Here is a 72,089-nt window from a genome sequence, read left to right on the forward strand (position 1 = left end):
TTTCGACGGGTCGCTGATGAAGACAGGGGCAGGCGCAGGCCTGCTCTTCATCTCGCCCCTCGGGAAGCACCTACGCTACGTGCTGCGCCTCCATTTCCCGGCGTCCAACAACGTGGCCGAGTACGAGGCTCTGGTCAACGGGTTGCGCATCGGCATCGAGCTAGGGGTCCGACGCCTCGACGCTCGCGGTGACTCGCAGCTCGTCATTGACCAAGTCATGAAGAACTCCCACTACCGCGACCCAAAGATGGAAGCCTACTGCGATGAGGTTCGGCGCCTGGAGGACAAGTTCTACGGGCTCGAGCTCAACCACATCGCCCGACGATATAACGAGACTGCGGACGAGCTGGCTAAGATAGCCTCGGGGCAAACAACGGTTCCCCCGGACGTCTTCTCCCGAGACCTACATCAGCCCTCAATCAAGACCGACGACACGCCCGAGCCCGAGGCACCCTCGGCTCAGCCCGAGGCACCCTCGGCCCCAGAGGGTGAGGCACTGCACGTCGAGGAAGAGCGGAGCGGGGTCACGCCTTATCGAAACTGGCAGACCCCGTACCTGCAATATCTCCACCGAGGAGAGCTGCCCCTCGACCGAGCCGAAGCTCGGCGATTGGTGCGGCGCGCCAAGTCGTTCGTCTTGCTGGGGGACGGGAAGGAGCTCTACCACCGCAGCCCCTCAGGCATCCTCCAACGATGCATATCCATCGCCGAAGGCCAGGAGCTCTTACAAGAAATACACTCGAGGGCTTGCGGTCACCACGCAGCGCCCCGAGCCCTTGTTGGAAACGCCTTCCGACAAGGTTTCTATTGGCCGACCGCGGTGGTCGACGCCACTAGAATTGTCCGCACCTGCCAAGGGTGTCAATTCTACGCAAGGCAGACCCACCTGCCCGCTCAGGCTCTGCAGACGATACCCATCACCTGGCCGTTTGCTGTGTGGGGTCTGGACCTCGTCGGTCCCTTGCAGAAGACACCCGAAGGCTACACGCACCTGCTGGTCGCCATCGACAAATTCTCCAAGTGGATCGAGGTCCGACACCTAAACAGCATCAGGTCCGAACAGGCGGTGGCATTCTTCATCAACATCATCCATCGCTTTGGAGTCCCGAACTCCATCATCACCGACAACGGCACCCAGTTCACCGGCAGAAAGTTCCTGGACTTCTGCGAAGATCACCACATCCGGGTGGACTGGGCCGTCGTGGCCCACCCCATGACGAATGGGCAAGTAGAGCGTGCCAACGACATGATTCTGCAAGGACTCAAGCCACGGATCTACAACGACCTCAACAAGTTCGGCAAGCGATGGATGAAGGAGCTCCCCTCGGTGGTCTGGAGTCTGAGGACAACGCCGAGCCGAGCCACGGGCTTCACACTGTTCTTTCTAGTCTATGGGGCCGAGGCCATCTTGCCCACAGACTTAGAATACGGTTCCCCGAGGACGAGGGCCTACGACGACCAAAGCAATCGAGCCAACCGAGTGTAGCATCCCAAAAATTCAAATCCTGAAATTTTCTCAAACTCGCTCTAAATTCAAAATGAATTTCAAATTTCATTTCAAAATGTTTGTTTGCGAGTTGATATCAGCAAATAAAATATAGTGGTCTATATTCTCTCCAAAATCCTCCTCAAAATATCCTACAAATATTTCCCCAGTGATCACCCTCAAATTCTTTCCAGAAATACTGCCCAGATATTTCCCCAGTGACCCCCTTCAAGTTCTTTCCAGAAATATTGTCCAAATATTCCACCGATAATTCTCTAAGTATTTTCTTCCTCACAAATGCCTTCCGAATCATTTTTGAAGTCCCCACAAATATTTTCTTCATAACTTTCCTCGTTCTCATACGTATATGTATGCCTCCAGTGTCATACGGTGAGCTCTACAAGCTAATCTCACTTATACAAGACAAATACATGCTAATATCCCACTAATCCTCTCATCCTCCCACTAATCCTCTCATCCCTCCCCCTAATCCCCCCACCATGGCTATAAATAGAGGGGCAAGGGCCTCCTCTCATCCCACCCCAAGCCATTTCATGGCAACTCTCTTCCCCCCCACACCCACTCCATGTTCCACACAAACACACACTAGCACAAGGATCGTTCGGTCGCTCTTCGATCGTTCGTCCCCTGTTCTTAGTTTGTTCGTTCGTTCGTCCGATCGTTCGGTCGTTCGTCCGATCGTTCATGGTTCGTTCGTCCGATCGTTCGATTGTTCGTCCGTTCGTTCGTCCGATCGTTCGATCGTTCGTCCGTTCGTTCGTCCAAATAATCTTTTTCCTACCGTTATGCTGCCGAAATTCCGATCGTTCGTTCGATCGTTCATCGTTCGTTCATAGTTCCTATTCATCGTTCATCGTTCGTTCATAGTCCCTATTCATCGTTCTTCCAGATAATCTTTGTCCTGCCGTTATGCTGCCGAAATTTCGATCGTTCGTTCGTCCGATCATTCGATCGTTCGTCCGTTCGTTCATCCAAATAATCTTTTTCCTGCCGTTATGCTGCCGAAATTCCGATCGTTCGTTCGATCATTCGATCGTTCATCGTTCGTTCATAGTTCGTATTCATCGTTCATCGTTCGTTCATAGTCCCTATTCATCATTCTTCAAGATAATCTTTGTCCTGCCGTTATGCTGCTGAAATTCTGATCGTTCGTTCGTCCGATCATTCGATCGTTCGTTCGTTCGTTCATAGTTCCTATTCATCGTTCATCGTTCGTTCATCGTTCCTATTCATCGTTCATCGTCCGTTCATATGACTATTCACCATTACTATTCATCATCACTATTCACCGACACTATTCACCATCGTTGCTATTCATTGTTACTATTCATCATCGTTACTATTTATCATCGTTACTACTCATCGATGATATCTATAGTAACTTTTTCGTCGTCACTATTCATCGTTACTATTCATCGTTACTATTCATCGACTAGCCGATCACCCCAAATTTCAACTACTCATACATCATGTTGTCCAGTCCACCTAAGACCAGCCAGACCCATATTCCAGTCATACGAACTCCGGTGACTGTGATTTTCCTTCCAGTGGGAACTTCTCATCTGGTCACCCATCCCAGGTTTCTCCAAGTTGAGCACGCTTAACTTTGAGATTCCTTCGAACCAGGCTCCCAAACTCAGATTCCAATAATTCTCATTTCTAAATTCTTATCAAACTATTCCCTATCCAACCATGTCATCCCTTAAGCATGGTTCATGTTCCAGAAAACTCCCAAAATACTCTTGTCCCATATTCTGCCTATAACTCTCCTGTTCATACTAAGTCAGATGATTCATTCGTCACTATTCTCACCAACAGTGAACTTCATTGTGCTACACCACATACACTCAGTTATAAATACACCCAGCTACCCTCTCCCTCTCCACACACACTCAACACCCTCATCCAAGGCAAACACCCCACCCACTCAGTTACTCCGCTCTGCCGGCTACACGCATAGTGTCGCTTCACCTCCAGTCCACCCTCCTGGTAAGCACCTCCGCTCCACCACCAGTAATATCACAACACCACATGACACAGATTCTATTCAAGACTCTACTCATCCATATATCGCTATTCTGACCACTATACTAAATATTTGTTGGTATACTTGCTGGTTTGTATGTTTGCTTGTTCATGTTGCATAGTTATCGGAGCGTTCGTGCCATCTCGTGGAGGCCAGATCTGCAAGTCTACGCCAGGCGGTGGAGCCAGAAGCCAGTTCCGTGAGCTCCCCTTCCCCCTTCACCGAATAAGCACGGCAAGCTCACTGGATCCCTTTGATGCATAAATTACCTATGATTTTTCAACCACAACCCTCAGCCTGTTATCTTATGCATGATATGATTTTGAGACAAGTTATTATGGCCACTCAAGCCGCTTGCCGCAATCAATCCTTGATATATTTGTTACAAATGATTTGAGAAAAGGTGTGAGTTTTCAAAAGAAAATGCTTTTCAAAATGTGTATGATGAAGGGTTTTCACCCTTATCACCTTGTGAGTGGGATAATCAGGGACTCCCTGGTTTAGGGGAGGGCCTAAGGTGATGGCTCAGCTGGTTTAGGCGTGAGCAGAAGGATTGTCCCCTCATATAAGGACCGGTTTGTCATCTTTCGCTACCTGTACTCATGATAAGTAGAACCACTCGAGACTGTGTGGGCAGTCACTCAATCTGAACTCATACGGTACAACCCCAGGGTTATGAAGGCTGGGGAGCACTGGGAGGATAAGGAGGGGAATGTTTTGTCCGGTTTGGACATGGTGGTGGCCTGACTCCTTCCGGTATAACCGTTAAGGTTAGGACGTGCGGGGAAAGAAAGAGATTCGGATTCGGATCTCATTGATCATGAGATCGCCGAGCCGAACTAGTGGGTAAAGTGTACACCTCTGCGCAGAGTTTGAAAACCTATTCGAATAGTCTGTGTCCACAGGAATGGACGAGTCTGGTGTGGTATGGCAATTAGTGTTTTGTTTTCAAAGAAAAGGTGCGTTTGAGAAAAGTGGTTTTTAAAAAGGTCCGGGGGTTGAGCCGTGAGCTATGGTGGACGGGAAGTCCAGTAGCTGTTTTTGAAAAAGAAAACCAGTGGGAAACTGCTGAGATACCTGGATGGTTTAGTCCAGGGGATTTTGTTCTAATATTGAAAAACTTCCTGTCCCTTTTGGAGAGGATGCGCTTTGCAAAAATACAAAATGTTTTTCAAAACAACCCTGCATAAAATATTGTTGTTTCTGCAAAATATCCTGGGCTCCATATATTCCATGCATTATATCTGATTTCCCCATTCCGCGGGTGAAGGTGGGCTGCTGAGTACGTTTGTACTCACCCTTGCTTATTTGTTGTTTTTCAGAAAAAGGAGATCGGGTAAGAGTTACGACTGTTCCCAACCTTGCCTGTGGCTGTTGGACCGCTGATTTGCTTCGCTGCGTATATCGGGCTGCTTCAGCCCCACTCTGATGATATGTCCTGAGTTGTGGACCAACTCTTAAAGTTGATCGCCACCTTTATAGGTTTGTCTTGTTTAAGCAAATCTGGAATCATCTGATGTATAAATGTGTTTACTAGCCTCCTGGGACTAGTAATTGTATCACATTTGAGTCCCAGAGGATTGGGACGCTTCACCGAGAAGACTCACTGGACCAGCTGGAAGAGGCTCGGGACATGGCCTTACTACACTCGGCGCGGTATCAGCAGTCCCTGCGACGCTACCACGCCCGAGGGGTTCGGTCCCGAGACCTCCAGGTGGGCGACTTGGTGCTTCGGCTGCGACAAGACGCCCGAGGGCGGCACAAGCTCACGCCTCCCTGGGAAGGGCCGTTCGTCATCGCCAAGGTTCTGAAGCCCGGGACGTACAAGCTGGCCAACAATCAAGGCGATGTCTACAGCAACGCTTGGAACATCCGACACCTACGTCGCTTCTACCCTTAAGATGCTTTCAAGACGTTTGTACACCTCGCTCACACACAAAGTCTAACCATCAAGGAAGGGTCAGCCTTGCCTCGGCAAAGCCCGACCCTCCCTAGGGGGCTAGAAGGGGGGAACCCCCTCTGCGTCAAAATTTTCCTCGGAAAAGATCTTTTCCGCCAGAACGTCTTTCGTGCTTTTTGACTACTTCGAAACTGGGATCCTGAAAACGACGGAGTACACGTAAGCAACCAAGGCTGACCGAGCCGAGGGACTCCTATGCCTCTTGGATACGGATACTTCACTCATCACCTTCTGCGATAAGTAACTCACGCTCGGATAAGCGATTCCGCGGACCGAACAAGTCTTCACGCTCGAAAACTCTTCTGCCGAAACGATTTTTCGGGCCTTCTCGACTATATCGATAGCAGAATCCTACGGACGAGTAAGAGTACACGTAAGCGGCAAGGCCGACCGAGCCAAGGGACTCCTACGCCTCCAGGATACGGATACCTCACTCATCACCTTCCGTGAAAAGTAACTCTCGCTCGGACAAACAATTCTGTTACCGACGAATGAGTCTAGATACTCGAAACAGGAGGAAAAGAAGCGCAGCTTTACAACACGACGACAGTATGTTTGGGCCTCGGCGACCGCAGAAAACATACGCACACTACAAGATGAACCAATCCTGCAGGCTCAGATGTCGACAGAAGGGGAGCAGCAACACCCTCGGCGTCAACTCCACCTTCGGCGAAGTCCGACCGAGCCTCGGACGGCAACGCGGTCGGAGGATCTCCACTCCGAAGGACGACGTCAGCGCCACGCCCGGGCTATCGTCGCCAGGGTCTCCTTCAGGAATCCGGCCCGAGCAGACGGCTCGGCCGGCCGCCCCGAAGCCTCAGCCAGCTGTCCCCTGAGGACACCAGCCCGGCTCGTGGCCTCGGCAACTCGACTCCGGCGCTGGTCCCGCAAGTGGATGGCCCGGCCAGGCTCCGACCGACGAAGTCTTCTTTTCGAGCCAACTCCGCCTCTGTCCGTGCTGACACCGCTGCCTCCAGCTTCGGCTCATCGAAGAGCGGCCGAGGGTTCCTTTAACTAAGCAAGAGAAGCTTCGGGCGGCAAGGCCGACCGAGCCGAGGGACTCCTACGCCTTCGGGATACGGATACCTCACTCGTCACCTTCGCACGAGGCAACTCACACTTGGTTGAGTGGTTCAGTTAGCCGACAGGCGAGTCCTGGTGCTCGAAATGAGGAAAAAACACGGCTCCGTGCCGAAAATACATACATGTTCAGGCCCCGACAGCCACAATGAACAGACACCGGCACTCAAGGTACCATTACAAACGGAACTCCGGTTCTGCCTCCGCGGGTACGAACAACCCCCCACATTGGAGGGCCCGCGGGGCGACAAGGCTCCAGGTGGCTCACCGCCGCCCGCTCCAGCAACAGCGACAACGACCTCCGCTCCAGGTAGCCAAACTGCAGCGGCAATAGCCTCAGGGCGGACGCCGCTGCAACAATGCCCTCGCCCCCGTCTCCGCTCGAGGGGCGAGGACAAGCTATCAAAGCCAAAGAGCCGGAGGCCCGAGGCGCGGATGGTGGCGGTGATCCCGTCGGCGACGAGGACTTCTTCAGCCGCCACCACCTCAGCGCCGACGACGGAAGCCATCTGCCCACCGGCAGATCCCCACTCGGATCCTCCCGGACGAGCAGAGCACCGACCTCCGCGCAGAGGCGTCGTACCGGGGCAAAGGCAGGACAGCCCCAGAACACGAATGCCGCCCTAGCAGCGCGCGACGTCTTGGGCGGTCCTCCGGTGCGCGCGGCGCGACAACCGCTCTTGCGGCGGGAGGGGGCACCGGGAGCCGAGCCAGAGCCAGCTGAGCCTCCTCTAGAATTAACAATAAAATATGCATGATATCAAAAGTTATGATATCAAAAGTTATGTGCACATGTGCTTTAGGCTCAAACACCTAAGGAGGGAAACAATGTGTGGGTTCTTGAAAGACCCTCCTCTCCTCCCCTCTACACATATACGGTTCTTGAAAGGGAAATAGGCTTTCACCTTTTCCTAAATTGATTTTGGTGGTTGAATTGCCCAACACAAATAATTGGACTAAATAGTTTGTTCTAGTCTATAAGTTTTACAGGTGCCAAAGGTTCACAACAAGCCAATAAAAAGACCAAAGATGGGTTCAAATAAAGAGAGCTAAAGACATCCCAAAGAGAGCTAAAGACAAACCAACTATAAAGAGAGATAAAGACATCCCAAAGAGAGCTAAAGACAGTGTACGGTGCACCAGGGAACTTGACGCTAAACTCGCTACCTTCGGGAAAATGGGAGGACACTCCGCTATAATTCACCGGACTGTCCGATGAAGCACCGGACAGTGTGCGGTGTCACACCGGACTGTCCGGTGTGCTAGCGGAGCAACGACTACTTCGCGCCAACGGTCGACTGCAACCGCATTGAATGCGCTACAGTGCGCGCCAGAGTTAGAGCACGCGCAGAAGGGGCACCGGACAGTCTACAGGACCTGTCCGGTGCACCACCGGACAACCCAGAGGCCTCACCAGTCAGAGCTCCAACGGCCAGAACCCAACGGCCGGCTGACGTGGCTGGCGCACCGGACAGTGTCTGGTGGCGCACCGGACTGTCCGGTGCGCCATGCGACATACAACCTCCCAACAGCCACTTTTGGTGGTTGGGGCTATAAATACCCCAACCACCCCACATTCATTGCATCCAAGTTTTCCAACTTCCCACACCTTACAAGAGCCATAGCATTCAATACAAGACACACCAAAGAGATCAAATCCTCTCCCAAGTCCTTAGTTCATTCCAAATCAAATAGTGACTAGTGAGAGAGTGACTTGTGTTCATTTGAGCTCTTGCGCTTGGATTGCTTCTTTTTCTCATTCTTTCTTGCGATCAACTCAATTGTAACTGAGGCAAGAGACACCAATTGTGTGGTGGTCCTTGCGGGGACTTTGTGTCCCGTTTGATTGAGAAGAGAAGCTCACTCGGTCTAAGTGACCGTTTGAGAGAGGGAAAGGGTTGAAAGAGACCCGGTTTTTGTGACCACCTCAACGGGGAGTAGGTTTGCAAGAACCGAACCTCGGTAAAACAAATCCTTGTGTCTCACTCTTTATTTGCTTGCGATTTGTTTTTCGCCCTCTCTCTCGGACTCGTTTATATTTCTAACGCTAACCCGGCTTGTAGTTGTGCTTAAGTTTATAAATTTCAGATTCGCCCTATTCACCCCCCCTCTAGGCGACTTTCAATTGGTATCAAAGCCCGTTGCTTCATTAGAGCCTAACCGCTCGAAGTGATGTCGGAAGCATCCGCCAAGAGCGAGATCGGGACCAGCGAGAAGCCCGCCACAAGCCATGGGAAGGCTCCATTCGGGGAGTCCACCAACAAGGTGAAGGGATCCCCTTCACACGACAAGTCGCGTCAGAGCGGTAACAAGAAGAAGAAGATGAAGAAGGTGGTCTACTACGAAACCGACTCTTCGTCGCCATCCACCTCCGGCTCCGACACGCCGTCCGTAACTTCTAAGCGCCATGAGCGCAAGAAGTTTAGTAAGATCCCCCTACGCTACCCTCGCATTTCCAAACGTACTCCTTTACTTTCCGTCCCATTAGGCAAACCACCTATGTTTGATGGTGAAGATTATAATATGTGGAGTGATAAAATAAGGCATCATCTAACCTCACTCCACACTAGCATTTGAGATGTTGTTGAGATTGGAGTACAGGTACCATCACCGGGGGATGAAGACTATGATTCGGACGAGGTCGCCCAAATCCGACACTTCAACTCCCAAGCCACCACTATACTCCTCGCCTCTCTAAGTCGAGAGGAGTATAACAAGGTGCAAGGGTTAAAGAGCGCCAAGGAGATTTGGGACGTGCTCAAGACCGCACACGAAGGAGATGAGGTGATCAAAATCACCAAGCGAGAGATGATCGAGGGGGAGCTCGGTCGGTTCCGACTCAACCAAGGCGAGGACCCTCAAGCCATGTACAACCGCTTGAAGACCTTGGTGAACCAAGTGCGCAACCTCGGGAGCACCAAATGGGATGACCATGAGATGGTCAAGGTTATTCTAAGATCCCTAATTTTCCTTAACCCTACGCAAGTTCAATAATTCGAGGTGATCCTAGATACACGCTAATGTTTCCCGAGGAAGTAATAGGCAAATTTGTGAGCTTTGAGTTGATGATCAAAGGCTCAAAGAAAATCATCGAGCAAGATGGCCCCTCCACGCCCGAAGCACAACCGGTTGCATTCAAGGCAACAGAGGAGATGAAGGAGGAGTCTACCTCAAGTAGACTACCCATCGACGCCTCCAAGCTCGACAACGAGGAAATGGCGCTCATCATCAAGAGCTTCCGCCAAATCCTCAAGCAAAGGAGGGGGAAGGATTACAAGCCCCGCTCTAAGAAAGTTTGCTACAAGTGTGGTAAGCCCGGTCATTTTATTGCAAAATGTCCACTATCTAGTGACAGTGACAGGGGCGACGACAAGAAAGGCAAGAGGAAAGAAAAGAAGAGGTATTACAAGAAGAAGGGCGGCGATGCCCATGTGTGCCGTGAGTGGGACTCCGACGAGAGCTCCACCGACTCTTCCTCCGACGAGGACGCCGCCAACATCGCCGCCACCAAGGGACTCCTCTTCCCCAACGTCGGCCACAAGTGCCTCATGGCAAAGGACGGGAAAAGGAAGAAGGTAAAATCGAGATCCTCCACTAAATATGCAACCTCTAGTGATGAGGATAATTCTAGTGATGAGGATAATTCTAGTGATGAGGAGGATAATTTACGTACCCTTTTTGCCAACCTAAATATGCAACAAAAAGAAAAGTTAAATGAATTAATTAGTGCTATTCATGAGAAGGATGAACTCTTGGACACCCAAGAGGACTTCCTAATTAAGGAAAACAAGAAGCATGTTAAGGTTAAAAATGCTTACGCTCTAGAAGTAGAAAAATGTGAAAAACTATCTAGTGAGCTAAGCACTTGCCATTACATTATTGCCAACCTTAGAAATGAGAATGCTAGATTAATTCCTAAGGTTGATTCAAATGTTTGTGATTCAAATTCCAATCTTAGAGATGATAATGTTAGTTTACTTGCTAAGATTGAAGAATTGAATGTTTCTCTTGCTAGCCTTAGAAATGAAAATGAAAATTTGATTGCTAAGGCTAAGGATTTAGATGTTTGCAATGTTACCATATCCAATCTTAGAAGTGAAAATGACATTTTACATGCTAAGATTGTTGAACTAAAATCTTGCAAACCCTCTACATCTACCATTGAGCATGTTTCCATTTGTACTAGATGTAGAGACATTAATGTTGATGCCATCCATGATCACCTAGCTTTAATTAAAAAACAAAATGATCACAAAGCTCAACTTAATGCCAAAATTAATGAGCATGACTTAGAAAATGAAAAATTTAAATTTGCTAGAAGCATGCTCTATCCTACGAGAAAAACCAAGATCCCCAACGAGCTATCACATTCGGGGATGGGAATCAAGGTTTGATCAAAGGATTGGGTAAAATAGCTATATCACCTGACCATTCCATTTCCAATGTTTTTCTTGTTGATTCTTTAGATTACAACTTGCTTTCAGTTTCACAATTATGTAAAATGGGTTACAACTGTCTTTTTACGGATATAGGTGTTACTGTCTTTAGAAGAAGTGATGATTCAATAGCATTTAAGGGAGTGTTAGAGGGTCAGCTATATTTAGTAGATTTTGTTAAAGCTGAACTCGACACTTGCTTAATTGCTAAGACTAACATGGGCTGGCTCTGGCATCGCCGACTAGCACATGTTGGAATGAAGAATCTTCACAAACTTCTAAAGGGAGAACACATTTTGGGACTAACAAATGTTCATTTTGAGAAAGAAAGAATTTATAGCGCATGTCAGGCAGGGAAGCAAGTTGGTGTTCATCATCCACACAAGAACATTATGACGACTGACAGCCCACTCGAGCTCCTACACATGGATCTATTCGGCCCGATTGCTTACATAAGCATTGGCGGGAGTAAGTACTGTCTAGTTATTGTGGATGATTATTCTCGCTTCACTTGGGTGTTCTTTTTGCAGGAAAAATCTCATACCCAAGAGACCTTAAAGGGATTCTTGAGACGTGCTCAAAATGAGTTCGGCTTAAGGATAAAAAAGATTAGAAGCGACAACGGGACGGAGTTCAAGAACTCTCAAATTGAAGGCTTCCTTGAGGAGGAGGGCATCAAGCATGAGTTCTCTTCTCCCTACACGCCACAACAAAATGGTGTAGTGGAGAGGAAGAATCGAACTCTATTGGACATGGCAAGAACCATGCTTGATGAGTACAAGACTTCGGATCGGTTTTGGGTGGAGGCGGTCAACACCGCTTGCTACGCCATCAACCGGTTGTATCTACACCGAATCCTCAAGAAGACATCATACGAACTCCTAACCGGTAAAAAGCCCAATGTTTTATATTTTAGAGTCTTTGGTAGCAAATGATTTATTCTTGTTAAAAGAGGTAGAAAATCAAAATTTGCTCCTAAGGCTGTAGAAGGCTTTTTACTAGGATATGATTCAAACACAAGGGCATATAGAGTCTTTAACAAGTCCTCTGGACTAGTTGAAGTTTCTTGTGACATTGTGTTTGATGAAACTAACGGCTCTCAAGTAGAGCAAGTTGATCTTGATGAGCTAGATGATGAAGAGGCTCCGTGCGTCACGCTAAGGAACATGTCCATCGGGGATGTGTGTCCTAAGGAATTCGAAGAGTCTCCAAATGCACAAGATCAACCATCTTCCTCAATGCAAGCATCTCCACCAACTCAAGATGAGGATGAGGCTCAAAATGATGAAGGAGAATATCAAGAAGTTGAGCCACCTCAAGAGGAGAGCATTGATCAAGGGGGAGATGCCCATGATCAAGATAAGGAAGATGAACAAGTTCCAAGACCGCCACACCCAAGAGCCCACCAAGCAATTCAACGAGATCACCCCGTGAACACCATCCTCGGCGATATTCAAAAGGGGGTAACTACTCGATCTCGTGTTGCTTATTTTTGTGAACATTACTCTTTTGTTTCCTCTATTGAGCCACACAGGGTAGAGGAAGCACTACAAGATTCGGATTGGGTGGTGGCAATGCAAGAGGAGCTCAACAACTTCACTAGGAATGAGGTATGACATTTAGTTCCACGTCCTAACCAAAATGTTGTAGGAACCAAGTGGGTTTTCCGCAACAAGCAAGATGAGCATGGTGTGGTGACAAGGAACAAAGCCCGACTTGTGGCCAAGGGATATTCACAAGTCGAAGGTTTGGATTTCGGTGAAACCTATGCACCCGTAGCTAGGCTAGAATCAATTCGCATTTTACTTGCCTATGCTACTTACCATGGCTTCAAGCTTTACCAAATGGACGTGAAGAGTGCCTTCCTCAATGGACCAATCAAAGAGGAGGTCTATGTTGAGCAACCTCCCGGCTTTGAAGATAGTGAGTATCCTAACCATGTATATAAACTCTCTAAGGTGCTTTATGGGCTCAAGCAAGCCCCAAGAGCATGGTATGAATGCCTAAGAGACTTCCTTATCACTAATGGCTTCAAAGTCGGAAAGGCGGATCCTACTTTATTTACTAAAACTCTTGAAAATGATTTGTTTGTATGCCAAATTTATGTTGATGATATTATATTTGGGTCTACTAACGAATCTACATGTGAGGAATTTAGTAGGATCATGACACAAAAATTCGAGATGTCTATGATGGGGGAGTTGAAGTACTTCTTAGGATTTCAAGTGAAGCAACTCCAAGAGGGCACCTTCATTAGCCAAACGAAGTATATTCAAGACATTCTAAACAAGTTTGGAATGAAGGATGTGAAAGTCGCCTAGAGGGGGGGGGGTGAATAGGCGGAACCTGAAAATTAAAACTTTATCCCCCAACTAGATCCCTTAATTAGTGGTTAGAACAAGATATACAAATATCGGAGAATAGAAACTAAGTTCTTGCTTGAAAAGAGTATTGCTAAATAATGCGGAAGTGATAAATCAATACAACTAGTAAGTTATAGAATAACAAAGCAAGAAGCCTTAGATGAGAAGAGCACTAGGACAAGTTCTTTCTTGCAACGTGTTGCTTCACTAAATGGGAATTTAACTTGAAGCAAAACCAAATGATATTAGCAAATAAAGGTGCAAGAAAAATTAGAGCAAGGGAAAACAAACAAATCACAAGCAATAAAAACAATGGACACGGGTGATTTGTTTTACCGAGGTTTGGCCCTCGAAGGCCTAGTCCCCGTTGAGGAGTCCACTTAAGGACGGGTCTTTTTCAACCCTTTCCCTCTCTCCCCCGATCACACAAGGATCGGTGAGCTCTTCTTCTTCTCAAGGATCACTCTCAATCCCACAAGGACCACCACAATCTTTGGTGTCTCTTGCTAGCTTTTACAAGCCTCCAAAACTTTGGAGGAAGTTCAATGGGAGTCAAAACTCCACGCGCAAATGAACACAAAGATGAAGCACACACTATCTCTCGATGAATCTCACAAGGCACTAGTGCTAAACTCAAATGAGTAGCTCTCTTTTGCTTGCTCTCTCTTTTGTGGCACTTGTGTTGGTTGTAGTGGTCTAAATCTTGTGTATAGGATGGATCAATAAATATATGTGGTTGGGAGGGCTTGAGTATGTCAACTAGATGACTTGGAATGTTGCTTGGGCTCCCACACCTTGAAGTGGCCGGTTGGGGTGGTATTTATAGCCACCAACCAAAATCTAGCCGTTGGTGAAGGTTGTCTGTCGTATGGTGCACCGGACAGTCCGGTGCACACCGGACATGTCCGGTGCGATAGCCATGTCACCGGTCGTTGGGGTTTCGACCGTTGGAGCTCTGACACTGGGCCCGCCTTGATGTCCGGTGGCGCACCGGACATGAACTGTAGCGTGTCCGGTGCGCCTGCTCCCGCGTGCCTGACGACTGCGCGCTTCTGGCGCGCATTAAATGCGTCTGCAGCTGACCGTTAGCGCGAAGTAGCCGTTGCCCTGCAGTTACACCGGACAGTCCGGTGTACACCGGACATGTCCGGTGAATTATAGCGGAGCAGCCGTTGCAAATTCCCGAGGCTGCCAAGTTCCAGAGCCGCGTACTCTTGGAGCACCGGACACTGTCCGGTGTACACCGGACAGTCCGGTGAATGCTGGCTCTGGGAATTCCCGAAGGTGAAGAGTTTGAAGTCGGTCTTCCCTGGTGCACCGGACACTGTCCGGTGATGCACCGGACAGTCCGGTGCACCAGACCAGGGTGCCTTCGGTTGGCCCTTTGCTCCTTTGTTGAACCCAATATTTGGTCTTTTTATTGGCTAAGTGTGAACCTTTGGCACCTGTATAACTTATACACTAGAGCAAACTAGTTAGTCCAATTTATTTGTGTTGGGCAATTCAACCACCAAAATTAATTAGGGACTAGGTGTAAGCCTAATTCCCTTTCAATCTCCCCCTTTTTGGTGATTGATGCCAACACAAACCAAAGCAAATATAGAAGTGCATAATTGAACTAGTTTACATAATGTAAGTGCAAAGGTTGCTTGGAATTGAGCCAATATAAATACTTACAAGATATGCATGGATTGTTTCTTTATAATTAACATTTTGGACCAAGCTTGCACCATATGTTTTGTTTTTGCAAATTCTTTTTGTAAAACCATTTCAAAGTCTTTTTGCAAAATAGTCAAAGGTAAATGAATAAGATTTTGCGAAGCATTTTCAAATTTTGAAATTTTCTCCCTTTGTTCCAAATGCTTTTCCTTTGACTAAACAAAACTCCCCCTCAAATAAATTCTCCTCTTAGTGTTCAAGAGGGTTTTAAGATATCAAGTTTTGAAAATACTACTTGCTCCCCATTTAGAACACAAAGAGATACCAATTTGAAATTTTCCAATTGAAAACCATTAATTTTAAAATTAGGATGGTGGAGCGGTCCTTTTGCTTTGGGCTCATACTTTCTCCCCCTTTGGCATGAATCGCCAAAAACGGATACTTTGAGTGAGATATAAGCCCCTTTCCTAACTATTTTCTCCCCTTTGGCAAATAAAACATATGAGTGAAGATTATACCAAAGATGGAGAGACATTGTGGAGTGATGGCGAAGGGTAGATAATACCGATAGAGTAGAGTGGAAGCTTTGTCTTCGCCGAAGACTCCAATTCCCTTTCAATGTACCTATGACTTCGTTTGAAATTCACTTGAAAACACATTAGCCATGGCATATAAAAGAGATATGATCAAGAGGATATATCAAATTAAGCATGATCATAGCTCTATATAACATAGATTGCTCCCCCTGAGTATGTGCATGGAGAGGAACACATATTTTGGCCTTAAATGCCAATTGCACATAATTAGGTTAATGAGAACATATCTATATCATATAGATTGTGAAGTGCATTGTGTCATAGTATAAGTGTGATGCTCATGACAATTTATGCACTTACGAAAGCATGTTGTAAACCATTTAAGCATTTTCCCTTAAGGATTTCAAAGAGACTTAAGGACCGTCCACCTTTGAAACAAAGGCAGCTTATCCTCGTTACAAGGTTAAGCTTTAAGCTCTTTGACAATAAAAGTACTTCATCTAGTTTTACCAGAGATGCACTAAGCAGGAATGAATTTTGGGAAATTAAACTAGGTATGAAGCAGGGATAATACATGGACATGCTTTCTCTTCCTTTCATACAAGATATGCAAAGAATGTATAGAAAAGGAAGATTTAGGTACAAGTTTAAATGAAAGGAGATAATTTTACCTTTTTGTACCTTTACATAGAGACGCTCTCTTCATTGTGCTTTGTCCTTAGTCTTAGATGCTTAAGACCTATTCTTAATGACAATATTATGGAAATATTTTGCACAAGAGAGAGTTCTACAACTAGTGATCTTTTCAAGTTATTGTTAGCAAATATCAAATGGATCACATGTATCATGAATTATCCTTTTAACTTAGTGCATATCAGAGAGATATCGATTGAATACGTCACTAAGAAGCATGATTGTTGATTGAAGTCATTCAATTATCAAACAAATAACAGATGTGATCAAAAGAACAACATACGCATTAGATTATCAATTAAGCTTAGAGTAGGAGAATCCAGCAATTATGCTACTTTAGAGTGAAAGACAAGAATTTAAAGTAGTAGCATACTTCATGAGGAACTTATTCTCATGCAAGAGACTATATGAAATTACCGAGATAAAGCAATAGTCTCAACATAATCAAGATAAAAAGGCTCTCCCTAAAGATATGCATCAAGTATTTGAATGAATTGAATGGATGCATTTACTTTAAAGACAAATAGAGAGAAGCATTATACATCTTGATCAAGGCTCATTAAATTTGTAATAAACAACTTGAGCCTAGTATTCTCAATATGAAAGGGTTTAGAATACTCACAACCACACCATTGATTGTTTCGTAGAAGTAGGTGGTGTTGTTCTTGATGTTCTCCTCTTTCATTTGAGAGTCCTCCCTTTGCAGTGGCTTCTTTTTCCTTTCAAACTTATTGAAAATACTCAAGAAGAATGTTAGTAATACAAGGGAGTATATAATGATGGATGATTTCTTTTAGATAGGAAATAAGCATAATTCATCATTCATGAGTCACATAGACATGAAGTAAATTCCTTAACGTTAGTGCACATTAACAGAAAAGAGGAATGAGCACCTTTTTAATCATTTTTGATCAATCAAAGGAATTTTACTTTTTCATACTTATTATCATGACTTAGAAGCGCATCAATATGAGAATGGATATAGCAAAGGCATGAATTAGATTCTAATGAACAAGCGCATTTATGAAAATGATATTGAATGCACACTTAGTTAATTTCGGTCCAATAAAGAATCTATTCCTCACAAGGGTAGAATATGATAATTTAGATTAAATACCCATTGAGATGGGAACCAAACTTAAGAAGATGAGTTCCCATACCTTTGCTTTTACCTTTCTTTCTTTGGGTGAAGATCAACCCATGAGGCTTGTGCACTTTCTCTCTTGTAGATTTTCATAATTGAACTCAAGAGAAATGTTAGTAGCAACACAAGCACTAGTTTCCATTTTTGTAATCATTTTGATAAGAAATGAGAAGCTAGATTACCAAAACATGGAAACTCCATAGCATGAACTAGATTATCCATCGATGATGTTATGCTCAATTTTAACTCATAAAACAAGCATAAATAATCCTTTAAGATTATAGGAATAAATCTAATTCATGATTTGGAAAGCGATAAATGTAAAAGAATCATATCCAATTTGAGCAAGTAAAAATACATCATAAAACATTTGGATTGATTTTTCTTTTCATGTTAGATTACATGCTTCCAAAGAGAAACTTATTCTCTACAAGTGAGACTATTTGGGTTACTTAGATAAAATCATTAGTCTCACTATTCTAGTTATAGAGAGAGTTTTCCTTTTACAAGTGTTCTAAGGATTTAAATTCCTTACATGACACCTTATTCCTTTAAGAACATGAAATATCTCTCTATATCTAGAATCATGGCAATAACAAGATAATTAGAGGAAGAATATGCCATGACATACTAGCAATAAATTAAAGCATGTAGATTGCCATAGTATGGAAATGATGAATGTGCAATCTACCATATGAGAGGAGATTCTTCAAAGAATGGCAATATCAATTTAAAGACATTTGAAGCGCTACACATTTCTTATGTGACTACACAAGACACATAATAAAATACTTGCACTTTAAAAGCATAGAGGTTATCATCCTTCGACTTTCCTCCATGTTGTAGGCCTTGATTTTTCCGCATAAGATAATTCTTTATTTCCTACAACATCAATAACTTCCTCGAGATGATATGAGTTTAAGATGTAGTAGTTTGAAGAATAACCTTGGGTCAATCACGGATAAAGATCATTGAAGATTTGATAGCTTGAGTTAAATTGAATTAATTTTCTCAAGCACCCCAAGGCTTCATACCATCTCCTTTTCCTACAAAGCTTGTCAAGGATACTTTGGTACCCATCGCTTGATGGGTCCATCATGGTTAGTCAACAAAGATCTAGGAGCCCAAATGTCCTTTGTGTTAGCACTAGGTAAACTCATTACCTTTCTAGCACAAGTTGCAACTTTGGGTTGCCTAGTTACATGAGAATTAATTGACAAGCTAGGAGTAGGATTGTTACCAATGGGACAATCCCTGCATTGATGTCCCTTCTTACGGCATGTGTAGCAAAGGCGTTTTTCAAGTTTTGAAGTTTTCTTCTTTCCTTGTTTGTTGCTTGCTACATGGTTAGTAAAAACTTTCTTTTCTAACCCTATGCCTTTTTGTTTTAAATGGGGACAAGATCTAAGCAAGTGTCCCTTCTTGGAGCATTTAAAACAAAGTCTATCATCCTTGTTAATAATCAAGCCATTTTTAATGTAGGGACATGACCTAATCAAGTGCCCCTCTTCAAAGCATTCACTACACCTCTTAATGTGAAGTGTGGCTTGATCATTACCTTGGATGTTACCTTTTGTGGAGGCGTGGTTGAGGCTTTTGGAGGAGGTGTTGAATTTCATCTTTTGTTTCTTCCTCTTGGCAATCCTCAAATCCTTGACATTTTCTTCAAGGGATGTAGTGCATGCCACGGTTGTTCCCGTCTCAAGCTTCTTCACCATGTGATCATGGTTATCTTGAGAAGGTTGGGCAATGCATTTCCCTTTTAGTTGTGTCAAGCTCATCTTCAGCCTCTCATTTTCTTCCTTGAGCTTTTGATATGAATCATCGTTTGTTCCTGCAAATTCTAGCTCAAAGGAAGATTTGCTTGTCGACGAACAACAAGCATTAGCACATGGTAATATAGTATCAATTTGAATACATGTGCATGAGTGAGGTTGTTGAGATTTTAAGTTTTCTATCACAACCTCATGAGCAATGTTTAATATGATATGATCATCTCTAAGATTTTCATGAGAGCATAGGAGCATATCATATTTTTCTTGAAAAGCTAGATTTTCAACCTTTAGCTTTTCTACTTGGTCCTTAAGCAAGGTATTCCTATTTACTAATTGAGCGATACAATGTAAAGCGTTATCTTGCTCAATTGAAATAGTTTCATACCTTTGGACCAAATCAACATGAGAGCATTTTAGCTCCTCATGTTCTTTAGTCAACTCGTCAAAGCATTGCATCTTCATTGAGAGAATACTTTCTAGCCTTTGACGAGCTTCGCCTTGCTCTCTCGCTCTTTTTAGAAGCTTGAGCATGACTGCCTTATCTTCTTGGCTTAGGCGAGCGTAGAGTTGCACAAAGCTTCTTTCTTCCTCCTCATCCTCATTTGTGATTCCGCTATCATTTGTATTAGCCACACAACACATGTGGGAATTGAAATGGGAAGACAAACTTTTTGGAGAGGTGGATTCATCGTTTGGTCTCCACCGTTCATTTTCTTCTTCCTTGCAAGGGTTAGTATCACAAATACCAAAGGAAGTAGAAGCACAAAATGAACTATCATGTTTGGACTTATTAAATTTGCTTTTAATTCTAGTCCAAATATCATGCACATCACAAATGGGTTTGTCATATTTTATTATGAAGGCATGATAATCTTCTTTGCTGAGGGATTTACTTAAGATGTCATAAGCTAGATAGTTTAAGCGTATACATCTTAAATCTTTTTCGGAGGCATTTTCCCTAGCATAGTTAGGAGGAATAATACTCTTGTCTAAAATTTGTTCTAATTGTGGGTCTACCGCTCTAAAAGCATTTATCACTCTAGTAGACCATGAATCATAATTAGAACAATCCGAAAGTAATATCTCAAGAGTTACCTCCTTGTTCTTCTGGGTCTTCTTGTTCTTTTGGGATCTTCTACGAGCCATCACTTCGAGTTGTTAGACTCAAGATGAAGTGCCTAGCTCTGATACCAAATGAAAGTCGCCTAGAGGGGGGGTGAATAGGCAGAACCTGAAAATTAAAACTTTATCCCCCAACTAGATCCCTTAATTAGTGGTTAGAACAAGATATACAAATATCGGAGAATAGAAACTAAGTTCTTGCTTGAAAAGAGTATTGCTAAATAATGCGGAAGTGATAACTCAATACAACTAGTAAGTTATAGAATAACAAAGCAAGAAGCCTTAGATGAGAAGAGCACTAGGACAAGTTCTTTCTTGCAACGTGTTGCTTCACTAAATGGGAATTTAACTTGAAGCAAAACCAAATGATATTAGCAAATAAAGGTGCAAGAAAACTTAGAGCAAGGGAAAACAAACAAATCACAAGCAATAAAAACAATGGACACGAGTGATTTGTTTTACCGAGGTTCGGCCCTCGAAGGCCTAGTCCCCGTTGAGGAGTCCACTTAAGGACGGGTCTTTTTCAACCCTTTCCCTCTCTCCCCCGATCACACAAGGATCGGTGAGCTCTTCTTCTTCTCAAGGATCACTCTCAATCCCACAAGGACCACCACAATCTTTGGTGTCTCTTGCTAGCTTTTACAAGCCTCCAAAACTTTGGAGGAAGTTCAATGGGAGTCAAAACTCCACGCGCAAATGAACACAAAGATGAAGCACACACTATCTCTCGATGAATCTCACAAGGCACTAGTGCTAAACTCAAATGAGTAGCTCTCTTTTGCTTGCTCTCTCTTTTGTGGCACTTGTGTTGGTTGTAGTGGTCTAAATCTTGTGTATAGGATGGATCAATAAATATATGTGGTTGGGAGGGCTTGAGTATGTCAACTAGATGACTTGGAATGTTGCTTGGGCTCCCACACCTTGAAGTGGCCGGTTGGGGTGGTATTTATAGCCACCAACCAAAATCTAGCCGTTGGTGAAGGCTGTTTGTCGTATGGTGCACCGGACAGTCCGGTGCACACCGGACATGTCCGGTGCGACAGCCATGTCACCGGTCGTTGGGGTTTCGACCGTTGGAGCTCTGACACTGGGCCCGCCTTGATGTCCGGTGGCGCACCGGACATGAACTGTAGCGTGTCTGGTGCGCCTGCTCCCGCGTGCCTGACGACTGCGCGCTTCTGGCGCGCATTAAATGCGTCTGCAGCTGACCGTTAGCGCGAAGTAGTCGTTGCCCCGCAGTTACACCGGACAGTCCGGTGTACACCGGACATGTCCGGTGAATTATAGCGGAGCAGCCGTTGCAAATTCCCGAGGCTGCCAAGTTCCAGAGCCGCGTCGTCTTGGAGCACCGGACACTGTCCGGTGTACACCGGACAGTCCGGTGAATGCCGGCTCTGGGAATTCCCGAATGTGAAGAGTTTGAAGTCGGTCTTCCCTGGTGCACCGGACAGTCCGGTGCACCAGACCAGGGTGCCTTCGGTTGGCCCTTTGCTCCTTTGTTGAACCCAATATTTGGTATTTTTATTGGCTAAGTGTGAACCTTTGGCACCTGTATAACTTATACACTAGAGCAAACTAGTTAGTCCAATTTATTTGTGTTGGGCAATTCAACCACCAAAATTAATTAGGGACTAGGTGTAAGCCTAATTCCCTTTCAGGATGCCAAGCCCATCAAGACACCCATGGGAACCAATGGGCATCTCGACCTCGACACGGGAGGTAAATCCGTAGATCAAAAGGTATACCGGTCGATGATAGGTTCTCTACTCTATTTATGTGCATCTCGACCGGACATTATGCTTTTCGTATGCATGTGTGCAAGATTCCAAGCCGACCCTAAGGAAGCTCACCTTACGGCCGTAAAACAAATCTTGAGATATTTAGTTTATACTCCTAAGTTTGGGCTTTGGTATCCTCGGGGATCCACATTTGATTTAATTGGTTATTCGGATGCCGATTGGGCGGGGTGTAAAATTAATAGAAAGAGCACATCTGGGACTTGCCAGTTCTTGGGAAGGTCTCTGGTGTCTTGGGCTTCAAAGAAGCAAAATTCAGTAGCTCTTTCTACCGCCGAAGCCGAGTATATTGCCGCAGGCCATTGTTGCGCGCAATTACTTTGGATGAGGCAAACCCTTAGGGACTATGGTTACAAATTAACCAAAGTTCCTCTTCTATGTGATAATGAGAGTGCAATCCGCATGGCGGATAATCTCGTTGAGCATAGCCGCACTAAACACATAGCCATTCGGTATCATTTTCTAAGGGATCACCAACAAAAGGAGGATATCGAGATTGCATATATTAACACCAAAGAACAATTAGCCGATATATTTACCAAGCCTCTAGATGAACAAACATTTAACAAACTTAAGCATGAGCTAAATATTCTTGATTCTCGGAATTTCTTTTAATGTTTTGCACACATAGCTCATTAATATACCTTTGATCATATCTCTTTCATGTGCTATGACTAATGTGTTTTCAAGTGTATTCCATGCTAAGTCATAGATTGAAAGGGAACTGGAGTCTTCGGCGAAGACAAAGGCTTCCACTCCATCAATTACTCACCCTTCGCCGTCGCTCCGAGCCGCTCTCCAACTTTGGTATAATCTTTACTCATATTTTGTTCGCCAAAGGGGGAGAAAGTAGTTAAAGGGCTTATATTTCACTCAAGTATCCGTTTTTGGCGATTCATGCCAAAGGAGAGAAAGTATTAGCCCAAAGCAAAAGGACCGCACCACCACCAATTTTCAAAAATTTGAGTTAAGAAAAGATTTCTCAATTGGTGATTTTCCATGATGATTTTCCAATTGGTATTTTATTTTTGATAGAATTTCAAATTGGTGCACCCTCTTCAAAACTAATATCTAAAACCCTCTTGAACACTAAGATGAGGATTTTATTGAGGGGGAGTTTTGTTTAGTCAAAGGAAAAGCATTTGAAACAGGGGGAGAAAATTTCAAATCTTGAAAATGCTTCTCAAAATCTTATTCATTTTTCCTTTGACCATTTGCAAAAGGACTTTGAAAAGAATTTACAAAAGAATTTGCAAAAACAAAACATGTGGTGCAAGCGTGGTCCAAAATGTTAAAAATAAAGAAACAATCCATGCATATCTTATGAGAATTTATTGGTTCAATTCTAAGTAACCTTTGCACTTACATTATGCAAACTAGTTCAATTATGCACCTCTATTTGCTTTGGTTTGTGTTGGCATCAATCACCAAAAAGGGGAAGATTGAAAGGGAAATAGGCTTTCACCTTTTCCTAAATTGATTTTGGTGGTTGAATTGCCCAACACAAATAATTGGACTAACTAGTTTGCTCTAGTCTATAAGTTTTATAGGTGCCAAAGGTTCACAACAAGCCAATAAAAAGACCAAAGATGGGTTCAAATAAAGAGAGCTAAAGACATCCCAAAGGCACCCTGGTCTGGCGCACCGGACTGTCCGGTGTGCCACCGGACAGTGTCCGGTGCACCAGGGAACTTGACGCTAAACTCGCTACCTTCTGGAAAATGGGAGGCCGCTCCGCCATAATTCACCGGACTGTCCGGTGAAGCATCGAACAGTGTCCGGTGTCACACCGGACTGTCCGGTGTGCCAGCGGAGCAACGACTAATTCGCGCCAACGGTCGACTGCAACCGCATTGAATGCGCTACAGTGCGCGCCAGAGTAAGAGCACGTGCAGAAGGGGCACCGGACAGTCTAAAGGACCTGTCCGGTGCACCACCGGACAGCCCAGAGGCCCCACCAGTCAGAGCTCCAACGGTCAGAACCCAACGACCGGCTGACGTGGCTGGCGCACCGGACAGTGTCTGGTGCGCCATGCGACAGACAGCCTCCCAACGGCCACTTTTGGTGGTTGGGGCTATAAATACCCCAACCACCCCACATTCATTGCATCCAAGTTTTCCAACTTCCCACACCTTACAAGAGCCATAGCATTCAATACAAGACACACCAAAGAGATCAAATCCTCTCCCAAGTCCTTAGTTCATTCCAAATCAAATAGTGACTAGTGAGAGAGTGACTTGTGTTCATTTGAGCTCTTGCGCTTGGATTGCTTCTTTTTCTCATTCTTTCTTGTGATCAACTCAATTGTAACCGAGGCAAGAGACATCAATTGTGTGGTGGTCCTTGCGGGGACTTTGTGTCCCGTTTGATTGAGAAGAGAAGCTCACTCGGTCTAAGTGACAGTTTGAGAGAGCGAAAGGGTTGAAAGAGACCCGGTCTTTATTTGCTTGCGATTTGTTTTTCGCCCTCTCTCTCGGACTCGTTTATATTTCTAACGCTAACCCGGCTTGTAGTTGTGCTTAAGTTTATAAATTTCAGATTCGCCCTATTCACCCCCCTCTAGGCAACTTTCAGTTCTCGAACCAAACAAAGAATGGAACGGCTCCGCTCTATTCTACTCTTCAACCAAACAAAAAATGGAATGACTCTGTTCTTTTTGCCAAACGCAGAATAGAATGGCTCCATTATCAAATAATAGGATGGAGCCACTCTATTCTATTTGACTCTCCAACTAAACACGCCCTTAGCTTACCTGCTAGTTCCTATTCAATTCTATCATGCCAGATTAGGGTAGCAGTGTTGAGATCAGTTTCTTTGAGTTGCCTCTTGCGTTCTGCTTAAGACACACCTTTTGTAATGAACTCAGTCCTATTTCATAATGAAATAAGGGGAAACCCTGTGTTAAAAAATAGATTAGTACATCAAGACCAAAGCGTTACAACACTACAACAATCATCATACACTATCAAATTTAATGACTATAGTACACCTTTCTATATCAAAACATAAAACTAATTTTAAGGGAGATGCTTGCATTGATGATCACTTAGTCTAGAATCATACTAAACTTATGTTGGCTATATGTGTTTTATGAACACGCTGGGTGGAAGTTCTTTAGTAAACATATTCACGAGTATTTACTATGTGTTTATATGTTCAAGTTCAATTGTTTGATCCACGTCTCTCTCCTTTACAATACTTAGTGACAATGGGTTTGACAAGAGCACTTGACTTGTTGTTATCCGAGTAATATACTACCTGTTTATTACTATAGTATAGCTTCAATGGTTTTGTTATGCTGACTAGCACTTTTAAAATGGGTACACTTTTTAGCCACATAGTTTGTTAGGTTGCCTCGTAACATGCAACAAACTCATCATACATTACCTACAATTGTAGGATCAAGTCTACTAGTTGGATAGGGGTGGGGGTTAAATAGATGGTTTAACTAAAAACAAATACACTAAACAAATTTAATTAGAACCATATGAGAATTAAATCTTTTTAGACTATGTTAAGCTAAAGTTGGGTTTGCAACATAGGGTAACAGGGTAAATCACAAGCTCTATGAATGTAAATATATAGGAAATAGTTACAACAATAAAAATGAGCAAGGAAAAATTCACGACATGAGAAACAAAATTTATTATATGGTATTGTTGTTTTGCTAGTCACCCGTAGTCCATGTTCATGTGGATTCAATGACTTTGAACATCTTATCTATCAAGAGTGAACTTGGTTTATGAGTGTTGGGGACTTGTTCTCAAATGCTAAGAGTTAAGAACAAGGCAACATAGAGAATGTTAATCGTTAACGCCCTTCGTCCTCCGAAGCATTATTTCCCCTAGGATATAATGACTTACGGACGAAGGTTATGAAGGTCATACCTTCATAAATTCAAACAATGACGAAGGATGAAATATAAAGAATGTAAAAGAAAACATGAACAATCATTTATTATTATTGAGCATAAACAAAAATATTATTGAACTACAAGTGTACCTTCAATCGGAAGGAAATGACAGTACAAGCGTGACGCAAAAAGCGAATGCCAAGTCAGCGTGAACAGTACGGGGATACTGTTCACCTATTTATAGACACGGGACACAGCCCTTACAAAATTACATTCATGCCCTTTACATTTGATAATAACTCTATAGTAGTCTATCGAGGTCTGAATAGCCTTTTCATCTTTAAGTCGGTTTCACTCTTTGCTGTTACGCCGAAGCTTTCCTGCTCAACACCTTCGGCTCTGTATCAAGCTTCGTATTATTCCGGTCTACTGTAATGCCGACTTTAGTCCGAAGGTACCTGTTCACACATTGTACTACAGAAATACTGTTAAATCCTGTTTTTGAGGACCTTCGGACGCCGAAGGTCCCCAACAGTAGCCCCTCGCAATATTAATTTGTTTGAAATAATAAATTTAGATTGCGATATGGACGAAGGCTTTACGCCGAAGGTCCGAAAAAACACCTTCCCTTTGCTAGAATAGCAACATTCAATGACAAGTGGGGTCTTTCAACTTTCAACGCACCGAGCGTATAAATACGGCCATACCGCAAACTCATTTTGCACGCTTTCTGGCCAACCACTCCCGCTCACTCAATTTTTAGCTCTTGTGCGCTGTGATTTGCTAAGCTTTCAGCTTTGAAGCTTCGGCTTTGAAAACAGTTTTTTAGTGTTTCCGAAGATGTCTGAAGCTGCTAAGAAGGCTGCTGCTGAGATGAAGCTGAGTCTTGATGAAGAGAAGAACTTAGGATTTCTTATAGCGATGTCAAAGACCAACACAGAAAAAATCACCAAGGAGATTCTGGAAGGGCTGTCTGAAGATACTGGTGACAGTGAAAGTTATGATGTGGACAGCGGTGGCGAAGACTCCGAAGATCGCCCCTGGCGACCAAGCCATTCAGTTTATGGTAAATCAACTATCAAAGAGAATCATCTTGTTAACATGAGAGGAAGGTATTTCCGGGATTTGTCCGTTGTGAGAGCCGACGAAGGGGAGAAGACTTGTCCACACCCCGAAGAGAATGAAGTCGTAGTGTTCCGAAGCTTTTTGAAGGCTGGGCTGCGATTGCCCTTGAGCAGCTTCGTCGTGGAGGTGCTGAAGATTTTTGAAGTCTATCTTCACCAACTTACCCCCGAGGCAATCATAAGGCTGAATATCTTTGTGTGGGCCGTGCGAAGCCAAGGTCTGAAGCCTGATGCAAAAAGTTTCTGCAATATGCATGAATTATTATACGAGACAATACCTTGGGGTAAGGAACAGTATCACAATAACTTTGGCTGCTACAATTTTGTTTCTCGGTCTGGTTCAAGCTGCTCCGTGCCAACTTTTCGGAAAAGATGGCCCAGCGGCTGGATGACAGAATGGTTCTATGTAAAAAATGATCTGAAAGCACGAGAAGATATCAAGGGTATAATTATGCGCCCTATTTGGCAAAGCTTCGGCCTTCGCAGGCCGAAGTTTGAAATGAATGAAGCTGCCGAAGAATGCCAGAGAGCCTTCGGCATTGTCTGTTCTTTTATAGGAACAAGGGACTTAGTACAAGAGCACATCGCTTTCAGGGTGTGGCCGCTTGCAGAGAAATGGGAAATGCCACAAGAAACCATTAAAGAGGCCGACGAAGGTGGACTTGTCAGGTTTAAGTACACTTTTAAGTTTGGAGATAAATTTATTGAACCAGATGATGAGTGGTTGAAAAGCATTGATAATTTAAGTGATGAGCTGCTTGGTACCTACTCGAAGGCCGAAGATACTGCAATGTCAGCAGCCTTCGGAGGCCGAAAAAAGAAGAGGCTGAATCGGGTATTTGATGCTATTGGGTTTGTCTACCCTGACTATTGCTATCCCACCCGAAGGCAGAAAAGAAAAAACACAACCTCTACAAAAGAAGAAACTGCAGCTGCTCCTAGCGAGCCAGAACCGAAAAGGAAGAAGATAAAGGTTCTCACGCATCGGCCGCGCTATATTGAACCAGCTTCGGTGCCTGAGTTTACCGGAGAAACTTCTTCGGCCACCGAAGCTAAAAAACCAGCCGAGCCAACTTTGCTGCCAGAAGTCGCAGAAACGGCCGAAGTGCCAACAAAGACAAAATTGGAGCAATCAAAGATTTTGTTACCAGAAACGAAAGAGAAGGCCGAAGCGCCATTCACAGAAAAAATGGAAGAAATAAAGGAAACAACTGAGGGCTCCAAAACATCAGAAATTTTGAGTCCTACAGCAATCATTGGGACAACAAAAAATGAAAAAGTGCCAGCCGTAACTCCGAAGAGAAAGAGAATGGCTAATGTGCTAGATATACTAGAAACGATCAAATCTTCGAGCACACCTCCGAAGAAGGCTGCTGTTACTCCTGAAACAACAGTTGAAACTTCTGGTTCTACAATCCCAGAGCAAGGGGCTGAAGCCGAAGCTGGGCCCTCAGAGCCCGTAAAGGGAAAACCTTTGGAAAGTGAGGCAGAAAAAATAACAAAGCCAACTTTTGTTGAAGAAACCGGTGTTGTTGCCCCCGAAGCATCCCCCAGAATTCGTGATTATATTTTCCGTCATGCTTCGGGGAAAAAATTATCAGAAAAAGAAGAACAAGAGGCCCAGCATTATGCCCAAAAACTGAAATATCCAAAGGGGGCGTTAATATTTAATGGCAGTGGAGAAGAAGACTTCTTGTATTGTCTTCCCGACAGCAAGGAAATTTCTGTCTGCCGGGAGATGAGCAAGAGCTTCGGATTCCCGACTTTAGAAGACGGGCTCTCAGTGCTGTCAAAGAACGATCTGGCCGACAGCCTGGCTTACAATAGCTTAAAGGTACGACATATGAAATCCTTGTATTTTTCCGTTCATTTAAACCCACTGACACACACTTATATTTCTTTTTGCAGGGCTTGATACTTAGCAATGCTCTTAGAGCACAGAAAGATGCTGAAGACGAAGGGTGTACAATAGCCCTGAGCAACCTTCGTTCCGAAGTAATTGAACTGAGGAACGAAGGTCTCGAAAAAGACAAAATATTATACTCATTGATAAATAAAATAAAAGAGGACGAAGCTGCTTTTAAAATTCAAGCTGAAGCTCAGAAACGCGAAATTGAAGACCTTCGGAAACAACTGGCCAGAGCCAAGGAAGAACGCATGCTTGAAGAAACAAAGCGTGAACTCAGCGATCAATGGGCCGATCACCTAGAAGTGACTGTTGAAGAGCTTCGTTCGTCCAAAAAGAGATGCTACAATAAATCTATAGATTGTGTCAAGAAATTAAAGGCTAGCTTCGCCAAGGTCGGCGCATTCTCAAGTGAAGAAAACTTTTCAAGAGGCAATCCCGAAGTTGTCATCGAATGGATTAACCACGAAGCCGAAGCCTTTGAAGAAATTTTAAATAGCCGAGGAGATATATGTGCCTTCTCTGGCGCCAGAGGGATTGCCACTATCTTAGAGAAGGAGGGCTGTGAACATGTAAAAATTTTAGCACAGTCCGAAGCTGCTTTGTCCTTTGAAGATACAAAAGATCCTTCGGCCGAAGCTAGTATAATTGGTGGAAAGTTTTTTACTGATATCTGGGATAATGGTGGCCGAGAGATGGCCGGAGAAATTATTCGAAGAAGTGAAAAGGGTATTCACGATGCTAGAGAAGTAGCTGAGGCTGCTAAAAAGAGCGCAGAGGCCGAAGGTCAATTAGGTATCAACTAATAGTTTTTATCGTGTTGTAATCTTAGGCTTTAAGATTTGTTTATGATTTGTAATAGCAAAGTAGCCGTGTCCTGTCCTTCCTCAGATCCTACTGAAGTATCTCCGGGTGCACGGCCTAAGGGTGACGATGAGATTAAAAAGATGGCTGAAGCTATTATGGATGAAGTTGTCGATCGACTGTTGAACGAAGCTGCAGAAGTGGTACTTAGGGAAGACTAGATGCTATTGTAAAAACATTTTAAATGTAACATGTGTAATATCTTGTAATCCTGTATGTAACATATTTGTTTTATTTTTCTTTATGGTTCAATTCTTTACGATGCATGAAACTTTACATACGTACCTTTTTTGAGTCTTTGGCGAAAAAAAACACCTTCCCTTCTTTTCATGCTTCGTGAAGAAGAATTATCATTTATCACAACAATATCCGAAGTATCCTGGAAAGTTTTGAAGCTTCGTAGAAACATTCTTCAAGGCTATACTTCAGAGATCAATATTGTTTCTCCTTGTTACTTGGCATGATTTGCCCCTTTTTCAAAGCATTTTTCCGAAGATTGATATCATATTTCCTTATGCCACATGCAGTATGATGTATGATGCTTATGTTATGCAAAGATGATGTGATGATGCTATGCTATGTAAGGTGATATTTCGAAGATACACGCATATTTGCGCGATAAAACACATAATCTTTTTGTGAACCAGCATTGACTTTTCGCTATAAGCCTCCCTTAGGAGCTTCTTCGCCTTTTACTTCAGCGGAATCAGCGTTGACTTTTCGCTGTAAGCTCTGCATTCCCTTAGGAACGTCTTTGGAGCTTCTTCGCCTTTTACTTAGGCGGTATCAGCGTTGACTTTTCGCTGTAAGCTCTGCATTCCCTTAGGAACGTCTTTGGAGCTTCTTCGCCTTTTACTTAGGCGGTATCAGCGTTGACTTTTCGCTGTATGTTCTGCATTCCTTTTGGAACGACTTTGGAGCAGAAAACTTACACTGCGCTCCCTTCGGAACGACTTTTTGTGACTTCGTCAAACTTACTCTGCGTTCCTTAGAACGACTTTTTGTTGCTTCGAAGAATTTTCGATAGTCCGAAGGTCCTTTTTATTATCACAAGCCTGTGAAGAAAACATATTTCTCTTGTAGGAATCAACGAAACTAATTACATGAAACCTAAACAATGTCCTTTATTACAGAAAATAAAACTGAATGAAAAAGATTGCTATTAAGGTAGGATATTTGTCAATAGATGTGCTTTGATTCTGGCACAGTGCTATTGACCGTGCGAGCTTCGGACTGTTCTCTGAAGTCCCTTTGATGCGGAGCATATTGGCTCCCTTCTGGCTGCTGGCCTTGTTGCAACGGAGGTGGAGGTGGAGGCTGTTGCCAGGAAGCTTGAGGCTGACTCGCCGAAGCAGCAGAGACTGCAGGATGGTTGCCCACATATTCTGGGATGTAGGGCGAATGATACGAAGCTGTATGCATGACCTGCTTCGGCTGGGCTTGTTGTGCTGCTGCTTCAGCTATTTCCTTTTGCTTCTGTATAGTAACATGGCACATCCTGGTAGTATGGCCTTTGTTCTCACCGCAGAATAAGCAAAAGATTCTTCTCGGTTGATCGCCAAATCTTCCTCCGAAGCCCCTGGCGCCTCTGCCTCTTGGAGCTGGTGGCCGGAAGGAGCTTTGCTGTTGTCCAGAAGCCTGTGAGGAGCATTGTGGCCTTTGCTGTTGGCTTCCTCTGTCATCATTTTGTGTAGAATTGTGAATTGATCTCACATGCCTCGGGTAAAACCTCCCTCCGAAGCCCCTGGTCATTTCAGAAAACCTGAAAGCCTCCTCCCTTCTTTGGCGAAAATCATTGTCGGCCCGAATGTATTCATCCATTTTCTGGAGAAGCTTCTCCAAAGTTTGAGGAGGCTTCCTGGCGAAGTACTGAGCTGACGGACCTGGCCGAAGCCCCTTGATCATGGCCTCGATGACAATTTCATTGGGCACCGTTGGTGCCTGTGCCCTCAGACGCAAGAACCTTCGGACATATGCCTGAAGGTATTCTTCGTGGTCCTGAGTGCACTGAAACAGAGCCTGAGCAGTGACCGGCTTCGTCTGAAATCCTTGAAAGCTGGTTAACAACAAATCCTTCAGCTTCTGCCATGAAGTGATCGTTCCTGGTCGAAGGGAGGAATACAAGGTTTGAGCAACACTTCTGACAGCCATAACGAAAGATTTGGCCATGACTGAAGCATTGCCACCGTATGAAGACACTGTTGCTTCGTAGCTCATCAAAAACTGCTTCGGGTCTGAGTGGCCATCAAATACGGGGAGCTGAGGCGGCTTGTAGGACGGAGGCCAAGGTGTAGCCTGTAACTCAGCGGACAAAGGAGAAGCATCATCAAAAACAAAATTCCCATGATGGAAATTGTCATACCAGTCATCTTCGTTGGGAAAGCCCTCCTGATGAAAGTCTTGATGCTGAGGCCTTCGGTGTTGCTCATCCTGAGCAAGATGACGAACTTCTTCAGAGGCTTCATCTATCTGCCTCTGCAGTTCAGCTAGCCTGGCCATCTTCTCCTTCTTGCGTTGAACCTGCTGCTGAAGGATTTCCAGATTTTGAATCTCCTGATCTAGATCATCCTCCGGAGGTGTTGGACTGGTAGCCTTCCTCTTCTGGCTCCGTGCCTCTCTAAGAGAAAGGACATCTTGATTGGGGTCCAGCGGCTGCAGCGTGCCAGCCCCTGGTGCTAAAGCCTTCTTCGGCGGCATGACGAAGGTGATGCTTGCCGAAGGTGTTGAAAAGCTCAAGAAATGGAAGTGAGTTCACCGGAGGTGGGCGCCAATGTTGGGGACTTGTTCTCAAATGCTAAGAGTTAAGAACAAGGCAACATAGAGAATGTTAATCGTTAACGCCCTTCGTCCTCCGAAGCATTATTTCCCCTAGGATATAATGACTTACGGACGAAGGTTATGAAGGTCATACCTTCATAAATTCAAACAATGACGAAGGATGAAATATAAAGAATGTAAAAGAAAACATGAACAATCATTTATTATTATTGAGCATAAACAAAAATATTATTGAACTACAAGTGTACCTTCAATCGGAAGGAAATGACAGTACAAGCGTGACGCAAAAAGCGAATGCCAAGTCAGCGTGAACAGTACGGGGATACTGTTCACCTATTTATAGACACGGGACACAGCCCTTACAAAATTACATTCATGCCCTTTACATTTGATAATAACTCTATAGTAGTCTATCGAGGTCTGAATAGCCTTTTCATCTTTAAGTCGGTTCCACTCTTTGCTGTTACGCCGAAGCTTTCCTGCTCAACACCTTCGGCTCTGTATCAAGCTTCGTATTATTCCGGTCTACTGTAATGCCGACTTTAGTCCGAAGGTACCTGTTCACACATTGTACTACAGAAATACTGTTAAATCCTGTTTTTGAGGACCTTCGGACGCCGAAGGTCCCCAACAATGAGCCAAGTTGAATCAAAGAACCTCTCCAAAATTTGATTCCACTAGATTGTTTTTCATCACTTTGACGAGGCAAGCACAACAATCTCCCAACACTTACAAAAGAGATTACTCCACTAGTTGTTTCAATTAACAAAACTACAAATTAAGATTTGATCTCACTTAGCAAAAAAGAGAGGGTGGTATGGGGTCCCTCAACTGAACTCCTCTTCAAAACCAGACAAAACTTACTATATAGGATTCCAAACTTATACTTGGATCCTACAAACCAAAACAATAATAAAAATACTTCTACCACTTCAAAAGAAGGTAATTATACAACTAAGAGCAAACCACAAATGGTTGTACCATAGATAAACATAACCGCACATATGTACAAGCAAAACAATAGAGTGAACAAATCATTAAGGAAAAAACCAACCGGGTCCTATAAGTGCAAGAGTGTTAAGTTTTAATGAGTCAGACTTTTAGCCAAAACACTTAAACCTAGAACCTATATCATATGTTCTCATAACTAACTATAACACCCCAGAAGAGAAACAATAAAATCTTCTCTAGAATTAACATAAAGATATGCATGATATCAAAAGTTATGTGCACATGTGCTTCAGGCTCAAACACCTAAGGAGGGAAACAATGTGTGGGTTTATGAAAAAAACTCGGAAAATAAAATGCCTTAACTGGTTTTATTTAAAATTTAAAATTATAATTTAATTAAAAATTAAATTTTTATAGCATAAGAACAAATACAACAACTTCTTTATAAACATATAAATATCTTTAAAGTGCAAATGTGAATGACGCAATGTAATTTACTATTTCACTTCTACTCACACATCTCAAGGGGTGGGAGCTAGGGATGCAAAAACATTGCTCATCATTGCGTGTTGATGTACCGGTACTACCATAGCAATTTTGCAATGGTTTATTCGAATGCATATCAATAGGAAGAGCGCAAACGCACATATCGCAATAATACACTTCATAATTAAACAATAATACTACACGATATAAAATTATATACTTGAAAGTAAAGCAAATAACTTCAAATTTTAGATTATATGGCTAGTGTAAAATAATGTAAATTTAGCAGATGCAATTTAGATAACAAAGCCAAATCATATGGGCTACCACACCATGCTTACTTGCCTTCTCACTGATGATCAAAAGTGAGAGCTAAGCATGATTTGAAGTTGCACCATCTAATCATAAGCAAACCTTAGTATTAACACCATCATACAGAAAAACAAACAACATATTAGGGCTAGTTTGGCAACTCCATTTTTCCAAGAGATTCTCATTTTCCCAGGGGAAATAAACTAATTTCCCTTAGGAAAATGAAAATCCCTCGAAAAAATGTGGTTGTCAAACTAGTCCTTAGACATAATAGTGTCCCAAACCCATCGTTCAAGCATCCACTGTTCTGCTATCAACCATGAAAACGATATTGTTCCTTCTCTTTTTCATAAACATATTGTCATATATTAACAAAATCTCAAATTCTACTAGATGGTAGAAAACTCTATTGTCTATAGCTTTAGTAATATATGATTCGATATACAATAGATCTTCAAGATAACATAAACATCCTCTTAAATTAATCAAACTTTTCTAACAGTCAAAACAGGACAACAATCCTATAAGAATCATAATTGGAGTTATACTCATTCACAAAATAAGTTCTATACCAATTTGGAAAGCCTAAAAAACACTACAACTTTTTTATTCAGATCACAAGTTTAAATTATTCTATTAAAATGTCTAAAAATATATCTAAGGCCATCATGATGCTCCAAAGTGGTGATAAATAAACAGAAACTGCCTAGTCTAACTAAATTTCAAAACATGGATAAAAGATAACTTTGAGAATTTTAGGAATCACTTCAACTATGTCCGTTCCAATTCAATGGTCCAATCCATAAAACTTGATCCAAATAAGTTGATTACTATTTGTGTCGGGTACCATAATTAGGGGTACCCCCAACACTCCTAAACTCGGCTGGTAATCACCATCAGCACAAACTGCAGAGACTGATGGGCGCAATTCAGGTCAAGGCTTCGTCTACTCAAGGGACGCAATCTCGCCTTGCCCGAGCCCAGCCTCGAGCAAGAGCAGTAGTCCCAGGCGAATTCACGCCTCGCCCGAAGGCCTCCTCAAGCAACGGGCGCACCCTCGACTCGCTCGAAGCCCAGCTCGGGCACGCTTCGTAGTGAAGCAACCTTGGCCAAATCACCTCACCAACCGACTGTATCGCAGGCGCATTCAATGCGAGGATCGCCTGACACCTTATCCTGATACGCGTGCCTCAGTCGGCAAAGTCGAAGTGACCGCAGTCACTTCGCCCTTCCACTGACCGACCTGACAGGAAAACAGCGCCGTCCGTCCCTCTCCGACTGCTGTGCCACCCGCCAGGGTGAGGCTGACAGCAGCTGAGTCCAGCCTCAGGCGCAACAGGAAGCTCCGCCTCGCCCGACCTTGGGCCTCGGCCTCGGGAGGTGGTCTCCGCCTCGCCCGACCCCAGGGCTCGGCCCCCGCCTCGGCCTCGGAAGGTGGTCTCCGCCTCGCCCGACCCCAGGGCTCGGCCTCAACCTCGACCTCGGGAGGAATCGCGTCCTCGCCCGACCTCGGCCTCAGGAGGAGTCTCCGCCTCGCCCGACCTTGGGCTCGGATCGGCCGCGCCACGGAGGATACATCATTACCCTACCCCTAGCTAGCTCAGGCTACGGGGGAACAAGACCAGCGTCCCATCCAGGCTCGCCCCGGTAACAAGTAATGATGGCTCCCCGCGTGCGTCCATGACGACGGCGGTTCTCAGCCCCCTACGGAAGCAAGAAGACGTAAACAAGGTCCCAGCAGCCCCGACAACTGTGCTTCTACAGGGCTCAAACGCTCCTCCGACGGCCACGACACCGCGTACACAGGGCTCGAGCACCTCTCCGACAGCCACGTTGGCATGTACATAGGGCTCTGGCTCCTCTCTACCAGACACGTTAGCATATTGCTACACCCCTATTGTACACCTGGACCCTCTCCTTGCATCTATAAAAGGAAGGGTCAGGGCCCTCATACGGGAGGGTGGCCGCGTGGGAGGACGGGCTGACGAACGGGCTCTTTCTCTTCCTCGTGAACGCTTGTAACCCCTACTGCAAGCGCACCCACTCTGGCGCAGGATAACACGAGCCGCGGTTTCCCCCCCCCCTTGTGTTCCATCTCGCGCCAACACATCTGGGCTGGGACACGCAGCGACAATTTTACTCGTCGGTCTAGGGACCCCCGGGGTCGAAACGCCGACAATTTGTTACACGGTTACCACTGCACAGCGAGTACGACAACAAGCCTAAGATAGTCCACTTCTTCGCATTCCTATACTTCTCACTGTGATCTACGGCACTACGACACTATTTCGAGGCAAAAACAGAGGGAAGATGCCTAACCAAAATTCTAATGAAGAATTACACCGTGAATGATGGCGGCGGTGGACGACGGTGGCAATGGCAAAACCCTAACCCTGCATCATTTTCCCTTCACCTTTCTATTTTTTCCACGTGCATAGCATGGCAGTCCCTCGACAATAGAAACACATGTAAGGTTTCAGTGGATATATCCCAATCGTTGTACTTAAGCAGCATTCATAAGGTGATTTAGTTTTTTTCCCTAAATCTTGCAACGTGCATAACTTCGCGATTGAAACTTTAATTAATACATGTAATCAGTCGAATGGAATGCACTGGTTTTTAGGCATGTATATGACCTCAAATCATCCACGCAAGGAATGGATAAAATGACAAATCTTCATTGTCTTCTTAAATTCAGGCGATCTTCGTAAAAACAGTTGATTCATATAAAAATAGAAAATATATTTGGAGAAATTTTCTGCATGTCCTTGTAATTTTGCTTAGTACCATATTTATCATCGTAAATGTTATAATCCCTTCTATATACCACTCTGATACAATTTCGTACCTTTTTAATTATGCCAACGCAAGTGGGCGAGTGATATAGTAGGGACTAGAATATCTGTGATGATAAATAATGTACTAGACAAAATTACAGTAGCATACATGAAATTGTCCCTTATATTTGCCATGCATTTTTTGCTATTACATCTTAGCATAATAATCTTGGAAGCACATCGCATGAGTTATCGATTCAAGTTAGATATATAGATGCATAGTAGACAACATTTAGTTACGCAACGGCATCTGGTTCCAAGAGGAGCTTTGCAAGAGATCAATTGAATTTAGGGCCTGGAATCGTTACCAAATCAGTGATGATTGCCGGTTGGGTTCACATGAGCAGATAAAAAAATGGAGATGATCATCGTCCTTTCAGAATCGCTAACAGATATGGAAGTGATGAAGTCCAGGACTCCACATGATCTTACTACACACATGCCAGAAGTCTGGAACAAGAACATGCCGGATCCCTAAGCAGAAAACGGATCGTATAGCGGTCTCCTTTCTGGAAAAAGCGACGCAAAACGGATCGATGACCTCTCTCACCATGTCAACCCGTGCTGAGGAGCTCCGTCCTGTCTGCACGCACTATGGCAATGGCGACCGGCCTCTTCCGAGCTGCGAATCATAACGGCATGTCTGCAAGCTCGATCGCTGCAAGCATGCCTTCCCGTTGGAAGGATCGAGCTGCTCGATGGAGGAAAGAGGAAAGCAGCGCGCCGCGCATGGCTATAGCAGTTGGCAGGTGAGGGCCTCTAGCGGCAACGGGGGCCTTTGCCCAAAATCACGGCAAGCCGAGGTTCCACCTGGAAAAATCCACTCCGTTGCTCTCTCCCTTTTCTCTCTCTCTAGCATCGACCTGTCGAATCCTCACTGGTCTATTCAGTTCGGCAACGAGGAGAGAGATAGACAGAGAGACGGACGGGAGGCTGACACATGGCCGGATATTGGGGTGCGGAATTGAATTTGGTTAATGCAAAAGGTGGCGTGTGAGGACGGACCGACGGAGGCAATCACGAGACGGGAGGGGTTGGCCTTTTGCCTCTAGGGTTCCGGGTCGCCCACCACCTTACCGGAAATGGCAATGCGGGACGCGCCCCAATCACTCACCACACCACCCCTTTCTTCTCGCCCTTTTAACCCAATCGTCTCTCCACCACCCAACTCCTCCTGCCTGTGCTCTCCTCCTTTTTCTCCACTCCGCTTTTGCTTGGTTCCATCGGGCCGGAGAGGAGAAGCTAGCTAACTAGCAGCAGCTCTGTTGGTGTGTGTGTGTGTGGAGGGTAGCTGCAGCTGGGGCTAGCTGGAAAGGTCGGGAGCCATGGGGAGGGGCCGGGTGGAGCTGAAGCGGATCGAGAACAAGATCAACCGCCAGGTCACCTTCGCCAAGCGCCGCAACGGCCTGCTCAAGAAGGCGTACGAGCTCTCCGTGCTCTGCGACGCCGAAGTCGCGCTCATCGTCTTCTCCAACCGCGGCAAGCTATACGAGTTCTGTAGCGGACCGAGGTATACGCACGCACCCGCGCGACCACAAAAGCACATATATACGTGTGGTTCATGTGTACGGGCAGTGGACGGAGGCCGCAGATCCTCTCGGATCTGACATCCGGGGAAGAGTTGGGTGGTGGCGGGAGCTTGGACGGTTTTTGAGCTTGTGTTTAATTTATATATGGGAGCGTAGTTTCATGGGGATCTCTGGACGCCACAGGATGGATCCGTGCGAGACCAACCTAGCTCGTCGTTTCTCATTGCTGCTGAGCTGTGTTTCGTTTTTTAGGGTTTAATTTGAGAGTACAAGACTGGTGGGTTTTTTTTAGGGTCCTAGCGTTGCTCCTTGGTTTGTCAAGTGTGTTGTTATTTAGTAGATCGATCGGGTGAGTTCTCGTTTGCTCCAGGAGCTGTGGATTTGTGTTGAAACGACTGGTATGGCGATGTCGCGAATTTCCAGTTAAATTAAATCGCATATTTGTATATATTCATAAAGACATACATAATTCGGGTGACCAAAAGACGCGGACGTACTACACCCAGCGAGTTTGTCGTGCTGTGCATAGACACGTAAGCTTTCATCCGGCATCGAATCCGGCCGTTTTAATTTGCCAGATTTTTTATTTGTTTGTTTTGGACCCTATTTGGAAATAATCTTAGCTTAGAAGCAGATTATATATATATAGTTCGAGCATGTATGGACGTCGTCGTGTTGCTTATTAGTAGCTGATATTCTAATTAATTTAGTCAATTAGTCTCCTGCAAAAATTATTTTAGGTCCTTTTCACTTCTGAGAGAATAAAGAGGATTTTTGTTACTGCCAAATACATGAGATTAGCACGATATAAACATTTTCTCTGCCTCTGTCCTTCGCTTGGTAAAAATTAGGAACATACTTTTACGGATATTGTGTTATGAAATTTTTTTCAGTTGCAGTGCTTTATAGTTTATAGTCTTTAGTGCGTGTACAACCATATTTATTAGGTGGTCTTTTAAGAGGTCTTTTAGAGTTAATTGAAAAAATATAAGAGACAGACTCTCTACATGATTCACTATACGGATTGTCTCTTAACTTTATTTATGATTTATTGGCTTAGAGTTGTACTATGCAGTTTTGTTTGTTGTCTTTTATACTTCATGTTCCACAGTTCCAGAACTGAACAGGGCATTAGATCTCAATCTGCTTTGATCGAATGACCTAACGAACTATTAAAATTAATCCATTAGCATTATTGTTCAGGTCAAATAAGCCCTCTCACAAGAATCTTTGTACGTAGCCAAATTTAGATAATTGTGTCTATTTTTTTCATTTTTGCGAACAGAAAATATAACTACCCATATCTGTTAATAAATGGAGGAGACTAAGATCAAATCATAGGACTTTGAAATATAACTTCCATATTTGTGGTTAATTTGCCTGTGGACACACTTTTAAAATTTCTATGCTCCCTAGGAAAATCTCATAACTTTCACAAGGACTGAAATTATTTTATTAAAAATAAAGAGAAAACTAGATAATTGGCAGTGTTCCAACTCTTTGCTTTTGGCTAAGTCTTGAGTCCTGCAGTATTAAAATTATTGTTTACTTTGTAATATTATCTCATTGTATACACCTTGTACACAAGATTCCGAGGATTGACCTGGAGGTATAAACTAGGGTACAATCAATTGTCAGGTTCAAATGTCAGTCCTTATGTCCAACTGTCTCCTCACCTTTTCTAATCGAATTGTCATTTCAGTTCATTAGTTTTCAATTCCCTTTCCCGCAAAATTCTCCGAGGCGAAGTTTTATCATATGTCCCTTCCAAGGTCTATACAGTTGTTACCTAGTGCTCTACTAGTATTTTATGCTGTCAGATATGCACGCATATCTTCAAGATATACTCGTAGTATACTAGATTTTGTTTACTCACGTCATCTTTGTTTCTGAAGAGAGTAGTTCTTCCTCTCTTTTGTTGGAATGTCCCGTAAGCATAAATCAGGAAGTTTCTGTAATATATATAACTGTGATAGATGTAAGTTACATTAATTATATGAACATGAGGTATCAATAGGAAGATAAAGTAAAAACTCGAAATGCTGTACGAAGCCGTTATATATTTTTTATTTTGGAGGAATTATAATCTACTTAATAAATTATGCTATTTGGTTTAGAATTTTTTATTCCATAACTTTTCCAAGTTCGCATACAAACCTGTCTTAGAATTAAAGAATTGAAAGATGAAAATTAATTCTATAGATCATCATGCTATGTTTGTACTTTGTAACTTATAACATACTTCTTTACAATAGAAATACAACATATAATTATGTCTCTTGTATGGCTAACAATTAATAGTATATACAAATATATTCCATATACAATCATATTAGCTGAATTAATTTATGTCTAAATTATAGTTATTAGAATGAATTAAATTCCAAGGATCCAACCGGAGCCTAAGGTTGACAAGTATATATGTTAATTGTATCTAGCTTGTATGTAACCAAAAATAAAAATTCAGTTGCAAATTATATTACCCTATTTGAGATTGCTTCATCTTCTCCAAGCACCACACTGTGTAACTATCCATGCTAATTTTGAACTTGTAGCATCACGAGAACACTTGAGAGGTACGAAAAAAACAGTTATGCAGGCCCAGATACTGCTGTACAGAACAAAGAGAACGAGGTAATTAGCTTGACACGTTTATTCACCTGAATCTACTTCTCATGAGTTCTCTTCTGATTTAGTATTTTCTCATGCAAATATTCTAGAGCGTGTTTGGTTCCCAGACGGAACTTCAAATGCTCGTTGTGGTGTTGCCATATTTGCAGCGCCAAAAACAGCCACCACACACCTGTGGTCTGTGGCGAATTTAACTCTGCTGTAGCTTAAAAAATGTGGCGTGCCTAACTTTAGTTGCAATCCAAACAGAAACAGCTATGTTGTGTGGCAGAGTCGCAACTTCGCTGTCGTGCGTGGTGTGGTGTGGTGTGGAGAACCGAATAAACATGCCCAGTACTCGTTGGTACAAGGCAATTTTAGATTGATATATTGAAATTTATCAAATTAGCTTTATGAGTGGACATCTAATTGTGAAAATTAAAAGATACTAGTGACTTTGTTCTCATTTGAAATATACAATTACTACAATACATATTTGTTTTGTTCAAGTGAACATATCATTGTGTAGTGCTAGCAATTCCTTAACCTTGATACCTTTAACCATTTGATCATTTATATATAGAAGATTGAGTTAGAATCATGGCTATAAAATTTATATGATGTAGAAAACACAATTCCACATTGAGCTGTTGTCAATGATGATAGTTCAAAATATCATTATTGTGTGTGAACTAATCTTCCATTTTCATCCCTAGTGCACAGCCACTGTTTACTTTTTTTTGTATATTTTGTACTGAACTACCTGTCATTTTGCAGTTAGTCCAGAACAGCCGCAATGAGTACCTTAAACTGAAAGCAAAGGTGGATAATTTACAGAGGACTCAGAGGCAAGTTGAGTCTACTCTTGATTTCTATCTTCATGACAAAAAGAATTTCCTTCTCGTACCCAATTGAATTGACGTTAACCACTAGATAACATTGTTACATATTTGGACAATTTCATCAAAATAAGTTTGTGCTACTATCATTTTCAGTGTATGCGCTGTTAACCACTAGATAACAGCATCGATCCCTGCCTAGAGGGAAAATATCTGTGCATTGTTTGTTTGCCCTACTTTGGTGATTAGCTAGTACAAATAGATTTCATTGCATAGATAAAAGCATTGGGTCTTCGTCAGCATATATGCACAAAGAAGTTTTTTAGAATCCTCATAAGTCATAACCCTCTGAATTAGGTATCAATTTATGGAGGCTAAATGAAGAAACCATAATTTAATCACAATGAAGTTAAAATAAGTTTCTTAATGTGAATGTGTAATGCTTAGCTAAGATGCATGTAATTGATTTTGGCTTTATTGGCTATTACAGGAATTTGCTTGGTGAAGATCTGGGTTCACTTGGTGTCAAAGAGCTTGATCAGCTTGAGAAGCAAATTGATTCATCCTTAAGTCACATAAGATCCACAAGGGTGACTCGTTGAACAAACTATTTCCTAATGCGTTAAAATATAGTTTTTGGACGAAGCTAGTGTTGACAACACTGCCCTCCATATTTATAATTAATGAACCACTTTGAATATAGAGTACTCTTATACACGTGACCGTCTGCCAAGAAGACCCAGCCATATATAATCTCCTATATTTTCCGTGACTAATCTTCCTTAATTATGTAGGGGTGACATCTGAAATATGTCGAATGATCATCATTCATCTCATATAGGCATGAATGATTTAGTATTTTGTATCTTTCAAATGTTGATCAAACAATTTTCTCATTTTGCAGACACAGCATATGCTTGATCAGCTCACTGATCTTCAGAGGAGGGTATGCTCTTAACATGATAAAATCTAAAGATTTATATCTTTAGATATTTTTTGGACGATTTTTGCTTAGATAAGAGCATAAGTACTGTTTGAACTACTTAATGATATCACTGAACCATGTCCAGGAGCAAATGATGTGTGAAGCAAATAAGTGCCTTAGAAGAAAGGTATGCATGCGCCTTACCATGCCCCTTAGATGCTGCAAACATAATTTACCTGGTCTCGTTTAGATACTCGGGAAACATTATTTTGTTTTTATGTCATGTTTCGGGTTAAAACAAATGGCGCATATATCAACGAATAATTTAACTCTTCAGGTTGGCAGATCTGTTTATTAGTACCATCTCTGTATTTATATACTTGCAAATAAGTACATGTGCAATCGACACATTAAATTGAGTTTCCATGAGCACAAATACGCATTAATGCTTGGTGCTGAATCAACTTTCATTTTATAGTACTTGTTAGAACCCCAGTTTTGATTTTGGAGTTAGCACCTTATAACTATTATCATACCCTTATGTAATAGGTGAGGGCCAACAACTCTTGATATATATACCCTAATCAGGGTCAGGGTTTTCCATTCCAACTTGGTACCAGAGCTACTTTTCTCTACCCTCCCTTCCACCCCCAGCCGCAGGCTTTCTTCCCCCTGTCCGGCCGCCCGACCTCCCCGCTTCCCATGCTTCTGCACTGCCTGTTCGCGCCCTCCACGTCGCTGATGACCCGGGGTCTGCTCGGATCCGCTCCTCCCTCCCGCTGGTGCGCTCGTCGGGGACCTAGGAGGCTAGGATGTGCCCCAGATGCCTGTGCGCCTAGGCCTTGCACCTCCCTGTGTGCCCGTCCTCAAGGGCGTCGCCGCCGCTTGGGAACCCCCTGCTCCTCCGCCATCAGGCCATGGAGCTCGGCCAGGGAGACATACACGACCACGTCCTCTCCCTCTGGTCGTCGGCCTTCCACCTTCGATCGTTGCCTCTCCATGGAGCCCAGCGGTGCCTCTGCCTTCTCCATCTCCGGCATCGACGCACACGCAGACCACCTCCTCCCCACGAATGGTCATGACGCGGCTCTCCACTTCTCCATGGTGGTTGTCGGTCTTTAGGCCATCGCCGGCATCTTCCCCTCCACGCTGGGTCCTCTCGTTGCTGCGAGCACGTCCCTACAGCACGCCGCTACATGGAGCTTAGACGCTGTCGCGGCAGCGGTCCCCACCCGCACTGCCCCTGCTCGCAGCGAGCTCGTCGGGGACGGGGCCTCCTTCATCTCTGTCACTGGGCCCCTTCCTGGTGTCCTCCCTGTTGCCCTTACTGCCCAGCAACAGCAGCAGCTATAGATGTCCAAACGGGCCACCCGGCCCGGACCCGGCCCGGACCCGTTTCGGCCCGGTACGAATAGGGCCGGGCCAGGCACGGCCCGTTGATGCTTCGGGCCGGGTCGGGCTGGCCCACGTGCCTAGAGACATGCCCAAACCCGGCACGCACAGAGAAAAATCGTGCCGGACCGGCCCGTTGGCCCGGTGGGCCTCAACGGACCGGGCCGGGCACTGGCCCGAACCAACAGTAGAACGGTATATAAATACATATATTTAATAAAATTAATCATATATAATAACATATTATTTATATATATTAAGACAACAAAATATTTATGTATGCATTTTATATTTATGTATGCATTTTATATATGTTTGGCCGTGTATTTAATATTTATATACTATGAGAGAATTAAATGTATTTACATATTTAGTATTTACATAAATATGCGGGCCGCTGTCGGGCCGACCCATTTATCGGGCCGGGCCGGGCCAAAGCACGCGGGCCGCCGTATCTGCCCATACCCGGCCCGCTAAATGGGCCGTGCCGGCCCGGGCCCGTAACCGACCGTACCGGGCCGTGTTTGGACCGGGCTAACTTCGTGCCGTGCCACGGGCCAAACGGGCAGCCCGCACTGTTTGGACATCTATAGCAGCAGCACACCTGACACTACCCCCTCGTCGTTCCCGCAGCGGGCACCCTCCCTAGTGGCGTGACCGCACTCACCGACGGCCTTGGGCCTGCTCCTATGGTTGCAGCCCCTTCGGCTCATGTGCCTCCCTTTTACTGTCGTGTGCGTGTCTTCCTTCACACTGGCCCACTTCTCCATGGCACTCTCGTGGCCTTTGATCCGTTCATGAACCTTGTTGTCTTCCTCCCCTCCTAGTGGCTCTATCGGAGCCCCTCCCCTCGCTCTCTCCTTGCACCCCGTGCCGTCACCACTCAAATCTTCTCCCACCAATTGGGTGGTCGACAACGAATCTTCCTTCCACACCACTCATACCACTAGATCGTTATCCCACTATCATCCTCCACACCCCTCACATCCTTCCTCTATCATGGTGGGGACGACTCCACACCCTCCTTGTCACCTCAGTAGGTGCACCGATTCTTCCGGGCCCTTTCTACCTCAACAACGACCTTGTTGCTCCCCAGTTGACTCATCCCCTTCTCTTGGTTCGTCGCTTCACTAGTGAAAACCACTGGTCTATAGAGTTAGATCCCTAGGGCCTCACCATACGAGACCTTCCCACATGTGTCGTGCTCGCTCGTTGTGGCATCTCCGGCCCCCTCAACTCTATTCACTTGCCATCTACTTCCCCCACCAGCGTATCCTCCTCCCATGCTCTTGCCACTACCACCACCTCCACCACCTGACATCGTCATCTTGGGCACCCTGGACATGACGTGATGTCCTAGCTCTACAACCGCTCAGATATCTCCTATCGCTGGGGCTCCTTCGAGCAACTCTGTCATGCTTGTCAGCTCGGTCGTCACTCTCGTCTTTCTTTTTCCACTTCCACGTTTAGGGATGCTCAAGCCTTTGATCTTGTTCATTATGATCTCTGGACTTTTACTGTCCTCATCCTCTCTAGTTACAAATACTGCCTGGTCATTTTGAATAACTTCTCTCACTTCCTTTGAACTTTTCTGATTCGGTTGAAGTTTGACACCTTTTCCACCCTCACCCACTTCTTCGCTTGGGTCTCCACCCAATTCTGTCGCTCGGTTTGTACCCATCAATGTGATAATAGTCGAGAGTTCGACAACACCTCCTCTCGCTCCTTACTCTCTCATGGCGTTCAATTGCGCCTCTCGTGCCCTTACACCTCTCCCTAGAAAGGTCGGGACGAACACATCATTCACGCCACCACCAACATGATATGTTACCTCCTCTTTCAAGTGTCTCTCCCTATCAGTTACTGGGCAGAGGCCCTAAACACCGCTACCCATCTCCTCAATCGCCTTTCCTCGAAGGCAGTGAGCCACTCCACTCCCCACTTTACCCTATATGGCACAACCCCCTCCTATGACCACCTTCGTGTCTTTGGTTGTGACTACTATCCCATCACCTCTGTCACTGCTCCCCACAAGCTCTCCCATCGCTCCACTCGTTATCTTTTCCTCGGTTACTCCTCCGACCACAAGGGTTATTGTTGTCTTGACCTCCTCACTCATTGCATCCTCATCTCTCGTCATGTTGTATTTTATAAAGTTGTCTTTCCCCTTGCTGGCTCCTCACCTACCGATCTCAACTCTCTCCTTGAGTTCGATCTTGTTTCCCCTCCACCCCGATCGCCTTTGATTGCACCTCTACCTGTGCCACGCGTGGCCCAGATGCCATCGCTCCCATCTCTACTCGCGTCTATGCCAGCCCCCTATCTGGCCCGCTTCGTAGACCCCACCCTCGTCTAGCATCGTCGTGAGCGAACCGCTCCCTCGACCCACTGATCCACCTGCTCGTTCCTGCACGAGCCCCTGGTGTACCACCCAGTCACCATCCACCGTGATTCCAGCCACATCCACCTAATGGTGACTCGTTGTGCCACCGGCGTTCTCCGTCCTGTCGATCGTTTGGTACTCATGGCCGAGGCTCCTCCGGACGCCTCCCTAGTTCCCTCCTCCGTTCGCGTCGCTCTCGCTGATCCTCACTGGCGTCGCGCCACAGAGGAGTACATGACCATGCTGGCCAACCACACTTGGAACCTAGTGCCACGTCCACTAGGCACCAACGTGGTTACCAGAAAGTGGATCTTTCGCCACAAGCTTACCTCGAATGGCTAGCTTGATCGCTACAAGGTCTGTTCTATACTTCGTGGCTTCACCCAGCGCCCCGTAGTGGACTATGATGAGACCTTCAGCCTCGTCGTTAAGTTCGCTACCATTCGAGTCGTCCTCTCCCGAGACTGGGCAGTCCATCAGCTCGATGTAAAGAATGACTTCTTCCATGACACTCTGACAGAGACGGTCTACTGTAGCCAGTCCATCGGCTTTGTCGACTCCGCTCATCCAGATCTGGTGTGGCGGCTGAACCGGTCCCTTTATGGCCTCAAGCAGGCATCGCGGGTTTGGTACAGTCGCTTCGCTTCCTACTTGGGCTCGCTCGGTTTGTCGAGGCCAAGTTGTATATGTACTTGTTCATCTACAGGTGCAACGACGACACCGTCTACCTACTACTCTACGTTTACGACATCGTGCTCACGACGTCTACTGCATATCTTCTTCAGCGCACGATCGGCGCCCTTCAGTGGGAGTTCGCGATGAAGTACTTAGGGCCTCTCCACCACTTCCTCGACACCACTGTCGAGAGACGGACTTAGAGTCTCTTCCTCCACCAGCGCCACTACGCTCTCGACATCTTGAAGCGGGCTAGCGTGCCCGCCTGCAAGCCCTGCTCCACGCCTGTCAATAATCAGGCGAAGCTCTCTAAGGACGACGGGTCCCCTGTCGCCGACGTGATGTCCTACCAGAGCCTGATCGGCACCCTCCAGTACCTGACCTTCTCCAGGCCCGACATCGCCTACGCCGTCAAGCAGGTGTGGCTCCACATGCACACCCCGTGGGAGCCTCATCTCACTGCTCTCAAGAGGATCATGTGCTACCTCTGTGGCTCCCTCGACTATGACCTTCTACTCTGACCCTACCCGACGTCGGAGCTCGTGGTTTACACCGACGTTGACTGGGTTGGCTGTTCCGACACACGTCGGTCCACTTTCGGCTATGTCGTGTTCCTGGACGCCAACCTCGTCTCCTGAGCCACCAAGCGACAGCCCGTCGTCTCTCGCTCCAGCACAGAGGTCGAGTACCGCGCTGTGGCCAACGGCGTGGCAAAGGCCTCCTGACTGCGCCAGCTTCTCCAAGAGCTCCAAAGCCTCTCCAACGTGCCACCCTTGTCTACTGTGACAACATCAGCGCGGTCCACCCCTCCACCAATCCCGTGCAACATCAACGCATGAAGCACATGGAGATCGACCTGCACTTCGTCTGCGAGCGTGTCGTTGCCAGTGACGTTTGGGTTCTCAGCGTCCCCACCACGTTGTAGTTCGCATGTATTCGCCGATTTTCGATTCCGTCTCAACATCTGTACATGATAGAGTTGAGATAGCGGAGATGTTAGAGCCCAGGTTTTGGGATTAGCCCCTTATAATTACTGTCATATCCTTGTGTAATGGGCTAGGCCCAACAATGGTCTATATATTCAAGTCCCAACCCTATCTAGTCATGGTCAGGGTTTCTCATTCCAATTGTAGTGTGTTAATATTTCTCTGAACGGCTTTTTGTACCCCAGGATGTTTTACATCTTTGAATAAGTTTTGCATATGAAAAACTAAATATTGTAGGTCAACTGCAGCAATATAACTGAATTCGTATAATAAAGCCTTTTTAAAATATAAATTTGCTGTCTCACTGAGTCATCATATCATGATTTCAAAGTGGTGGCGCCTCGATTTATCTCTCTGGCACTAGATCTACCTTTAATGAGGTTTCTTACGTGATTGTTTTGTAAATTAAAGCTGGAGGAGACCAGCAACCAGGTGCATGGCCAAGTGTGGGAGCACGGTGCCAACTTATTACTCGGCTACGAGCGGCACTCTTCACCACAGCAAGCCCCATCACATGTTGGCAATGGATTATTCTTTCATCCCCTGGAAGCTGCAGCAGAGCCAACCCTGCAGATCGGGTATGTCGTGTTCCTGCAGATGCGTCCTGGATTCGGTAGATCCTAGCTGCTACTTTAAAGCGCAGCCCGGCCTGTGCATCGATTTGATCCTGTCTTCTTCTTGTGTGTGGCATGCATGCATGTTTGCAGGTTCGCTCCCGAGCATATGAATAATTTCATGCCGGCATGGCTACCCTGAAGATGGATCTTTGAGGCAAAGGGAATAAATAAAGATGCGATGCATGTCAGAATCATATTGTACTGCAAGAGTGACAATTGTGTGTTCCACTCACATATATGACCTAGTTTTGTGTGTCTATATGTCGAAACCATATGTCTGTGATTTTATTATATGTAATGTAAGCACAGATGAAACATGCAGGGCTAGTTGCTTTTGCTTGTCTATGTATCTGTATCTGGCTGTGCGCCACTGGATATGCGTCCTAGAACACCGCCTCCAGGCTTCAATCAGGAAAGCAAGCGATGGGGGGAGCCGCTCCGTCCGGTCCCCCGTCCAAGTCTGATGTCTTTCCACGCGCAGCACGTTTGATGAATAAATAAATCAACAGGAGCACTGGAAGCAACCATGAGAACATGGGGCACGTCGCGACCGAGAAAAGGAGCGGTCGACGTCGCTGTATGCATTTGATGATTCGTCTCCGCTGCTGCTGCGCCACACCCACGTTGCCTGCCGTCTGCATCCACAGTTGAGATGTTCCCATCACGAGACACGAGGCTCCAGCTCCGCCTCCGCATGGACGTACCGTTCAATAGCAGTTTAGCTCTAGCACCCGGCTAGCACATGGGATCCAATGCAGGCCCGACCACTACTGTAGTTGCTGGCAGGGAAAGAAGAACCGAAGTTTGGGCAGGAATCCTGGAGGTACCAGCCTACCAGGAGTACGTGAGCTGGATCATGGATCTGCGCGAAACAGGACAGGTTGTTCCTTTCTTTGAAAAGGGTCCCGGAAAAGGATTGCCACTGCGTCACTGCCATGTCGTCCTATGCTTTCCCCTCTAGATATTCAGGACTTGATCTTGATGGGTAATTTTGTTCTGGTGTTTACTGAACTTCGAAGTCTCTCGCAACATTTACAACAGGGATCTGGGAGGCAACCAATGCAACCCAACTCGTATCACGAAACAAATTGATTAATAGGATCCCATGGCGTGGTCTCATCGCGGGCCACACGTTCAGTTTATTAAAAATATGTGAGCGAGAGATCGGCAATCACGTGACATGTGAGCTCGTGGCATTTGCTTGCATGCCATGCCACTCTCCTGTTTATTTTTCGAAAAAAACATTGTCCATTTCATTAGGGGTATTTGGCACGGCTATGGTTCCAGCTTCGACGTGAAGTTTGTGACTAAACGATGTACAAAAATCTAAATAAAAAAATATAATAACTTATCTAAAATCCGTCTAAAAGTTTGTAACTTCACCTTCACGATTTTTTAAAGCATCATAATAACATGTTTTATCAACCTTATCAAATTTTATAAAGCTAAATCAGTCTTCAGTAGAACCTCAATAATATATGCTAGGTCAGCCCCCGCTTCCTTCCTTCCCGCGAGACCGCGACCATCATCGATCACCACACGCCAGTGATGGCTCTCGACTAAAAGTCTTTTCCTTTTTTTCATTATATGTGCAAATCTGACAGGATTACATCACAATATGAAATTCATGGAAAAACAGTGATGTTCGCTTGCATATTTCCCTTGCACGTCATAACCAAATTAGTTACATTAACGAAGATACTGAATCAATTGGTTTCATAAATTGTACGGACAATGCCACAATATTAATTAGAGTTGTTTTTATATCTATCTATGCTAAAAAAAAGTAGGATGTTATCCCATAACCCTAAATCCTTGGCTTCACCCAAATCATGGGGCCTGATACACTGGATTTAGATTTAGATAGGAAGCAAATCAACCAAACACCGTATGATATGACTATTACTAGTTACCAGTAATTCTATACTAGTTAGTTATTGGTGCATCGCTATGTTTTCTATATATATCGTATACGGTTTTTTTATAACAAAAATCTACCTGAGCTGAAGTGGTTACAGGCGAATGCTCTCTTTCTAGAATCACGGTTTGAATCCTACGAGAATCTGATCCTCCGCAACACAGAATAAATAAATATAGCGCCACAGTAACTAAAATTACGAAGCTGGATTAAAGCAAGCCGCTTCGGATGCTGTTGCTGGCGTTTTTTAGTTAAATACTGTTCACCCTACCAGCCGAAGAGCTTCAGCAACCCGAGCGGTTGGCTTAAAAGTTAAAACTAGAGGTGATCGAACGATCGGTAAACACTAAAATTATTTTTGTTTTCATATTTTTTTCTCGTAAACGATAACTCCTGAAACGGAAATAATATCGGTAATTCAAAAATATAAAAATATCAGAAACAAAAGTTTGGTACGGAAAACACATCGGTTATTGTCAGAAAATAAAATACACCGGTAAAGATCGTAACAGGTACCCTCAATTGACTTCAAAAAAATCACACAAATCGTGCATCCACATACAATTTTCTAATGATATATAAATACTCACAAATTCATAAAGATTAAAACATATCTCACAAATACAATTGACAAGCACTATGCACAAATACATATAGTTAGAAAGTCGATATAATCGGTATCATTCTAGTCCTTCAGGTCCTCTTGCAAATTATGAAGATACTAGTTTGTCGGTGTTTCGACCCCGGGGGGGTCCCTGGACCGACGAGTAAATTGTCGCTGCGTGTCCCAGCCCAGATGGGTCGGAGCGAGACGGAACACAAGGGGGGAAAACAGTAAGGGGAAACCGCGGCCTCGTGTTGTCCTGTGCCCAGGGCGGATGCGCTTGCAGTAGGGGGTTACAAGCGTTCACGAGGGAGAGAGAGAGAGAGAGAGCCTTGTGCGTCGGCCCGTTCTCCCGCGCGGCCACCTTCGCGGCCACCCTCCCGTATGAGAGCCCTGGACCTTCCTTTTATAGATGTAACGAGAGGGCCCAGGTGTACAATGGAGGGTGTAGCAATGTGCTAACGTGTCTAGCAGAGTGGAGCCAGAGCCCTATGCACATGCCGTCGTGGCTGTCGGAGAGGTGTTGCTGCCCTGTTCATGTGATGTCGTGGCCGTCGGAGGAGCGCTTGAGCCCTGTGGAAGTACAGCTGTCGGGGCTGTCGGATCCTTACTGACGTCTCCTTGCTTCCGTAAGGGGCTGAGAACCACTGTCGTCATGGAGCATGCGGGGTGTCATCATTACCTGTTTTATCGGGGCGAGCGAGATGGGACGCCGGTCTTGTTCCCCGTAGCCTGAGCTAGCTAGGGGTAGGGTAATGATGGACCCCCCCTGTAGCGTGGTCGGTCCGAGCCCAAAGTCGGGCGAGGCGGTGATTCCTCCGAGGTCGAGGCTGAGTCCGAGCCCTGGGGTCGGGCGAGGCGGAGACCGTCGTCCGAGGTCGAGGTTGAGTCCGAGCCCTGGGGTCGGGCGAGGCGGAGACCATCGTCCGAGGTCGAGGTTGAGTCCGAGCCCTGGGGTCGGGCGAGGCGGAGACCGTCTTCCGGAGTCGAGGTCGAGTCCGAGCCCTGGGGTCGGGCGAGGCGGAGACCGTCTTCCGAGGTCGAGGCGGGGGCCGAGCCCTAGGGTCGGGCGAGGCGGAGCTTCCTATGGCGCCCGAGGCTAGACTTAGCTGCTGTCGGCCTCACTCTGGCGAGTGGCACAGCAGTCGGAGCAGGGCAGACGACGTTGTTTTCCTGTCAGGTCAGTCAGTGGAGCGGCGAAGTGACTGCGGTCACTTCGGCCTTGTCGACTGAGGAGCGTGCGTCAGGATAAGGTGTCAGGCGATCCTTGCATTGAATGCTTCTGCGATACGGTCGGTTGGCGTGGTGATCTGGCCAAGGTTGCTTCTCCGCGAAGCCTGCCCGAGCTGGGCCAAGGGCGAGTCGAAGGTGTGCCCGTTGCTTGAGGGGACCCTCGGGCGAGGCGTGAATCCTCCTGGGTCGGCTGTCTTTGCCCGAGGCTGGGCTCGGGCGAGGCGAGATCGTGTCTCTTGAGTGGACGAGGCCTTGACCTGAATTACGCCCATCAGGCCTTTGCAACTTTGTGTTGATAGGGGTTACCAGCTGAGATTAGGAGTCTTGGGGGTCCCCGACAGCTAGTTGCCCGTACTTTGCTACGATTGTTATATATATCATATAAATAGGTATTGAGATATTTATTCAAATATAATTGTAAACACTAAGCTATATGTGGTCTGGTGGTTAGTCCCAAATTTCTGGAGTAGAGGGCGTGGGTTCGAGTGCTCGCTTTGCAGTATTTTTTACGCGGATGGGGGTCGAGTGTTGGGCAGCGCAGTAGCTGGCTGCACAGTGAAGATCTTGTAGCACCAGGTGGCCACGTTATGTTCTTAATATAAATAGAATAGTATAGATGTATCAAGAGTAATAACCGGAAAGAAACTATAAACAAGATCAATAAAAGTTATAAACAACTCTAAACTATATATATCATTAGATAGTTCTTGATTTTAGAAAACTAATAAAATTAGATTCATATTTTTAAGCTAAAATGAATTTACTATACATTTACAAAGATTAGTTCAGATTTAATATTTTCTGAAAAATGACCAAATTAGTTACCAACGGTAAAATATCGAATAAATATGGTAATTTTCGGACCCAAATCGTTTCCGTTTCCGTATTTTTCTACCGATTTCGTTTCTATATTTTCGGTAAACGTTTTCGTTTAGCACTAAATTTTGGTAAAATTTCGAAAACGATTCTTGGTAACCGAAAATTACGGTTTCTGTTTTTGATCCCTAGTTAAAACCACCCGAACAACATTCTTGTTCTGTTTTCCACCACTTCGACTTCGAGATCAGCTGGAGCCTGGAGCAGCAGCTAGAATTGAACGGTTTTCTTTCAAATTCAACCCGAATTCGCGGAATTGTTAAAACTTTGACTAGTAGGCAACCAACTAGCCGCACAGTTATCCACGTCACCGCGAAATCAGCCAACCAATAAAGAATACGTCCGGCATTATCCTCTTGGTGGCCCCAGCAGTATTTCAACAGCAACAGCGCCCATGTTCCCTTCAATGCTTCCAATCCTTGGTCTCCAGCTCCGCCTCGCGTCTTCCTTTCCGCTGCAGGAAAGTGCAAACCCCCACTCAACTAAAAAAAGCCGCAAGGCAAAGAGAAAAAGCAACGCGAAGCAAACCACCATTTCGGCCTCCCCACCCCCATCCCATCTCATCCCCTCCGAGGCTCCAGGGACGGCGTGATGAGGCCAGCGGCGCCGGCTGCGGCGGCGGACGCGCACCAGTCGCGGCTGCTCTACGAGCTCTGCGCGCTCCTGCTGACCGTCCTCGGAGCGTCGCCGGACGACGGGGCGGGGGCGCGGCCGCTGCTGCCGCGGCAGGTGACACCTGCCGGGGTGGCGTCCATGCTGCTGGGCGCGTCCATGGCGCTGATGCTCTGCGGCTCGGTCACCTTCATGCTCGGATTCTTCCTCATGCCCTGGGTCGTCGGGCTCGGCTTCCTCTTCCTCTTCGTCGGCTTCGTCACCAACCTCTCCGGGATCTGGAGGGCCATCCTCCTCTGGCCCTCCGCCGCGTGCTCGCCCAAGGAAGCATCCTCCCCATGTACGTGATCACGCCGATTTACATGTTTGGGGACGAAACGACCCCACTTGCCCCCTTCCCTTACTGTATGATTTGAGGGGGTGCTCAATATCCGAACCCAGTGAAGAATTCGACGTGATTCCTGTTGAACACAAGAGTCGGTCGTTTTCATTTACTCGGATCGGGGCTAGTTGCGCCAAATTTGGCATCCTTCGCTTAGATTTTGATGAAGCACCGGACTAAGTTTTTGGGGGCGCTTGAAATTTCTGTGGATGTTGAAGCTGGAATAGGTTCTTGCTGCAAGTGAGGAATAAGACAGTTCTGGATATTTTAGTTAAAGAGGGCATCAGACGTGGCTATTTGATTTCCAGACGATGTGAAAAGCCTCCAGGAATTAGTTGGAGAAGTGTTATACCTCACTTTTACATTTTCTATTGCTTGGCTAACAAAACTAGCTTAGGATTTAAGTGCCCGGCACCGCCCAACCCATGGAAACAGAGGGGAAAAGTGGTCCAGCAAGTGATGGCCGCTGCCTGTTGCTGCAAGCCATTGCGAGTTCATTCTGAGTGTGGTTTAGACGTCTAGTTCTGTAAGTTAGATCCGGAAAGATTGTGATAACTGTAGTTGATTGTGATAACTGTAGTTCTGTAAGTTAGCTTAGGTAAAGAAATATGCATGTGAAGTCAAAAAGGTGAAATGGGAATTCTATTATCTGGTTGCTTAGTGCAAGTCAAAATTCTAGATCAAGGGGGAAAAGAAAACCTTCGTATATTTATTCATTCATGCTGATGGGATCACGGGAGACAGGGATGGCTCCTTATGAAAAAAAAATGCTTTCAGTGAAGGCAATATTAGGTAGGATTCATGATTTTGCAGAACAAGAGCTCTCCTGGACTCTTAGCTAAAGAGCAGAAAAGCAGCAGACAAGTGGGGCTCGTCCTGTACCATTTCCTTTTCAACATTTCACTATCAAGCTGCCATATATTCCAATGTGGACAGAATATTAGAGATACAAGACTGACATAAGCGTACAATTTAACCTCAGTATCATCACCGGCCTCGACTATCTCTAGACTAGAAAAATTATTATATTTAAGCAAGTGATAAGTCTATAGTCTATTTTTCTTCTTCTTTTATGTACAAAGCAGATAGACTAACCGTGCCAGTCCTACGTGAACTGGTACTACCATCTAGAATCACTCCACGTCGGTGGACTTACATTATCTTTATTCCCTTAGTGCCAGTCCTACGTCGTTGTCATTGTACAGAGAATTTATACATGTTTCACTTGTTTGGGTGTCCAGCACAACACTGTAAATATGACCTTTGGTGTTGTCTACTTCTTGCAGGGCATATACTTCCCAAGCCTTCATTCATGTCGATGTGAATGAAGGCAATCACAAAGCCGGGCTCCCACGGAGGTGTATAGAAACAGGGGAATTCGAGCAGACTGTTTTGTCTTTGGCAGCCTATATTTTCCTTCCTGGACAACCTTTTCTTTTTTACCATGTAACGCCGCAGCAAGTTTGGAAATGGTTTTATACTGTGGGGCTAGGAGGATACTTGTCTGTACATACGGAAAAGATGATCTGGTCTAAACATCACGTGGAGCTTGTAATTGTTTCAGAAACGTTGTTCCTTGGCAAAGAAAACGAGAGGTCCCGTATCGCTGTTCCACCAGTGAGCTTGTGTCGTCTCTCCAGTATTGCTGTTCCACTGGGTGTCTCACCTGAATCTACCGTTATGCTCCGACTTTGCTTATGTTTGGACTTTGAGAGGAGTGGATGCAACCTCCGAGAAATTATTTTTGATATTTAAAGTTTTGTAATACGAGAAATTAGACCATAAGTGAATATTTATAAGAAAAAAAACAGAATAGGTAGGTCCTATGGGAGAGAGGAGAGGGTAGGTTCGGGCCGCTCTAGCGTTGGACTTTTATCCTAGTTAACCCTCTCAATCAGATTTAACTCCGGCGATACGTCCACAGACTTACCGCCGCCGCCTCCGAGCTCCTGGAGAGGCAATGGAGAATTTTTGTATGGTATGGTCTGCAGCTTCGTCTGTTCCGGTTTGGATGGGGCGGTACGAGTCACTCATACCCGTAGGCGTAGAGAAGGCGTGCTTTCCTCACCGGTCTTGACAGAAATCTTACGCGTGAGCTTTCACCATCTGGCTTTATGCTTGTGATGTTACGCAACGAAACTGCAGCGACCGTGTGTCTTGTCGCCCACATCAACTGTCTCCTGTCCTAAACATCTCTAACAATCCCTTGCTTAAACATTGCCTAACCCCTGCCCAAACCCAGCAAGCGCAACAGACCTTGAAGAAAGTTCTCCCTCGAATTCTTCCTGAGCACCAAAGGGGCTATCTATAATGCGACCACGTTCGCTCGTGCTCCCATGTCCCAGACCTGCTAGAGCAGGAGAGCCACCGAGGCCCCCACGAAAGAAAACGATTGGGGTCAAAAAGAAAAAAGATAGGTGGTATGGCGACGGAAGAGTTGTGCCCTGCCACACGAAAAGCTCTACGCTGGTAGGCGCCGGTACGGGCATCATCACGCCATCACCCACCGTCAAGCAACAAACAAGTCATCCAAGGTGTCTTCGTTCTTCCAGATACAGTCATACAGAAATCTGGCGCATTCGACATGGAGTTCTCAGAACGTGGAAAACTGAAAGAGCTCCTTTGATCTGTAGGGGAAAAAAAACTATAAGCGGCTGGTTGAAGCAACTAACTAGCATACCCTCTCTATCTTCCCTTGAAATAGAAACATCTCTCTGTTTACACTCGTTTGGAAAATCCAGAAACAGGTTCCACCAGGTGCTCTATAAAAATTGTATTGCACGAAGAAGAAAAAAACAGTTTAGGGCCCGTGTTTGGAGCCAAAATGAGCGGCGGATGGTCCGGTCCGCGCAAGCGCAGAACAGATTAGGGTTCCGATTTTTTTTTGCTATGTTTATTGGCGAGAATTTCAGGATAAGCTCAGAAATTAGTTTGTAAAGGGTCCAGCCCCCTCCTCTATAAATAGAGAGGTATACGGCCGATTTATCATAATCAATCGAATCAAAACACTTCTATTTCGCATTTATTTTCTAGGAGTAGTTCTAGTCTAGTTCTAGTTTAGCCTTCCGATCCCCAAATTCTTCGCCTCTCTTCGACTCTACGTGGATTAGAGGAGTCTAGGTCGGCCTGCCCGAGCCTAGACAACTCTTAGGATCTCTCCTCCCCGGCGGGGTCCCTCCCGGGAGCGAGATCCAGGCGCCGCCGGCGATCTTTCGCCGCCCCTGCGCACGCGCGGACCGTCCGGCCCCAGGGCGCGGACCGTCCGGCCGTCAGGCAGGAAACTCTAGCCCCTGCGCCAGGTCGCAGACCGTCCGGCCCCTGGCCGCGGACCGTCCGCGCCTGACCAGAGAGCACTGCCACGGTTTTTGTTGAGTGTTTGGCGCTCCAAAAAGGCGTCAACATACTTTTTGGCGACTCCGCTGGGGACAACACATATAGACCTATCAAATCGGCTCTCAATGGCCGGTTCAAAGGATAGCTCTGAAATTTCCACCAGCAATATCATCACACCGACATGGGAAACCTTGCCGGCTGAAGAACAACTCCTGTTCGAGGAGCGTCAGGAGCAGCTGATCCAAGAAGCAAAGGCGAAGTTTCTGGCCGACTTCAAAGTGGACAGGAACAACAAAGTCGTTTGGCAACGGGCGGCGGATCTGGCTTCGCTCCGATCTATTACGATTACCCCCAATGTAAGTAACACCAACGAACTCCAATCTCTTAAAGCTTACATAGACGAACAGCGAGAACAGTTGCAACGTATCGTAGGGGATATACAAAATGATCATAAAAGGCTAGTGTATGCGCTTGATAAGTCTACTATGGCAAATCTTCCTTCGCACGAGGTTGAATTGAGGGAATACACACATAATTCATCGGCTACAGGTTGTCACGACCAGTCACAACCCCTTTATAGGATGCCGATGGACATGTATCCTGGGCAACGACAGTATCCCACACACATCGGTGATAAATTTGTCGATCTGCGCATGTCTGGACCGTCCGCACGTGAGCGCGGACCGTCCGGGCCAGCGACGGTCGATCCCATTTTTAGAAGCGAATTACCGAGACCTGCAACCAAGCCGCCACATGCCGTGCAAACCCTAGATAACCCATTCAGACCGTCTGCGTATGGCGCCAGACAGTCCGAATATAATGTCGGACGGTCCGGCCACATGGTCGGACAGTCCGCGTATTTAACCGGACGGTCCGGCACAGAGTTTTTTGAGGAGGATGGATATCCAACTCCGTATCCGTCCCAGCTAGACTCCCCATCTCACCATACGACACGCCAGCACTATAATATAATCTACCAAACCCGTGGGTGTGAGTACTTTCCGGCCCCCAGAAGGCCAGAAAGGAATGGCCAGTCCTATGAGCCTCATAGGGCATGTATTAACGTATCGCAAAACCCAAACCAATGGGGAGGAAAACAACATACCAACATACAAACAAACTCACCCATATTGGACCAAAGAGCTGGTGGTCTCCCACCGGCTGCCATCGATATAGTAAGAGAGGAAATAGCTAGGGTGTTCCGAGATAAGCTCGGAGTTAGTATAGTCCCTGGGGGGCAGTCATATCAGAGACCTTATGGTAGCCATTTTGATCGTCTCCCATACCCACAGGGGACCTGTCGGCGTTTCGAGACCGGGGGGTCCCTGGGCCGACGAGTGAATGTCGCCGCGTGCCCCAGCCCAGATGGGTCGAGCGCGAGGGCGAGCGCGAAGGGGGGAGAACGAGGCGGCCGGAGACCGGCGTGAGAGAGGTGGGAATCCCGCGGCCTTCGTGTTCGTCCCGCGCCCAGGTCGGGTGCGCTTGCAGTAGAGGGTTACAAGCGTCCACGCGGGAGAGGGAGCGAGCGGCCCCAAGCGAGCGCCTGTCTCGTCCTCGTCCCCGCGCGGCCAACCCTCTCTAAGAGGGCCCTGGTCCTTCCTTTTATAGGCGCAAGGAGAGGATCCAGGTGTACAATGGGGGGTGTAGCAGAGTGCTACGTGTCTAGCGGAGGAGAGCTAGCGCCCTAAGTACATGCCGTTGTGGCAGCCGAAGAGATTTTGGCACCCAGCTGGTGTGATGTCGTGGCCGTCGGAGGAGCGATGGAGCCCGGCGGAGGGACAGCTGTCGGAGCGGTTGAGTCCTTGCTGACGTCCTCTTGCTTCCGTAAGGGGGCTGAGAGCCGCCGCCGTCACAGGGTACGCGGGGCGCCATCATTGCCTATCCGGCGGAGCCAGCCAGATGGGACGCCGGTCTTGTTCCCTGCGGCCCGAGTCAGCTCGGGGTAGGGTGATGATGGCGCCTCCTGTTGACGTGGCTGGTCTACGCCCTAGGTTGGGCGACGTGGAAGCTCCTCCGAGGCCGAGGTCGAGTCTGTCTTCCGTGGTTGAGGTCGAGTCCGAGCCCCTGGGTCGAGCGAGGCGGAGTTTGTCGTCTTCTAGGGCTGAGCCCAAGTCCGAGCCCTGGGTCGGGCGGAGCGGAGTTCGTCGTCTTTTGGGGCTGAGCCCGAGTCCGAGCCCTGGGTCGGGCGGAGCGGAGTTCGCCGTCTTCCGGGACTTAGCCCGAGTCCGAGCCCTGGGTCGGGCGGAGCGGAGTTCGCCGTCTTCCGGGACTTAGCCTGTGTCCGAGCCCTGGGTCGGGCGGAGCGGAGTTCGCCGTCTTCCGGGACTTAGCCCGAGTCCGAGCCCTGGGTCGGGCGGAGCGGAGTTCGCCGTCTTCCGGGACTTAGCCCGTGTCCGAGCCCTGGGTCGGGCGGAGCGGAGTTCGCCGTCTTCCGGGACTTAGCCCGAGTCCGAGCCCTGGGTCGGGCGGAGCGGAGTTTCCTATGATGCCTTCGGCAGGGCCTGACTGCCTGTCAGTCTCACTCTGTCAAGTGGCACCGCAGTCGGAGTGGCGCAGGCGGCGCTGTCCTCCTGCCAGATCGGTCAGTGGAGCGGCGAAGTGACGGCGGTCACTTCGGCTCTGCCGGCTGGGGGGCGTGCGTCAGGATAAAGGTATCAGGCCACCTTTGCATTAAATGCTCGATTTGGTCGGTTGGTGCGGCGATTTGGTCAGGGTTGCTTCTTAGCGAAGGTAGGGCCTCGGGCGAGCCGGAAATATGTTCGCCGTTGGAGGGGGGCCTCGGGCGAGACGGAAATCCTCCGGGGTCGGCTGCCCTTGTCCGAGGCTAGGCTCGGGCGAGGCGTGACCGAGTCGCTCGAATGGACTGATCCCTGACCTAATTGCACCCATCAGGCCTTTGCAGCTTTATGCTGATGGGGGTTACCAGCTGAGAATTAGGAGCCTTGAGGGTACCCCTAATTATGGTCCCCGACAGTAGCCCCCGAGCCTCGAAGGGAGTGTTAGCACTCGCTTGGAGGCTGTCGTCGAACTTTTTTGCAAGGGGACCAGCCTTTCTCGGTTGCGTTTTGTTCCGGTGGGTGCGCGCGAGCGCACCCGCCGGGTGTAGCCCCCGAGGCCTCGGAGGAGTGGTTTCACTCCTTCGAGGTCTTAATGCCTTGCGTAATGCTTCGGCTGGTCTGGTTGTTCCCTCATGCGAGCTGGCCGTAGCCCGGGTGTACGGTCGGGTCCCAAGTTCTTGGGCTGGTATGTTGACGCTGTCAACGGTTCGGCCGGAGCCGGGTTTGCGAGAGCAGCCCCCGAGCCTCTGCACAGGGCGAGAGGGCGATCAGGGACAGACTCGGCTTTTTTACATACGCCCCTGCGTCGCCTTTCCGCAAGGAGGAGGGGGGAAAGAGCCATGTTGCCCTCGATGGGCGCCGAACATGGTGTCTCCGGTGAGCTGCAAGCGGGTAATCCGAGTGGACGTCCGTGCCCCGTTCGTTAGGGGTCGGCTAGGGGCCCAGAGGCACGCCCAAAAGTACCTGCGGGTGATCTGCCGGACCCGGTCCCCTGGCGACGGGGTCTGAGGGCTCGATGCCTCCCTCTGATGGGATTCCGTTACAAGATCGTTCCCGCTGGTCTCGGAAATGTCCTCGGGTACCTCGGGAGCGCAGCCCGAGCCTTGGTTATGTATCGAACGTACCCATGGTCATCCCTCGCTTGGCGTCTAAGGCGGCTGTGAACCCTTCGGGGGCCAGCCTTCGAACCCCTGATCAGTAATGGGCGCGGAGCCCGAGTAGCCTGAGGCGGTCGTGGAACCCTTCCAAGGGGCCAACCTTCAAACCTCTGACCAGTAGTGGGTGTAGGGCCCACGCGATCTGAGGCGGCTGTCGAACCCTTCCGGGGGGCCAGCCTTCGAACCTCTGATCAGTAGGGTGGCTCGGAGCCTGGTTCCTTCACAGGGAAGGATCCTTTTCGGGGTATCCCCCTTTCCCGGTCCCTGTTGCAAGAGAGAGAAAGAGGAAAAAAGGAAAAGGATACGAAATCGAACGACGCGACATACCTTTTTTGGCGCGGTTATTACGGCGAAGGCAAAGCGTCGCCTGCTTCTCCGGCCAGAGGCGCCGCCTGTCTCGCCGCGGAGTTAATGCGACGGGGCGTGTGGTTGGCGGGGCGGCCGTTGTGCGTGCGCGAGCCGTTCGAGGAACGGAACACAGGCGCGTTGTCTTCACGCCGTGAGAGAGGGTTCTCTCGCTGCCCCCGGATGGGACGTGAGCTCGGCTGACGACGTGACCGCTGCTCCCGCCCGCCTACCACTGTCATTACTGCCGGCCCATTTTTGGCCGCACTGACCGCCGCGCCAGGCTGGCATTGCTGGGTCGTGCGCTGGGTCGCCTCGAGTCGCGGGATTGGTTCCGCAATCGAGGAGGCGCGGTGGTGGCGCAAGTGGCGGTGCAGTTGCATGCACGAAGCATTCGGCGCGCCGGTTGCATGACACGTGGGCCTGGGCCTCCATGCTGGGCGTGTTGGGAGTCGGAGAAGCGCGCCCACTTGGCGTGGTTGCATGCCGCCTGCATGGCTGCCCGCCCGTTTCGCCCATTGGTCTGGGCAAAAGTGGAGGGTCACTTGTAACCACTGGGCAGTTGTGCGCACCGCGCACGGCGGTTTGGCTTCTTCTGCTCTGAGCCGGCTCGCATGACATGTGGGACCCAGCCCCCACGCCGCAGGGGAGGGCCTTGGAGCGTGTTGAAGAGGACTCAGCCCGTGATGGCTGGGGACGCAAGTAGGGATAGTCGCCTTTAAAAGGAGGGTGACCCCCTTGGAAGGCGACCATGTCTTCGCGCTCCCTTATGCATCGTGTCTTTCCACCTTCCAGGCCCCCAGATGGGGGATACCCGCCGTCTTTCCGCCTCATCGTTGGAGGAACGCAACTCCGCGGAAGTTGGTACCTTTCAGCCATCGTTCGGCTTCAAGGATTTTCATCAGCCAGCCCGGCTGTACCCCCCCGCCGGCGGTCACCCAAGACGACGACTACCAGCCCCTGGGTGGGGAGAAGCAAGCCGGGCTGCGATCTTGGTCCCACCCTCAGCTTCAAGGATGTTCATCATCCTCGCTGGGGTGGAGGCCGGGCTGAGCCGGAGCTCTACCTCCCGCGCGGGTTCGTGGGTCACCCTCTCCTGCGGTGTTCGAGGGAGAGGGCGCTCGCTGGCCCTGCGGGCGGGTCGGACTTCGACAACGCAGGGCTGGTCGGCGGCGGGCGTCGTCAGCCCCAGCGTGTCGAGCTCATCGGCTTGGCTCCCGGTGGCCCCTCCTGCCGGAAGGCGGCTGCCGCGCCGTGTGCACGGGAGGACCGCCCAAGATGTCGCGTGCTGCTAGGGCGGCGTTCGTGTTCTGGGGCGGTCCTGCCTTTGCACCGGTATGGCGCCTCCGCGCGGAGGTCGGTGCCCCACTCGTCCGGGAGGATCTGAGTGGGGATCTGACAGAGGGCTGACGGCCCCTGTCGTCGGTGCCGAGGTGGAGGCGGCTCGAGAAGTCCCCGTCGCCGACGGGATCACCACCACCATCCGCGCTTCGGGCCTCCGGTTCTTTGTACTTGTCCTCGCCCCTCGAGCGTCGGCGTGGGCGAGGGCAAGATTGCAGCAGCACCCACCCTGAGGCCCGCGCTGCTGCAGTTCGGCCACCCGGAGCGGGGGTCGTTGTTGTTGCTGTCAGAGCGGGCGGCGGCGAGCCGCCCGTCAGTCTTCTGTTGCTCCGCAGGCCCTCCCCCATCGAGTGGGGTTGTTCGTACCTGTTGGTTGTCTGAACCGCTTCACCAAGCGTGAGTCGCCCCGTGTAAAGGTGACGAGTGAGGTATCCGTATCCCGGAGGCGTAGGAGTTCCTCGGCTCGGTCGGCCTTGTTGTCCGAGGCTTCTCTAGCTTATTTAAAGGGACCCCTTGGCCGCTCTTTGATGAGCCGAGGCCAGGGGTAGTGGTATCAGCATGAACATGGGCAGAGTTGGCTCGAAAAGGAGACCTGGTTGGCTGGTGTGGGGGATAGATATCCCCCGGGTCCACTAAAAGAGTAAAGGACCTCACGAAAGGCCCAAGGGCCCAATAAATCGTAAGGTCATTCTTTCGTGGGCCTGGGGGGAAACAACCAGCAAAGCAGAAAGACATGAGGCCGGATTGGTGCAAACACGGACGGCCCTCAGCGTCGAGCGAATGACCGCAACAGAGATCCGACTTTCCCGCGCTGGAGCCTCCATGCAACGAAGCCATGCGAGGATAAGTCGGCGAGGGTTACGTAGGGATAATCTCAAGAGGTTCACTATCTTTTAGCTACTTGTTGTTATCTTATCCACGTGTACTGCCCCACGGTCGAGTATATAAGGCCTAGGGGGCACCCCTTCAGAACGATCGACCCTTTACTTAGCCACCCACGTCAACTCTCTGTATTCTCAATCCAGAGAGCTCTCTTGTAACCACATTCACCAAGCATACTCACCAGGACGTAGGGTGTTACACATCTCTAAGCGGCCCGAACCTGTAAACCTTGTCCACTGTCCCTCGTGCGATCGGCACGAACCATTTTGCTACAGTTGTCGACACCGTCCTACTCCTAAAACACCTCGAGGGACAACCCCGGGTGTGCGGTCGGACCCAAAACACCGACAGCTGGCGTGCCTGGTAGGGGGTGTGTCGACGATCCAAGCTAGCTCAATGGCCGTCACCTTCTACAGCAAGATCACCCTGCGTCCCGGATCCGTATTCTGCTTCGGAACAATCTCATCTGTAGCGGATGAAGAAGGAATTCTGCACCGTATCGCGGATCCGCCGGAAAAGAAGTCTCCCCCAACGAACTCCGAAAATACCGGAGAAGCACAACCTCCAGCTTTCCGGATGAAGATCGTCTCCGGAAAGTCGGGGGCAGAGGGCTCGCTGACCCGGAGAACTCCACTGCCTACCTCTCCGACGAAAGAGTGGACACAAATCGCAAGGAAGAAGGTAACCGGGGAGAAGCAAGTTGCTCTTTCCGTTCCTCATGCCTCAAAGGGGAACGGGAAGAAGGTCACCACGACAGCAGCACCATTCTACCCCGACGTCCTCTTCATCGGGAGAGTGGAGTCGCCTGTCGTCTCCGACGACGAGCCGACCGTACCCGGGGAAGAACCGCCTCAACGAGAGTCCCGACGACGGAGGAACCGGCGCAGGAACGTTCGACGACATCACGCGGCCGGAGAGCGGAATCTGGAGCAGCCTTTCTCGCGAGACGAGGTCTCGGAGATAGGAGAAACTCCGGAAGAACGCGTCTTCAGAGAACGAAGGAACTCCCGACGACGTGATCGCCGACGAGCTCAGGAACAGGCTGAGCAAGATGCAAGGCAGCCGGGAGAATCCACTCTTCGGGCGCAACCTGAATCCCGACTTCGCCCGAGCTATGAACACGCCGAGCGAAGTCGGAGGGGTATTGGCTCGGATAGCTGATGGACTCCCTCGGACTCCTGACGCCGAGGGCTACCGACGACTGTTCACCCAGGCGGCCAACCATCTTCTACCGCTAGTCGCCAACCATCTTCTAACGCTGGAGCAACTTACCAGAGAGCCATTCAAACGTGCTTAGCCGATCACTGGGGTAACCGTGTGGAAGCCTACGTGGATGACGTGGTAATCAAAACACAAGACTCAAAAAACTTCATCGAAGACTTACAACTGGTTTTCAACAGTCTGAGGCGGTATAGATGGAAGCTTAATCCCGAGAAATGTGTTTTCGGGGTACCAGCAGGAAAGTTGCTCGGGTTTATCGTCAGCCACCGGGGAATTTAGGCTAATCCAGATAAGATTGAAGCTATCATGAAGATGGAAGCACCTCGATCGCAAAAGAAAGTTCAGCGACTTACTGGATGTATGGCAGCTCTGAGCAGATTTATATCCAGGCTAGGAGAAAAAGGTTTGCCATTTTACAAGTTACTCAAGAAGGTGGATAAGTTTCAATGGACTTCAGAAGCACAAGAAGCTCTAGATGCTCTAAAAAAATTCTTGACAACACCACCAGTACTGAAACCACCCCGGCGAGCTACGTCAACTCAACCAGCTGAAGATTTGCTACTATATATCTCTTGCACGACTCACGTGGTAAGCACCGCGTTGGTAGTCGAGCGAATAGAAGAAGGACATGCCTATCCAGTACAACATCCTGTTTACTTCATTAGTGAAGTTCTAGGCCCTTCAAAGAAAAAGTACCCTCAAGTTCAGAAGCTATTATACGCAGTACTTCTAACTGCCCGCAAGCTGCGTCACTACTTTGACGACCACAAAGTCATAGTAGTTACAAGTTTTCCAATAGGGGATATTCTTCACAACAAGGAAGCCATCGGTCGAATAGCCAAGTGGGCTTGTGAGCTGGGATCTCATGACATCGAGTTCCGACCTCGCACTGCCATCAAAACTCAAGCACTGGTTGATTTCGTATCAGAGTGGACCGAACAACAAGTACCAGACAACCCGGAGACTGCAGAAGTATGGCGAATGTATTTTGACGGCTCACTGAAGCTGCAGGGAGCAGGAGCAGGGATTCTCTTCACTGCGCCTGGAGGCGAACACCTCAAGTACGCCCTCCAGTTGCTATTCCCGGCCTCCAACAATGCAGCCGAGTATGAAGCTTTGATCCATGGATTGAACATTGCCATATCGCTGGGCGTCAAAAGATTAATGGTATACGGAGACTCTCTGGTAGTCATCAGCCAGATAAACAAGGAGTGGGATTGCTCAAGCGATTCAATGGGAAAATACTGCACTGCCGTCCGAAAGCTGGAAGATAAATTTGAGGGTCTGGAATTTCATCATGTAGAAAGAGATCGGAACACAGCAGCCGATGTACTGTCCAAGCTAGGGTCCAGTCGAACTCAGGTCCCACCCGGAGTTTTCGTGCAAGAAATTCTGCAGCCAAGTATCTCAATAGATCAAACAGAAGAGTGCAACATCATAGATCAAACCGAGTCAGACCCTGATGACTGGAGAAGGCCGATCATTAAGTATATAAAGAATGAAGAAGAACCAAATGACAAGAATTCGGCAGAGCGCATTGCAAGACAGTCGGCTCACTATACACTTATTGAGGAGACATTATACAGAAGGGGTGCATCAGGCGTCCTCATGAGGTGCATTCTCCCGTCCACTGGGAAGCAACTTCTGGAGGAAGTCCATGCTGGGCAATGTGGAATACATGCAGCCTCCAGAACACTAGTCGGGAAGGTCTTCAGGTCAGGATTCTATTGGCCAACAGCAAAGAACGATGCAGCCGAGTTAGTTCAGAGGTGCGAAGCCTGCCAATACTTGTCAAAGCAACAACACATGCCAGCACAGCGACTGCAGACCATACCAGTAACCTGGCCTTTCGCATGCTGGGGACTGGATATGATTGGGCCTTTCAAGAAAGCTCAAGGGGGATACACTCATGTATTGGTAGCAATTGACAAATTCATTAAATGGATAGAGTTCAAGCCCATTGCCTCTTTAACCTCTGCTAAGACCGTGGAATTCATACAAGACATAATATTCAGATTCGGGATACCAAACAACATCATAACTGATTTAGGATCCAACTTCACAAGTTCAGAATTCTTTGACTTCTGCGAGCAAAAGAGCATTCAGATCAAGTATGCATCTGTAGCCCATCCAAGAGCCAATGGGCAGGTTGAGCGAGCCAACGGGATGATATTGGATGCACTCAGGAAAAAGGTCTTCGATAAGAATGAAAAATTCGCAGGAAAGTGGATAAGGGAATTGCCCTATGTCGTTTGGAGCCTAAGAACCCAACCTAGCCGAGCCTTGCATGGAAACACTCCTTTCTTCATGGTCTATGGGTCGGAGGCAGTGCTACCTGCTGATCTCAAGTTTGGGGCGCCAAGATTGATCTTTGAAAGCATAGCAGAAGCTGAGGCCACCAGGCTGGAGGACATAGATGTACTTGAGGAAGAACGGCTAAATGCAGTAATCCAATCAGCAAGGTACCAGCAGACTCTAAGGCGCTATCACGACAAGGCTGTGCGACAACGATTCTTCTCAGTAGGAGATCTCGTCCTCCGCCGAATTCTAACGGGGGAGGGACGACACAAGTTATCACCCTTATGGGAAGGACCCTTCGTGGTAGCAGAAGTCACTCGGCCCGGATCGTATCGCCTCACTCAGATGGATGGCACAGAAGTTGGGAACTCCTGGAACATAGAACACCTCAGAAAGTTTTATCCCTAGCTGTATCTCAAAACTGCTGGGATGATGATGTACTCTGTAAAGTGGAAATATGTCATCAATAAAAAAAAGAGGTTTCAAGGATACTCAGTTCATTTACGATTGACTTGCATTCTTACTTAACTCGGGGTGACCACTATGCCCTACAAACGGAGCAATCGACTTAAGTCGGCGACGACTTAAGGCGGTGCAACATGCTCACGCTTACTTAACTCGGGGTGACCACTATGCCCTACAAACGGAGCAATCGACTTAAGTCGGCGACGACTTAAGGCGGTGCAACATGCTCACGCTTACTTAACTCGGGGTGACCACTATGCCCTACAAATGGAGCAATCGACTTAAGTCGACGACGACTTAAGGCGGTGCAACATGCTCACGCTTACTTAACTCGGGGTGACCACTATGCCCTACAAACGGAGCAATCGACTTAAGTCGGCGACGACTTAAGGCGGTGCAACATGCTCATGCTTACTTAACTCGGGGTGACCACTATGCCCTACAAACGGAGCAATCGACTTAAGTCGGCGACGACTTAAGGCGGTACAACATGCTCACGCTTACTTAACTCGGGGTGACCACTATGCCCTACTAACGGATCAATCGACTTAAGTCAGCAACGACTTAAGCCGGTGCAACATGCTCACGCTTACTTAACTCAGGGTGACCACTATGCCCTACTAACGGATCAATCGACTTAAGTCGGCAACGACTTAAGCCGGTGCAACATGCTCGCGCCTATGTAATTCAGGGGATGACTTCTATATCTCGCAAACAAATTTCATAATCATCATGCGTCATTTCATTACTGCAAACTCACGAACTAATAAATTCTGATACAATGAGAGAGTAATTATGTCATTCGAATGATAAACTGATGTCCTCTAACAAATACTCGATCATGCTAACCGCGCGCTCGGAGCACGCAAAATGTTTCTCTATTTTGCAATGTCTTTCTCAGGAGCGGCCGACGAAGAAGGGCGACTCGAGGGATCAGGGGTAGCATTCACGTCAGCCTTTATGTCTTCAGGAACAACCACGCCGGGTCTCCTCATCAAGATTCGTCCCGCCCGAATGGCCTTGTCCAGGGCTTTGTCGCGCTGAGCTTTGAGAGTAACAGAAGTTTCTTTGGCAACTTTAGCAGCCAGCCGAGCAGCCTCTAATTCCTGAGCAATAGATTTCTTGGAAGCTCGGAGCTCTTTGATAGTGGCATCCTTCGCTGATATCAACTGCTTGAGGCGAGTCACTTCGTCCATGGATTCCTGCAGCTTACACTGTTGGAGGTCTAATTCTTCCATGGTGAAGCGATGACTTCTCTCCAAGGTAGTCAGCGAATTGTTAGAATCACGATACAACCTGTCAAGATTGTCACGAGAAGCAGCAAGGATACGCTTTTCTTCCTGCGAGCAAAAGTCAGCTCCTTCAAAAACCAAGCAAGTAACAGGAGCACAGCAAGGCAAGGCACAGTTTTGTATATTACCTTTTCAGAATCAAGCTGAGTATGAAGGGAAGAATTCAGGGCATTGGCGTCATCCAAGGCAGCAGAAACTTGACTCAGTTCAATTTGACCCTGAGAGTACTTCTCCTCAAAGTCAGTGCACCGCTGAGCCAATTCAGCCAGATCTCGGGAGTGTTTTTCCTCAAGAATTGAAACCTGCCGAGTCACTCCTGACGAGAGATAATCAAACAAAACGGGGTCAGAAGGTAAGGCAGTCCACAGCGAAGGCAGAGGGAAGCAAAAAAAGCACTAACCAGCGTTGGTTGCCTCCAATTCAGAAACGCGACGTTGAAGTGACACTGGATTCCAACATGCAAGAGATGAAGCTACCTCTGGGGTGGGAGCACCCTGAAGCCTCAGCTGGCTAGCCATCCCATCCACCAAAGCCTGATGAGGAAAACAGACGAGTGTGACGACAGCAGTTTAGGCAATGTAAAAGTCAAGTTAAAATACAACACGGTACCTGGAGGTTGGAGAAGAACGAAGGGATCCCCAAATCAGGAGAGATCAGTTGATAAGCAGATGGAAGGCCACCACCCGGAGCAGTTTGCAACGAATCGGCAGAGATCAACTCAGTACCTTCAACAGAGCCTAACACTCGACCAGCAGGAGCGCTGCCCTCTAAAGCGACTTCCTGATCCAAATTCTGGGCTACCACCATACAGCCGGAGTGTGGAGGAGATCCTGCGTGAACGTCCATGGAGGTACAGGAAGGAGACCCTGCTCGGGCATCCTCGGGGGCTGGGTCATAGTTGGCACTGCCCATTTGAGCCGGATCATCCCCGGCAGCACCCTCGGGGGCTGGGCAGTGGCTTACACTCTCCACCTGAGCTAAGTCATCCCCGGCGACACCCTCGGGGCTGGGCATGTGACAGCACCACTCTTGAGGTCCAAGCTCTCTGCAGTAACCACTTCTAAGGTTGATGGGCCCTCATCTACTTCCATAGGACCAGGACGATTCAAGTCAGTCTCCCGGCCCTCAAGATCGCGCTCTAAGGTCGACGAGGCACGGGATGACCTCAACCCAGCATCGGGCACATCAGCACAAGCCTCCATTGCACCATCATCCACTGGCTCCGATAACAAGTCCTCTGGGACCATATCCTCAAGAGTTTGATCAAAGTTGGCCAGAGACAGTTCTTGTAGACCAATGAGGGCAGACAAAGCCGGAGAGGGAACTCCACTACTCTCACTGGCGATGAACTGCCGACTGTTCTTTCGAGTCAAAGGAACCTCATTCTCTTCCCCCTCGTCATCCACACCGACAACACAAGCAACACCCCCATTGGGATCAGTAGCAGTTTGGGTACACCCATTGGGGTCAGCGTCAGCAAGTCCAGTCGCAGGCACTTTTTCAACAGCAGGAACTGAGGTACCAGCGTCCTCATCAAAACTGGATACTCGCCGGAGGCGTCTTCTCTTCTTCTTTTGCTCATCAGCAGAAGGCTCAGGCTGATTGGTTCGGCTAGGGCGCCTCGGGCGAGTACTAACAGGTTTCTGAACATCCAAAGTTGTATCAACCTCTGGAAGGGGCACCACTGCCAATGTACCAGCAGGAGCAGCGTCGGAAGAATCCTCAGCTAGCAGATCAAGCATGGCATTTATATTTGCATCACTAGGGTTCAGGGGCACCTCAAAATGTACTTGCCGTTCGTCATCAGGAATCTCTCCAAGCGAAGCAACCAAAGCACTGACTTCTTCAGCAAAGGGTCGCACTCTAAGGCCCAAATTGCATCAGTCACAGGTGGATTTGACACGAAAAGGGTGAAGGCTTTGGGAGGAGGCAAATTCTAGGCCGAGTAGCCGAGTACGCCACTGGAGCACCAACATTAGACACTTTGCCCCTGAGAATCATTTCAAGTCGGCTCACCAAGTCTGCAGAAGGGATTCTCCTGTTGGTAACCCGAGTTGAGTCGGCTAGCCCTCGATACAGATAAGCTGGGTAGGCCCTATCTTTCAGTGGCTGAATGTTCTTGAAAACAAAGTCAGTGACCACAGCTTCAGTAGTTAGACCTCTCTCTTTCAGCAGTCCAACTTCAGCTAGCAGCACACCCGCCTCAGCTACCTCCTCATCTGTGGGAGACTCGGTCCAGCTTGGGGTGCGGACGTCTGGCTGTCTTCCCGACCGGGACGGGAGAGAATTTCCATAATTATCAACTATGAACCACTCTAGACGCCACCCCTTAATACTGTCTTTAAGGGGAATCTCAAGATACTCAGTCTTCCGCCCGCGGCGCATCTCCAAACTGGCACCTCCGACC

The 72,089-nt window shown here is 47.2% G+C and overlaps 2 protein-coding genes across 2 annotated transcripts; both read left to right on the forward strand.

The window, feature by feature from the left end:
• The first annotated feature begins 38,395 nt into the window (after positions 1-38,395).
• LOC100415938 (uncharacterized) lies at positions 38,396-49,504 on the forward strand. Its single transcript, NM_001184848.2, has 8 exons — positions 38,396-38,719; positions 41,294-41,372; positions 42,126-42,196; positions 42,678-42,777; positions 43,092-43,133; positions 43,258-43,299; positions 48,960-49,126; positions 49,256-49,504. The coding sequence occupies exons 1-8, from the start codon at positions 38,535-38,537 to the stop codon at positions 49,302-49,304; spliced, it is 735 nt and encodes a 244-aa protein (NP_001171777.2). The 5' UTR covers positions 38,396-38,534; the 3' UTR covers positions 49,305-49,504.
• Positions 49,505-54,310: 4,806 nt separating this feature from the next.
• On the forward strand, positions 54,311-56,407 carry LOC100276408 (uncharacterized). The gene is made up of 2 exons (NM_001150211.2): positions 54,311-54,748; positions 56,077-56,407. Exons 1-2 carry the CDS (start codon positions 54,388-54,390, stop codon positions 56,112-56,114), a joined length of 399 nt encoding a protein of 132 aa, NP_001143683.2. The 5' UTR covers positions 54,311-54,387; the 3' UTR covers positions 56,115-56,407.
• The last annotated feature ends 15,682 nt before the right edge of the window (positions 56,408-72,089 follow it).

Source organism: Zea mays, chromosome 7, assembly GCF_902167145.1.
Source record: "Zea mays cultivar B73 chromosome 7, Zm-B73-REFERENCE-NAM-5.0, whole genome shotgun sequence".
NCBI lineage: Eukaryota > Viridiplantae > Streptophyta > Magnoliopsida > Poales > Poaceae > Zea > Zea mays.

Bases quoted from the DNA above. Each gene is read 5' to 3' on its own strand.
- LOC100415938 (NM_001184848.2), top strand. From the start codon at position 38,535: ATGGGGAGGGGCCGGGTGGAGCTGAAGCGGATCGAGAACAAGATCAAC. The intron at 42,197-42,677 runs GCAAGTTGAGTC...TGGCTATTACAG, and splicing joins AATTTACAGAGGACTCAGAG to GAATTTGCTTGGTGAAGATC. The intron at 42,778-43,091 runs GTGACTCGTTGA...CTCATTTTGCAG, and splicing joins GTCACATAAGATCCACAAGG to ACACAGCATATGCTTGATCA.
- LOC100276408 (NM_001150211.2), top strand. From the start codon at position 54,388: ATGAGGCCAGCGGCGCCGGCTGCGGCGGCGGACGCGCACCAGTCGCGG. The intron at 54,749-56,076 runs GTACGTGATCAC...TACTTCTTGCAG, and splicing joins CAAGGAAGCATCCTCCCCAT to GGCATATACTTCCCAAGCCT.